General features: G+C 38.6%; 1 protein-coding gene across 1 annotated transcript; it reads right to left on the reverse strand.

Annotated features, from left to right (window-relative positions):
- Positions 1-855: 855 nt before the first annotated feature.
- Positions 856-60,366, reverse strand: OTOL1 (otolin 1; the record flags this gene model as incomplete). The annotated part of the gene is made up of 5 exons (XM_082839902.1): positions 60,320-60,366; positions 17,366-17,734; positions 14,167-14,256; positions 2,420-2,491; positions 856-1,754 (listed from the first exon to the last, which is right to left on the reverse strand). The coding sequence occupies exons 2-5, from the start codon at positions 17,724-17,726 to the stop codon at positions 856-858; spliced, it is 1,422 nt and encodes a 473-aa protein (XP_082696028.1). The 5' UTR covers positions 17,727-17,734; positions 60,320-60,366.
- Between the last annotated feature and the right edge of the window lie 11,723 nt (positions 60,367-72,089).

The following is a 72,089-nucleotide window of genomic DNA, read 5'->3' on the forward strand; positions in this document are numbered from 1 at the left end:
ACCTGTTACAGCAATGTTATCACTGAATAACTAGAATTAATTATTTTAGAGATGATGATAATGAAGCCAAAGAATTTATCCAAATTAAGTGTTCTTCCATGAAGAAAGGGCTGAAACTTTAGATCAATAATGATTTAATTTTACTCTGAAATCTTTGGGGGACATTCAGTTCTTCTAAGCACAATAATTAGATGAATCGCTGGATCTTTGCTATGATGAAACAATATCGATATCAACTTTCTTTTTACCTTTTACCCAACACACAAGTCCATATAATACAGGTTTTTTATGAGCAAACCCTTACACACTGATTGATCTTAAAAATACTTTAGCTAGTCTTTACTATTCTTTCTGTGTATTCTCCCTGAATTAAACTAACATGGGAATAGTTCTATTTTGTAGGAAGGCAATCCTCCCAACAGAATTAGAAACTTTTGAGAAATACCTACCCATCATATGTCAGCTGTTAGCCTCACATTCACACTGAAAAGAGTTACACACATTTTTATGAGACAGAAAATATTTAGTAAGAATATATTTATTTATTACAAATTTCATTCATATTTTTGTATACAAATATTATTTAAAGGGCTTGAGAAATGCCATTATAATGCTAAATGAAAAAAGCTAGCTACAAAATTAATAGACACATGCTCTCAAATACATATAAATATTTTTTAAAGGTGATGTTCTAAAATAGGAATTATTGACTCTAGGTGATATAATTTTTTCTTAATTTTTCTGTATTATTTTTATAATCATGAAAAAAAATGAAGCTTACTTTTTTCAATAGCACTACCCAATGTTACCTGACTTACTCCACTAAATCCAAACTACAGTGTTGAAGATACAAGTTTATGGTGAAATGCCAGGGTTTTCCTCTGGGTACAAAAGGAACCCAGTAAAAATGCTATCATCCTCAGCACTGACATACACCCCATTCCAATCTTTTGAAACTTCCAGCCAGACTTGGTCCCCTGCTTTTAATTTCAAGATGATGAGGAGAGAAGCCTGGTCTATTTCATGACCATAGAGCGTTTCTCTGGACTTGAACTGCTTCCTATTCCAGGCCACCAGGCTGATCTGAGCAGGTCGGCCCCTCACGGTGACGTAGTAGGAAAAAACATATGCCCCAGGAATACTACAGTTAAATTTCCCAGTGACAGGGCTGTAGTTCCCTTGGTCGTTATAGAGAACCTTGTCAAACTTGATAGGGGCATTTGGAGGGGGGAAAGGCTTGGATAAAGCAGCACTGAAAGCTGACTGTGGGACTCTGGCCACCTCCCCCTTGGAGCCCTTGAGGCCACGAGAGCCCTTCTTCCCAATAGACCCTCGGACCCCTTTGCTCCCAAGTTCACCCTTTGGCCCTGCAGGTCCCACAAGACCAGGAGGACCCAACTCTCCCTTTTCTCCTTTAACTCCTGGATCACCTTGGGGCCCAGGCAGCCCGTCTGAACCACTTTTCCCTTCCATTCCAATATCTCCTTTGCTACCTTTTTCTCCTTTCATGCCCTCCTCGCCTTTTTCTCCTTTTCCCCCCCTCTCCCCAGAATCTCCACAGTAGCCCTTATCCCCCATCTCCCCCTTGTCTCCCTTGGCCCCAGGCTCTCCATTCAAGCCTGGTGCACCCACAGCCCCTCGGTCTCCTTTATCTCCTTTGGTACCATTGGCACACGTGTCCCCCTTCGAGCCTTTTTGTCCTTTCACTCCTGCCAGGCCAATATTTCCTCTATCCCCCTTAGGACCAAGTCCACCTGAAATGGAAAAATTAAAATAATGGTTAAGGCTCCCATATGGTATGACCATTATGCTATTATCAGAGAGCTCACAAAATGAAACAAAACCTCTTAACTGGAGCTGGAAACCTGCTTCTTGCCTGAGCAATGGCCATGCAGAGGAGATTCTTACACTGAGCCATTCAAATCAAGCGACTCCCTCATAAAGGAAAGAGTTCATGCTACTGAGAAGCAACAGCTTATATTCAGATCTTATATATCTAGTTTGTCTGTGTTTGTCTGTTTGACTTTTAAGATGATGAAGAATATTAGAACTATAGTTGCCCGTTGTGTTCCATTATACTTTGCATTTTGGCCCAACCCAGCTATTCTCCTAAATCTCCATATTGTCCATCCAAACCCAAAATCTTACAGGCAAAACACCTGCCACCCAGAAAGATTTAGAGGTCTTTTTCCCAAGGACAGCGAGAAAGAGGTGCAGAGTTCAGATACTTTTACCACTTCCAGACTCCTACACTAGTGCTGATAACACTCCATCCAATCAGTACGCTAAATTATTAGAAGATTATTACTAATTGATATTTCCATCTTACCTCCCTGATAACTTTAAATACAAACAGGAAGAAAATTAAGGGCCATACTGCACACGTGACTACACACAGTAGATATACTTTATACACTACCTGGTACTCCAGGTTTTCCTGGGTATCCTGGAACTCCGTTTGTTCCTTGTTCCCCACGTTCTCCCTTACGTCCTAAAATGATACCAAGATTAACTTTTTTCTAACTATATTAGCTATGATATAACAAACACCCATTTCACAACTGTGTCACATTCTAATGCTTCCTTTACCAAAATGTGTAAAGGTAAAACAATATGGAAAAAGAATTTATTGAGCAACATTAGGAATATTTTATTCCAATTGATGGTGAACCATTTAAAGTATATTTGGAGGTAATGCCAAATCTCTTCAAACAGATTTCAGCTTTTCCCTCAGCATTCTTGTAGCTCTTCAAATCTCTTACAAAACCTATGACATTCTGCCTTACATTATGTATGTCTGTGTTTGTGCTCTTCTTATTACGAATTCTGAACGACAGTTAAAAGGTCCTCTTTTTTTATATCCCTCACAATGTGTGAGAGATCGTACCATGGACCATATAAGCTAAAACACAGAGCACAACACTCTGCAGTCAGCTAAAACTATTCATGATAAAAACCCACACAGGGGGCTTCCCTGGTGGCGCAGTGGTTGAGAGTCTGCCTGCCGATGCAGGGGACACAGGTTCGTGCCCCGGTCCGGGAGGATCCCACATGCCGCGGAGCAGCTGGGCCCGTGAGCCATGGCTGCTGAGCCTGCGCTCCACAACAGGAGAGGCCGCAGCAGTGGGAGGCCCATGTACCGCAAAAAAAAAAAAAACAAACCTCACACAGGATAAAAAATATTGTCCTTGATATACATAAAGCACCAAGGAGAAGCTAATTTGCATTTTGTTTGGAAATTTTTTCATATACTCTTTGGGCAATTATAAAGCTGTGAAAATTCATGTTTGAAAAAATAAAAATATCTGGGCTTTTAGATATTTGCCATATTACCACAAAATGGACTTTTATACTGGGCCTGGCCAAAGGCCCATCCTGTTACAGTACAGCCACTCTAGATTTATTTTAATTGTAACTAATAATAGCAAAAATAACAGTAACAATAATGCCTAACTCTCATTGAGCACTTACTTTGCACCAGGTAATGTTCCAAGCTCTTAACATGAATTTTTAAATTTCAAACTTTAGTTTAATATTAATTTTTATTTGATAATAAAACAGCCTCTCATATAACAGGGAGTCTCACATAACAGAGCACATTTCATCAACTGGAATATTTTTCATTTACAAAAGTTTGTAGCATCTCCCATCAAGAAAGGTAGAGCACATATTTTTGTCACCACTTTCATCACAAAAGAAACTGAGGTATGAAAAAGTTTAGCAATCTGTACAGAGTCAGACATATATTGGTTGGCATCAACTTACCAGCCATATTATTTATGATATAACCAACATATTTTGTTTCATTTTTTCCAGGGAAAAAGAAACCCTAAGTCAAATTAAAAGTCATGAGAAGAGGGGGCTTTTCAAGATGGCGGAGGAGTAGGAGGACATGGAGTTCATCTCTCTCCACAAATGCATCAAGAATACATCTACAGGGCTTCCCTGGTGGCGCAGTGGTTGAGAGTCCGTCTGCCAATGCAGGGGACGCGGGTTCGTGCCCCGGTCCGGGATGATCCCACATGCCGCGGAGCGGCTGGGCCCATCAGCCATGGCTGCTGAGCCTGCGCGTCCGGAGCCTGTGCTCCACAGCGGGAGAGGCCACAACAGTGAGAGGCCCACGTACCATGAAAAAAAAAAAGAATACATCTACAGATGCAACAATTCTCACAGAACATGGGCTGAACGCTAGTAGAAGACCTTGGACACCAGAAAGGACAATAAAGATGCCTGCATAACCAGGCAGGATGAAAGAAAGGGAGAAAGAAGAGGAGAGGAAATGGGATGGAACCTGCTCCCCAGTTGGGGAGCTGAAGCAGAAGAGAGGTTCCCACATCTGGGGAAGCCCCCTCACCGACAGAGAAATTGGTTGGGACAGAAGGGAAGCACCTGAGGCTGTCAGAGGAGGGTGGAACGGCCAGTCTGTGGCAGAGAGCACAGAGTGAGACCTACACAGACAGTCCATGCAACAGCACTGCATGCCCCACACTGGGACGTGTGTCCACTGGTGCGCACGGCAGTGGGAGCTGGAGCATGGGGATTGGAGTACAAACCCAGGAGGAGTACTATTTTTGGCTGCAAGGAGACAGCCGATGGGGATGGGAGGGAGGAAATATGCAACTGGGAATGCCTATAGAGGAAACCTGGACTGCCATGGAAGCAAGGCACCACTGTTGAGTGACATGCAGGGGATGGAGCCACCGCTGCAGCCTCTCTCCCCATGCACCAGCCCCTGCCCATCCCCGCAGGTGCTAGGAGAGGGCTGGCAGGGCTGGCCCTCGCACACCTGCCACTGGGCACTAGAAAATGCTCACACTAGGCCAGATCTCTTGTGCCTGTGGCTGCCACTTCCCTGCACATCTGTCACCACTGGAGCTCCTGTGACCCAGGCAGCCATGCCACCTCCACGCCCTGTCCTCACTGGGGCAGGCCCAAGTGCTCCAGGGCAGCCTAGGGAGCAGAATCCTGTGGGTGGCCCACATGCAGAAGTGGGGCTAAAATCACAGCTGAGCCCCAGGGGCAGGGTGACTAAGGAAGAGGAATAAAAATCTTTCCATCAGTTGCACAAGCTACATATTAAGGCCCTGTGATCAGCTTCGCAGACCCTGCATCTATGGATCTGAATGGACAATGAGTGTTCCCACAAATGAAACTGGTCTAGCTCTGGTAGCTGTGGACTTTGGGGGCAAGCACACGCATGAGCTGGGCCAGATCAGAGTCTGACCTGTCCTCACAGTGCCCACAGCAGGTCGAGAGACCAACCTAGAGGCACTGGAGGGCCTACTGGGGAGGTGGAGGTGGGCTGTGGCTCAGAGCAGGGGCTAGTACAATGACAGCTGAGACCCCAGGAAAATATTATTATTACTATTATTATTATTATGTTTTGATTTGTTCTGTTGCTGGCTTTGTTTTTTGTAATTATTATTTTTATTTAGTATTTTGGGGGGTTTTAGGTTTGTTTGGTTTTTCTCTGTTTTTTTTTCTTCCTTTTTATAATTTTGTTAATTTTTTTGTTTTTATTTTTAATTGTTCTGTTTTTTCCTTTTCTTTGTTCTATTTTGTTTTTATCTTTTTTTCCCTCTTTCTGTTTTTTCTTTTAATCCTTTTTTAATTGTTTTTGTGTGTCTGTATTTGTTTGCTTTATTCTTCAGTTTGCATTCTGTTTTAGTTTTGTTTTTTGTTTTCTGTTTGTGTTAGTTTTGTTTTTAATTGTTTGATTTCATTTTGGGGTTCTGTTTGGTTGTTCTCTTGGGTTTTGTTTTCTTTGGTTTTGTTTTTGTTTCTTTTTGTGTGTGCATGAGTTTGTTTTCATTTTTGTTTGGTTGGTTTTGCTTTTACCATTTGGAGTTTTGTTTGTTTTTTGGTTTTATTGCTGTTGTTGCTATTTGTTTCTGTATTTGCTATTTCTCTTGGGTTTTGTTTCTCTTTTTGTTTTCCTTTGTTTTCTCCCCCCACCCCTTTTTTTCCCTTTATTGCTGTGATGTGTGGCTTGTGGGGTCTTGGTTCCCCAGCCAGGGGTCAGGCCGGAGCCTCGGGGAAGGGAGCACTGAGTCCAGGATGCTGGACTGCCAGAGAATTCCTGACCCCAAGGAATGTTAATTGATGAGACCTCTCCCAGAGGTCTGCATCTTGAATACAAGACATGGCTCTACCCAACTGCCTGCCCGCTCTAGTGCTGGATGCCTCACAGCAAACAACAAGCAAGACAGGAACACAAAACCACCTATCAGCAGACAGGCTGCCTAAAGTTGTGCTAAGCTCACAGACACCCCAAAACACACCACCTGACATGGCCCTGCTCATCAGAAGGACAAGATCCAGCTCCACCCAGTAGAACACAGGCACCAGTCCCTCCCACCAGGAAGCCTACACAAGCCACTGGACCAACCTCACTCACCAAGGGCAGACACAAGAAGCAAGAGGAGCTATGACACTTCAGCCTGTGGAAAGAAGACCTCAAACACAGTAAGTTAGACAAAATGAGAAGACTGAGAAATATGTTGCAGAAGAAGGAGCAAGGTAAAAACCCACAAGACCAAATAAATGAAGAGGAAATAGGCAGTCTACCTGGAAAAGAATTCAGAGTAATAACTGTAAAGTTGATCCAATTCTGTTAAACAGAAATGTTTAACAAGGACCTAGAAGAACTAAAGAACAAACAAACTGTGATGAACAACACAATAACTGAAATTAAAAATAAACTCAAAGGAATCAATAGCAGAATTACTGAGGAAGAAGAACAGATAAGTGACCTGGAAGATATGATGGTGGAAATAACTGCCATGGAGCAAAATAAAGAAAAAAGAATGAAAAGAAATGAGGACAGTCTCAGAGACCTCTGGGACAACATTAAAGGCACCAGTGTTCAAATTATAGGGATCCCAGAAGAAGTAGAGAAAGTGTCTGAGAAACTATTTGAAGAGATTATAGTAAAAAACTTCTCTAACATGGGAAAGGAAATAGTCAATCAAGTCCAGGAAGCACAGACAGTCCCATACAGGATAAATCCAAGGAGAAACAGGCTGAGACACATATCAATCAAACTAACAAAAATTAAACACAAAGAAAAAAAACTAAAAGCAGCAAGGGAAAAGCAACAAATAACATACAAGGGAATTCCCATAAGGTTATCAGCTGATTTTTCAGCAGAAACTCTGCAGGCCAGAAGGGAGTGACAGGATATATTTAAAGTGATAAAAGGGTAAAATCTACAACCAAGATTACTCAACCTGGCAAGGATCTCATTCAGATTTGATGGAGAAATCAAAAGCTCTACAGAAAAGCAAAGCTAAGAGAATTCAGCACCAAAAAACCAGCTTTACAACAAATGCTAAATGAACTTTTCTAGGCAGGAAGCACAAGAGAAGAAAAAGACCTACGAAAACAAACCCCAAAAAATTAAGAAAATGGTAATAGGAACATACATACTGATAATTACCTTAAATGTAAATGGATTAAATGCTCCAACCAAAAGACACAGATTGGCTGAATGCATACAAAAATAAGACCCATGTATATGCTGTCTACAAGAGACCAACTTCAGACCTAGGGACACATACAGATTGAAAGTGAGAGGATGGAGAAAGATATTCCATGCAAATGGAAATCAAAAGAAAGCTGCAGTAGAAATATTCATATCAGAAAAAATGGACTTTAAAATAAAGACTATTACAAGAGATAAAGAAGGACACTACATAATGATCAAGGGGTCAATCCAAGAAGAAGATATAACAAGAGTAAATATTTATGCACCCAACATAGGAGCACCTCTATACATAAGGCAAATGCTAACAGCCATAAAAGAGGAAATTGACAGTAACACAATAATAGTGGGGACTTTAACACTCCACTTATATCAATGGATAGATATCCAGACAGAAAATTAATAAGGTAACACAAGCTTTAAATGACACATTAGACCAGGTAGACTTAGTTGATATTTATAGGACATTCCTTCCAAAAGCAGCAGAATACACTTTATTCTCAAGTGTACGTGGAACATTCTCCAGGATAGATCACATCTTGGATCACAAATCAAGCCTTGGTAAATTTAAGAAAATTGAAATCATATCAAGCATCTTTTCTGACCACAAGGCTATGAGATTAGAAATCAATTACAGAGAAAAAAACAGTAAAAAAACACAAACACTTGGAGGGAAAACAATATGCTACTAAACAACCAAGAGATCACCGAAGAAATCAAAGAGGAAATCAAAAAACACCAAGAGGGGGCTCCTGGTGGCACAGTGGTTAAATATCCACCTGCCAATGCAGGGGACACAGATTCAAGCCCTGGTCTGGGAAGATCTCAAATGCCACAGAGCAACTAAGCCCGTGCACCACAACTACTGAGCCTGCACTCTACAGTCCACGAGCCACAACTACTGAGCCTGTGTGCCACAACAACTGAAGCCCACGCGCCTAGAGCCACAACAAGAGGAGCCACCACAATGAGAAGCCCGTGCACTGCAATGAAGAGTAGCCCCTGCTCTCCACAACTAGAGAAAGCCTGCATGCAGCAGTGAAGACCCAACACAGCCAAAAATAAATAAACAGAAATTTAAAATACCTAGAAACAAATGACAATAAAAACACAATGAACCAAAACCTATGAGAGGCAGCAAAAGCAGTTCTAAGAGGGAAGTTTAAAGTAATACAATCCTACCTCAAGAAACAAGAAAAATCTCAAATAAACAACCTAACCTTACACTTAAAGCAACTAGAGAAAGAAGAACAAAAAAAAAAAGTTAGTAGAAGGAAACAAATGAAATAGAAACAAAGAAAACAACAGCAAAGATCAATGAAACTAAAAGATGGTTCTTTGAGAAGATAAACCAAATTGCTAAAACTTTAGGCAGACTCATCAAGAAAAAAAGGGAGAGGACTCAAATCAATAAAATTAGAAATTGAAAAGGACGAGTTACAACTGACATTGCAGAAATACAAAGGATCATAAGAGATCCTTTGTAAGCAACTCTATGCCAATAAAATGGACAACTTGGAAGAAACGGACAAATTCTTAGAAAGGCATAACCTTCCAAGAATGAACCAGGAAGAAATAGAAAATATAAACAGACCAATCACAAGTAATGAAATTGAAACTGTGATTAAAAATATTCCAACAAACAAAAGTCCAAGACCAGATGACTTCACAGGCGAATTCTATCAAATTTTAGAGAAGAGCTAACACCTATCCTTCTCAAACTCTTCCCAAAAATTGCAGAGGGAGGAACACTCCCAAACTCATTCTATGAGGCCACCACCACCATGATATCAAAACCAGACAAAGATATCACACAAAAAAAGAAAATTACAGGCCCATATCACTGATGAACATAAACGCAAAAATCCTCAACAAAATACTAGCAAACCAAATCCAACAACACATTAAAAGGACCACATGCCATGATCAAGTAGGATTTATCCCAGGGATGCAAGGACTCTTAAATACATGCAAATCAATCAATGTGATACACCATATTAACAAATTGAAGGACAAAAACCACATGATCATCTCAAGAGATGTAGAAAGAGCTTTGACAAAATTCAACACCCATTTAAGATAAAAAAAACTCTCCAGAATGTGGGCATAGAGGGAACTTACCTCAACACAATAAAGGCCATATATGAAAAACCCACATCAAGCATTATCCTCAATGGTGAAAAACTGAAAGCATTTCCTCCAAGATCAGGAACAAGACAAGGGTGCCCACTCTCATCACTATTAGACAACATAGTTTTGGAAGTCCTAGCCACAGCAATCAGAGAAGAAAAAGAAATAAAAGGAACACAAACTGGAAAAGAATATGTAAAACTGTAACTCTTTGCAGATTACATGATAATATACATAGAGAATCCTAAAGATGCCACTAGAAAACTACTAGAGCTAATCAATGAATTTAGTAAAGTTGCACGATACAAAATTAATACACAGAAATCTCTTGCATTCCTATACACTAACAATGAAAGATCAGAAAGAGAAATTAAGGAAACAATTTCATTCACCATTGCAAAAAAAAGAATAAAATATCTAGGAATAAACCTACCTAAGGAGGCAAAAGACCTGTACTCAGAAAACTATAAGATACTGATGAAAGAAATAAAAAAAGACACAAACAGATGGAGAGATATACCATGTTCTTGAATTGGAAGAATGAATATTGTGAAAATGACTATAATACCCAAAGCAATCTACAGATTCAATGCAATCCCTATCAAATTACCAATGGCATTTTTCACAGAACTAGAACAAAAATTTTTTACAATTTGTATGGAAACACAAAAGACCCCAAAGCCAAAGCTATCTTGAGAAAGAAAAAAGGAGTTGGAGGAATCAGGCTCCCTGACTTCAGACTATACTACAAAGGTACAGTAATCAAGACAGTATGGTACTGGCACAAAAACAGAAATATAGATCAATGGAACAGGATAGAAAGCCCAAAGATAAACCCATGCACCTACAGTCACCTTATTTTTGATAAAGGAGGCAAGAATATACAGTGGAGAAAAGAGAGTCTCTTCAATAAGTGGTGCTGGGAAAACTGGACAACTACATGTAAAAGAATGAAATTAGAACACTCCCTAACACCATACACAAAAATAAACTCAAAATGGATCAAATATCTAAATGTAAGGCCAGACACTATAAAACTCTTAGATGAAAACATAGGCAAAACATTCAATGACATAAATCACAGAAAGATCCTTTTTGACCCACCTCTTAGAGAAATGGAGATAAAAACAAAAATAAACAAATGGGAAGGACCTAATGAAACTTCAAAGCTTTTGCACAGCAAAGGAAACCATTAACAAGACCAAAAGACAACCCTCAGAATGGGAGAAAATATTTGCAAATGAAGCAACTGACAGAGGATTAACCTCCAAAATATACAAGCAACCCATGCAGCTCAATATGAAAAAAACAAACAACCCAATCCAAAAATGGGCAGAAGACCTAAACAGACATTTCTCCAAAGAAGACATACAGATTGCCAACAAACATATGAAAGGATGCTCAACATCAGTAATTATTAGAGAAATGCAAATCAAAACTACAATAAGGTATCACCCCACACCAGTCAGAATGGCCATCATCAAAAAATCTACAAACAATAAATGCTGGAGAGGATGTGGAGAAAACGGAACCCTCTTGCACTGTTGATGGGAATGTAAATTGATAAAACCACTATGGAGAACAGTATGGAGGTTCCTTAAAAAAACTAAAAATAGAACTGCCATATGACCCAGCAATCCCACTACTGGGCATATACTGAGAGAAACCATAATGCAAAAAGACACATGACATGCACCCCAATGTTCATTGCAGCACTATTTACAATAGGCAGGACATAGAAGCAACCTAAATGTCCATCAACAGAGGAATGGATAAAGAAGATGTGGTACATATATATAATGGAATATTACTCAGCCATAAAAAGGAATGAAACTGGGTCATTTGTAGAGACGTGGATGGACCTAGAGACTGTCATACAGAGTGAAGTAAGGCAGAAAGAGAAAAACAAATATCATATATTATCCCATATATGTGGATTCTTAAAAAATGGTATAGATTATCTTATTTGCAAAGCAGAAATAGAGACACAGATTTAGAGAACAAACGTATGGATACCAAAGGGGAAAAGGGTGTGGTTAGGATGAATTGTGAGATAGGGATTGACATATATACACTATTGATACAATATATAAAATAGATAACTAATGAGAACGTACTGTAAAGCACAGGGAACTCTATACTCAATGCTCTGCAGTGACCTAAATGGGAAGGAAATCCAAAAATGAGGGCATATATGTATATGTATAGCTGATTCACTTTACAGCAACTATACCCCAATAAAAATTTTTCAAAGAAGAAACCAAAATAATTTTTTTTAGTTTCTTAATCTCTTTTATTTTATTTTTTAATTGAAGTATAGTTGATTTACAATGTTGTGTAAGAAACCAGAATATTATCAGTGTCCCAGAAGACTCTATTGTGTCCCCTTTTTGTCACAGCCTGACCTTTGAGAGTAACTACAGTTGACTTTTAGCATCATAGACTTTGGGGGGTTTGTACTAACCACTATATAATTGAAATTGTATAGTATGTAATCTTTTGTGTCTGAATTCTTTTGCTCAACATTATATTTGTAAAATTGATTTATACTGTTGCATATAGTTGTTTGTTGGTTCTCATTACCATTGTATAAATATGCCAGTATTTAATAATCTACTATAAAGAATTTATTAATTTTACAATAAAAGCACAATGGCTGTAAATAAATAAATAAATACATAAATAAAAGTCATGAAAAGCAATTCAGCCAAATTTCATAAGACTAGCTAGAGAAATCCCACCATAAGCTGCTCAACAGAGTTTTCTAAGTAGCTTGCTCCTCTTTATCATTCCATTTAAAATTTGGAAATTAGGGCTTCCCTGGTGGCACGGCACAGTGGTTAAGAGTCCACCTGCCGATGCAGGAGACACGGGTTCGTGCCCTGGTCCGGGAAGATCCCACATGCCGCGGAGTGGCTAGGCCCGTGAGCCATGGCCGCTGGGCCTGCACGTCCGGAGCCTGTGCTCCGCAACGGGAGAGGCCACAACAGTTAGAGGCCCGCGTACCGCAAAAAAAAAAAAAAATTGGAAATTTACCCATAGGCCATCAGGAGAACATCTGTATACCTTTGAAGATAAAGAACATAACTATGAATGGAAGTGAAGGAATAATTCTATTCCCAGTCCTTGTCAATATTCATATCCTGACCTTCACTGCAGTTATTCTGGTTCTCGAGTTCATTTAAAGAGTTTAACTGCTTATAATGAATTTACTCAATCAGATAATGATTAAGTAAAAAATACAGTCATTCTACTCATTTATTTTTTTAACTTTAAGTTTTAAATAAGAGTCCAAGTTAAGTGGAAGTAAAAGGAAAATACAGTTGTCACTTTATAGAGACTGGCTAAATGATTTTATACTTTTGATCCTTCATCAAAGCATATTCTTAAGAACCTCATTTTATAATACTTCCCTGTTGTTTTCTTCTACTTCCAGAAGTCTAACTTTCAAAATGTATGAATCGCTGAGGAGGTTCATCACTCATCTTTATTTCACAGGGCTTTCTGCTAACATAATTCAGCCACAAAAGGATTAAATGCTTCCAAGAATGAAAACCGCATAACTGACAAGTGCGAAGTGGCTCTCTCTTACCTTAGCATCTTTTTTGAGTAATTACTTCACTGAATGTTCTACCAGAAATGAGTTAGGCGGTTCCTGAGCCATGCAGAGGGTGATGTATAGATGATATTATGTCTTTTGACACGTGACACTAAGGCTAAAACATTTAACTTGATGGATATATAGTATTTCTACAGGCTGGTGGTATTCCCTGAGGAATTTCTAAATGTCCCAGTGAATCTATAACCTTCCCTCAATACCTTGAAGCACTTATAGAAACAGGGATTTCCCAGAGCAGAGCACCCTCTTTGCTGATACATCTATGGAATTACAGAATTTCTGAGCTGGAAAAGATCTAGGAAAGCCCCCATAATGACAAATCTTCTTTAAACAGGGTACAAATAAATATCTAGTCTAGTCCTCTCAATTTCCAGATGAGGTAAAGTGACAGGTCCAAGCTCACTGCAAATAGCTTGACTTCTTCCATTTTAATTCATTCTCTTCCCACCGTTGACACTGCCCCTGATTTGAGAGCAAGCCAAAGGATATGTCATACTCTCCTTAGTAGGTAGGCTATCCATCTATATGGAATATTCTAGAGGATTGCCTGCTCTGATTAGTTTTATGTAGTATGAAATTAATTTGCATCATAAAGAAGAACTCAAACAGGAGTATATAGGAAAGGACCCTTCCCCAGAGTCTATGCCCTGTGGCTCCCAGTCACTGAGTCAGCCAGGTGGACTACAAGGAACAGAAAAGGTATGTGTGGGGGAGGGGAGTATATTACCAGGCAAGTTTAAAATTTCTCAATTGGCTATTTATAAAGTTCACATTTTTATATCAAATATAACTCACAATATGCTTTACCAAGTTTTTACATTTTAAAAAATAGATCTACCTGCAAGAATCTGGTATTTACTTAACAAGCTGCTCTTCTTAAAAATGATGCAGAACATCTCTTGAGTTTTGACATGAAATGGATATAATTACCTACCCTTCTCTCCTTTCTGGCCTTTTGGACCTTGGGGTCCAGTGACTCCTGGTGGCCCTAGGATCCCCATACCACCAGCTTCTCCCTTAAAACCTGGAAATGAGATTTAAAAACCATCAGGGTAGAAAAATTCTCTTTTGAAATTCATTACTTCCCAAAAAATCAGTCATTTTATTGAGGCCAATGACTGTCAGTATCCTAATGATAAAATCTGGGTGAGAATAAACTATTACAGAGTTCTAAGGCCAATATTTTTGTCTGATTTGCAATTTTGCACTACCTGAATAGATAAATTCAGCCCATTAGTACTTGTCACTGAATTCATGGCAGTGATCAAATGATTCAGAGAAGCAGTACTATATCAAACAACAAGAAAAGATGATTATCTGACTCTTAACCTCATGTGGACCACACTTTCAAATTGGAAGTAAAACCACAATACCTAGCACTTTTGGTTTTCCCATTCCTTCACTTATATACTCATTCAGGAAAAATTGCTGAGCCCCCCTACACACCAAGCATCCTGATAGGTGTCAGGAATCAGCCATCAACATTCCAGCAGTCCCTTCCCTCATGGAGCTGAGAGTCCATGGAAGATAAACATGAACAAATAACCACACAAATAAATAGAAATGGCCACACTGTTGTTAGTTATGTAAAGACAAGAGAAAGTTCCTATTGTAGATGGTGGTTTAAAAAAAAAACTGATTTATGGGATCAGAGGATACCTCCTGGAAAAAAATGTCATTAAGCTAAGACCCAATGAACAAATTAGAAATTTCTGAGACAAAGAAAAAAAAAAAAACATGGATGAGTATTTCAGGAAAAACAAGAGTAGAAAAGACCATGGTGTTTTTAAGAAACTGAAAGAAGAGCACCATGGGCGGAGCTAGCGATCAGGGTAAAAGAGGCTGAGGGGCAGGGGAGGGGCAGATGGTGCAGGACTCAGACCTCACTGGTGTCCTCGCTCATCCCAGCAGCCCAGGTCCACTTCCACTTACCTGGGCCACACAGACACCCAAGCCTAGGACAGTTATTGTTCCTGCAACCCCAGCCCTGTTCAAGCTTGATTGGAATAATTTATGGCCAGGTTCTTTGAAAGTTAACCATATAAATAAGTACACTCAATTAAATTGTAATCTTTCATCTTAATTATTATAATTAAGTTGATGGGATGGAGAAAATTATTTTCAATCTGTTGAATTTCCTCTTTGAAAGAACGCTGTATTTGTTTAGATGAAAAGCTTTAATAAATTGCATGCAATGGAGGTTAAGGCTGAAGGCAAGCTTAAGAAGCCAAAGTGGTGGTTAAGTTCTTCTGTCTAAAAAAGAAGGAAGAGCAGAGAGGAAAGGAATGGAGAACAAAGAGCAGGGGAGGCAGAAGCAAGCAGAATGATCAATTACAGTTCACTGTGCAGTGACCCCCCTTCCTCACGACCCCCAAATGCCCAATGTGGTTATGAGGGAAACACACACGGAGCACACAGCAACTGCCTGCAAGGGCACAAGGGGAAGGCAGGCTGCCCCTTCCATCTAGGCAGGGTGTACATCTTGGTTAGTTTAGTGTAAATATCGGAAGGCTGGACCTAATGGAAGAGCTGGGGCTGGAGGGTACACAAACCGAGTTTGACACCAGGTTCTATACCCTCAGGTACTATAACCTCTAGAATTACCTGAAACTCTCTGAAACGCAATTAAATTATGCACTGAAATGTAATAATATTTTAATCATTTTCTACAAAGATGAGAAACAACATAAAGTGCTTAACAGTTATTGGCACATAGTAGGTAGCTATTATATAACTGAATTAATGAGAGAAGCTGGAGATAAAATTTCAAATGGAATTTTACCTTTACGAGCTATTAGATAGAGCTGAGCTGTATACTTCAAAACACTTTCATTCAGAAACTCTGTAAAATTAGGCTCATAACTTTTAAAGTCTACATTTATTATTCACATTACAGTAGATAACACACATGTGATGTATGTACTATGTGTGTTAATTAATGTATGTAATAAGCTGAGCTCTAAGAACAGTGCAGCTAAATCCACCACTGGGTAAGACAAAAGCCCTGATGCTATGACTTATAAGACAGTTTAGCAACCAGCTGTGTTTACATGACCCCCTCCCGCTCCCTGCTAGCAGCTTGCCAGACATGATACTAAGAGAAATCCTGGTAAATATAATTTTCTCAGTCTAATTAGATCTCCAGTAATGTTTTGGCAAGCCTGAAATCTTGGTTCCCCAGACCCCTGCCCAGCTTCTTTCCCATTCAATACCACCTCCACATAAACACTGATCACATTTCCCAAAAGCTTCCTGAAATGGGATGAAATAAATGAAAAGCTTAATGAGGATGCAGAATTCCTGATTTTATAACTTTAAATTCTTCAGGCAAGACACAACAAATATTTATATGTAATTCTTTCAGGGAAGAGTGGATTTGAAATTGACATTCTGATCTCACTTTTTCCTTGAATTCTCTGCTGTAGGACATGTGAAAGCTGAACTGTATTACAATAAAAGTGAGAGTATATTCATACTGTATACATGAAAGACATCTGAAATTTTGAAATATTTAACCGTGACGTTCAATGGAGAAAACTGCTGGGCAAGGAGACTGTGTTGCCTCAGAATTTCAATAGAAGTGAACTGAATCCTGCCTCTATTCTCCACCTCACAGGCATTCCATTTCTAATCCTAACTACAAGTAGAACTCCAAAACCCCATCAGTCAGTATACATTCTTACCAGACCACAGAATTTTCACTTACCCTATTTACATCAGCCATTAATGAAAAGATTGTGTAACTGGAAGGACTACACACCAGTGCTAGGGTTGGTAGGCCAGTCTCTGCTCTAACCAGCAACATCCAGTAGAACTTTCTGCAATTATGGAAATGCTCTATATCTGTGCTGCCCACTGGCCACACGTGGCTACTGAGCACTTCAAATGGGACCCGTGTGACTGAGGAATTGAATTTTTAATCTCATTTAATTTTAATATTAATAGCCATACATGGGACTCTGGCTACCCCACTGGGCAACAGAACCCATTGCATTTGTCACAGTGTTACACCTAGGCTTGTCCCATTCGCATGACAATGTAGAAACCCTTGGGGCAATTCCACCACCAAACCACCACCTCTCAATTCAGGATGTACAAATGAGAAATATAGGGCCTTGTATATTTTCAAATACCTGGTTTTCCAGTCTCTCCAGGTTCTCCTTTTTGCCCTGGTCCAGATGAACAACAATCACAGCAATTCAAGAAGAAATCAGCCGTGTCAAGAGTGAGGTTTTCAGAGGGGAAGAGGGTGGCAGCACCAAAGACAGAATTGAAAGCTGAGGGGTCAGGGGTTGGTTCTGCCATTTCAGCTGCTTCTGTGAAGGGAGTTTCTTCTTCTGGAGGTTGGCCACTGGATGGCTTTGGACCCTTTGGCATCTCTTTTCCCTCAGACTTCTTCGTGAATTTGGTATATGGTGTGGTCTTTACTATTGTGTCCACACCAGCAACAGCCAAGATAATCAAAATGGCACAAAACCAAGAAAATATCCACATATTTGAGGCTAGAAGAAAGATATAATGGGAATATATACATATATTACAAACAAAAAGACAAAGTGATATAGATATATTCTTATATGAGAGGAATATATATACATATATGAACCATAAGAATGAACAGTATGCATAATACTAAATGATTTTTATACATTTCATATGTAAATGTATGCTTGATTCACAATGGAATATTTTATTTACTTAAAGTATTTATTGTAAGGAACATTTTGCTTCAATTCTCCTTTCTGGTTGTTTTCCCAGTGTTACACGTACTAAAATACTGTTCTCAATCGTTAAAATTATCTTGCCAAAAAGCAAACATGATCTATAATAAATGCAACATGACTTAATAGCTCATATACCCTGTGGAAAACAAATATGAATAAAATCATGACTGACTTCACCCAGATTTATAGGAATCAAATACATCTGTATTAGAGGGAGATGAAAAATATTGAGCTGAATTGTTTATTTCAGCAAACTCAATTATTTCAAGAAAAAATACAGGTAAAAGAGTCCTTAAATCTACTCAGGATAATGGTCTTGTTATGAGAACAATCTTTTAGAATCTGTTGTAATAAATAGAGAGAATAAAAAATCATAAATTTAAATATGTGTTATGTCTTCAGATTCTTCACATGCCATTTAACTCTCCAATTCTTTGCTTTATAATTTAAGGGTTTTTCTGCAAACTCACATTTATCTTTGTATTATTTTAATGGGCCAAATAGTGGTTATTCTTATTAAGGCTTTTATCACTGTGCAAAGGGATATAAGGTTCCTGATGAAATGAAATTTTGAGAGTTCATAATATTCCATTCCCCAGACACTCCCAGTAGTCCAGTGGCTGCTAACAGGTAGCCAGGGTTAGAAATGCATGATTTCTGATTGGAAAAGGAAGGAGTGTTTAAGATAAACAGTAAGAGAGAAAAGAGAATGGAAATAAGGATAGTAACAACACCTACTATTTATAGAATCCCTACAAAGAGTAGGTGCCTTATATTCATCAATCCAATCTGTTCTCAAAACAGCTCTGCCAGGTAGACAACACTCTCACTCACCTTCACAGATGAGGAAAGAGGCACCAGGTGGTTACATACCTTGTTCAAGATCACACAACCCACAAGTTATTAAGTCAGAACTTAAATCCACGTCTGAATAATATCAAAGCCTCAACCATAGGACCTTCAAGATGGCAGGGAAGTAAGATGTGGAGATCAACTTCCTCCCCACAAATACATCAAAAATACATCTACATGTGGAAAAACTCCTACAGAACACCTACTGAATGCTGGCAGAAGCCCTCAGACTTCCCAAAAGGCAAGAAAATGCCCACAGATCTGGCCGTGGGGCTGACAGGGTCTTGGTGCTCTGGCCGGGTGCCAAGCCTGTGCCTCTGAGGTGGGAGAGCCGAGTTCAGGACACTTTTCCACCAGAGACCTCCTGGCCCCACGTAATATCAATTGGTAAGAGCTCTCCCAGAGATCTCCATCTCAACACTAACACCCAGTTCCACTCAATGATCAGCAAGCTCAAGTGCTGGAAACCCCACGCCAAACAACTAGCAACACAGGAACACAACCCCACCTATTAGCACAGAGGCTGCCTAAAATCATACTAAGTTCACAGACACCCCAAAACACACAACTGGATGCAGTCCTGCCCACCAGAAAATTCCAGCCTCATCCACAAGAACACAGGCATTAGTCCCCTCCACCAGGAAGCCTACACAAATCACTGAACCAACCTTACCCACTGGGGCAGACACGAAAAACAATGGGAACTATGAACCTGCAGCCTACGAAAAGGAGGCCCCAAATGCAGTAACTTAAGCAAAATGAGAAGACAGAGAAATACACAACAGATAAAGGAGCAAGGCAAAAACCCACTAGACCAAAAAAATGATGAGGAAATATGCAGTCTACCTGAAAAAGAATTCAGAGTAATGATAGTAAAGATGATCCAAAATCTTAGAAATAGAATGGAGAAAATACAGGAAACGTTTAACAAGGACCTAGAAGAACTAAAGAGCAAACAAACAATTATGAGCAACAAAATAAATGAAATTAAAAATTCTCCAGAAGAAATCAATAGCAGAATAACTGAGGCAGAAGAACAGATAAGTGACCTGGAAAATAACATAGTGGAAATAACTACCACAGAGCAGAAAAAAGAATGAAACGAATTGAGGACAGTCTCAGAGACCTCTGGGGCAACATTAAACTCACCAACATTCGAATTATAGGGGTCCCAGAGGAAGAAAAGGAAAAGAAAGGGACTGAGAAAATATTTGAAGAAATTATAGTTGAAAACTTCCCTAATACGGGACAGGAAATAGTAAATCAAGTCCAGGAAGTGCAGAGAGTCCCACACAGGATAAATCCAAGGAGAAACACACCAAGGCACATATTAATCAAACTATCAAAAATTAAATACAAATAAAAAATATTAAAAGCAGCAAGGGAAAAGCAACAAATAACATACAAAGGAATTCCCAAAAAGTTAACAGCTGATCTTTCAGCAGAAACTCTGTAAGCCAGAAGTGAGTGGCAGGATATACTTACAGTGATGAAAGGGAAAAACCTACAACGAAGATTACGCTACACAACAAGGATCTCATTCCGATTCGACAAAGAAATTAAAACCTTTACAAACAAACAAAAGTTAAGAAAATTCATCACCATGAAACCAGCTTAACAACAAATGCTAAAGGAACTTCTGTAGGCAGAAAACACAAGAGAAGGAAAAGACCTACAATAACAAACACAAAAAAATTAAGAAAATGGTAATAGGAACATACATATCGATAATTACCTTAAATGTAAATGGATTAAATGCTCCAACCAAAAAACAGAGACTGGCTGAATGGATACAAAAACAACATCCATATAAATGGTGTCTACAAGAGACCCATTTCAGACCCACTTCAGACACATACAGACTGAAAGTGAGGGGATGGAAAAAGATATTCTAGGAAAATGGAAATCAAAAGAAATCTGGAGTAGCAATACTCATATCAGACAAAATAGACTTTAAAATAAAGACTATTAGAAGAGACAAAGAAGGACACTACACAATGATCAAGGGATCAATCCAAGAAGATATAAAAATTGTACATATTTACGCACCCAACATAGGAGCACCTCAATACATAAGGCAAATGCTAACAGCCATAAAAGGGGAAATCGACAGTAACACAGTAATAGTAGGGGACTTTAACACCTACTTTCACCAATGGACAGAAAAGCCAAAATGCAAATAAATAAGGAAACAAAAGCTTTAAATGATACATTAAACAAGATGGACTTAATTGATATTTATAAGACATTCCATCCAAAAACAACAGAATACACTTTCTTCTCAAGTGTTCATGGAACATTCTCCAGGATAGACCACATCTTGGGTCACAAACCAAGCCTTGGTAAATTTAAGAAAGTTGAAATCATATCAAGTATCTTTTCTGACCACAACACTATGAGACTAGTTATCAATTACAGGAAAAAAACTGTAAAACATACAAACACATGGAGGCTAAAAAATACACTACTAAAAAACCAAGAGATCACTGAAGAAATCAAAGAGGAAATCAAAAAATACCAAGAAACAAATGACAGTGAAAACACAACGACCCAAAACCTATGCAATGCAGCAAAAGCAGTTCTAAGAGGGAAGTTTACAGCAATACAATCCTACCTGAAGAAACAAGAAACATCTCAAATAAACAACCTAACCTTACACCTAACAATTACAGAAAGAAGAACAAAAAAACCCCAAAGTTAGCAGAAGGAAAGAAATCATAAAGATCAGATCAGAAATAAATGAAAAAGAAATGAAGGAAATGATAGCCAAGATCAATAAAACTAAAATCTGGTTCTTTGAGAAGATAAACAAATTTGATAAACCATTAGCCAGACTCATCAAGAAAAACAGGGAGAAGACTCATATCAACAGGACTAGAAATGAAAAAGGAGAAGTAACAACTGACACTGAAGAAATACAAAGGATCATGAGAGATTACTACAAGCAACTATATGCCAATAAAATGGACAACCTGGAAGAAATGGACAAATTCTTAAAAAACACAACCTTCTGAGACTGAACCAGGAAGAAATAGAAAATATAAACAGACCAATCACAAGCACTAAAATTTCAACTGTTATTAAAAATCTTCGAACAGACAAAAGCCCAGGACCACATGGCTTCACAGATGAATTCTGCAAACATTTAGACAAGAGCTAAAACCTATCCTTCTCAAACTCTTCCAAAATATAGCAGAGGGTGGAACACTCCCAAACTCATTCTATGAGGCCACCATCACCCTGATACCAAAACCAGACAAAGATGTTTCAAAAAAAGAAAACTACAGGCCAATATCACAGTTGAACATAGATGCAAAAATCCTTGCCAAAATACTAGAAAACAGAATCCTGAAGCACATGAGAAGGATCATATACCATGATCAACTGGGGTTTACCCCAGGAATTCAAGGATTCTTCAGTATAGGCAAATCAATCAATGTGATAAACTATACTAACAAACTGAAGGAGAAAAACCATATGATCATCTCAAAAGATGTAGAAAAAGCTTTTGACAAAATTCAACACCCATTTATGATAAAAACTCTCCTGAATGTAGGCATAGATGGAACTTGCTTCAACATAATAAAGGCCATATATGACAAACCCAAAGTCAACATCATTCTCAATGGTGAAAAACTGAAACCATTTCCACTAAGGTCAGGAACTAGACAAGGCCACTCTCACCACTATTATTCAACATAGTTTTGGAAGTTTTAGCCACAGAAATCAGAGAAGAAAAGGAAATAAAAGGAATCCAAATCAGAAAAGAAGAAGTAAAGCTGTCACTGTTTGCAGATGACATGATACTATACATAGAGAATCCTAAAGATGCTACCAGAAAACTACTAGAGCTAATCAATGAATTTGGTAAAGTAGCAGGATACAAAATTAATGCACAGAAATCTCTCGCATTCCTATACACTAATGACGAAAAAACTGAAAGTGAAATCAAGAAAACACTCCCATTTACCATTGCAACAAGAAGAATAAAATATCTAGGAATAAACCTACCTAAGGAGACAAAAGACCTGTATGCAGAAAACTATAAGACACTTCTGAAAGAAATTAAAGATGATACAAACAGATGGAGAGACATACCATGTTCTTGGATTGGAAGGATCAACATTGTGAAAATGGCTATTCTACCCAAAGCAATCTACAGATTCAATGCAATCCCTATCAAACTACCAATGGCATTTTTCACAGAACAGGAACAAAAAATTTCACAATTTGTATGGAAACACAAAAGACTCCAAATACCAAAGCAATGTTGAGAAAGAAAAACGGAGCTGGAGGAATCAGGCTCCCTGACTTCAGACTATACTACAAAGCTACAGCAATCAAGACAGTATGGTATTGGTGCAAAAACAGAAATATAGATCAATGGAACAGGATAGGAAGCCCAGAGATAAACCCATGCTCATATGGTCACCTTATCTTTGATAAAGGAGGCTAGAGTATACGATGGAGAAAAGACAGCCTCTTCAATAAGTGGTGTTGGGAAAACTGGATAGCTACATGTAAAAGAATGAAATAAGAACACTCCCTAACACCATACACAAAAATAAACTCAAAATGGATTAAAGACCTAAATGTAAGGCCAGACACTCTAAAACTCTTAGAGGAAAACATAGGCAGAACACTCTATGACATATATCACAGTAAGATCCTTTCTGACCCACCTCCTAGATAAACGGAAATAAAAGCAAAAATAAACAAATGGGACCTAATGAAACTTAAAAGCTTTTGTACAGCAAAGGAAACCATAAACAAGACAAAAAGACAACCCTCAAAATGGGAGAAAATATGCGCAAACAAAGCAACTAACAAAGGATTAATCTCCAAAATATACAAGCAGCTCATGCAGCTCAATATCAAAAAAACAAACAACCCAATCCAAAAATGGGCAGAAGACCTAAATAGACATTTCTCCAAAGAAGATATACAGAATGCCAACAAACACATGAGAGGATGCTCAACATCATTAATCATTAGAGAAATGCAGATCAAAACTACAATGAGATATCACCTCACACCAGTCAGAATAGTCATCATCAAAAAATCTATAAGCAATAAATGCTGTAGAGGGTGCAGAGAAAAGGGAATCCCTTTACACTGTTGGTGGGAATGTAAATTGATACAGCCACTATGGAGAATAGTATGGAGGTTCCTTAAAAAACCAAAAATAGAACTACCATATGACCCAGCAATCCCACTATTTGGCATATACCCTGAGAAAATCATAATTCAAAAAGAGTCATGTACCACAATGTTCATTGCAGCTCTATTTACAATAGCCACGACATGGAAGCAATCTGAGTGTCCATCAACAGAAGAATGGATAAAGAAGATGTGGCACATATATACAATGGAATATTACTCAGTCATAAAAAGAAATGAAATTGAGCAATTTGTAGTTAGGTGGATGGACCTAGAGTCTGTCATACAGAGTGAAGTAAGTGAGAAAGAGAAAAACAAATACTGTATGATAACACATATATATGGAATCTAAAAAAAAAGTGGTTCTGAAGAACCTAGGGGCAGGACAGGAATAAAGACACAGATGTAGAGAATGGACTTGAGGACAAGGGAAATGGGAAGGATAAGCTGGGACGAAGTGAGAGAGTGGCATGGACATATATACACTACCAAATATAAAATAGATAGCTAGTGGGAAGCTGCTGCATAGCACAGGGAGATCAGCTCAGTGTTTTGTGACCACATAGACGGGTGGGATAGGGAGGGTGGGAGGGAGATGCAAGAAGGGGGGGGATATGGGGATATATGTATATATATAGCTGATTCATTTTGTTACACAGCAGCAACTAACACAACAATGTAAAGCAATTATACTCCAATAAAGATGTCAAAAAAATAAATAATTAAGAAGGAAAAAAATTATAAAATAAATAGCCTCAACCCTTTCCCACAAATCATGTGACATTTATAAGGGTGAGATTAAAGAATAATAAATCTAAGTGTAGGATCAATGAAACAGCTACGGAGGAGACAGATATAAATCAAAGCAGATGAGAAGGGATGAAGGATGCTGCATTTCCAAAACACGATAAAGATCCAAAAGTGCTAATCTTCTTTCAAGCTGTCTTTGCTACCATATTCATCCATTCAACCAATATTAACTGAGTACTGACAGTATTACAAGCACTGAGAAATTTTATGTGGTAACATACAGTAATACAGAATAAGCCATGGCCTGTGCCCTCTGGGAGTTGACAATCTAGCAGGAAAGATGAGAAACAACAAAAGCAAAGAGCAAAGTGTGAAGGGCAGATGATAATAATGCATCTCTCCAAATACAGATCCTACAGCCCCACTCCCCCCATCTCTGCAACACTGGGCACATAAACAAGGTTACTGTGCATCGATAAGCTAAATCCAGCCCCAGCCAAAACCAGACAACACAAATATTCAGTTTAGATATAAAATAATTCAACTTTCATTAGTTCATACAATTGCATTCAATGAAACATTCATTTGTTCAACAAACATTTACTTAAGCATCGAAGAAGTGTCAGGTCCTGTGCTGGGTCATACAATATAAAGACAAATAAATCGAGCCCCATCCCTAAAGATCTTGTCTGCAGTAAACATTCAAATATGGCAAATATCCAAAGTGCAAAATATGCAAAGTGAAATATTGGTAACTTTTAATTTTCTTACCACTTTGCTATAAAAATAATTTGAGCTTACAAAATGCTGAGTGTTAATGCTCTAAGGCATTGTTTATGTTCTCTTAAACAAAATGAGGTTATATGGGGAAAAAATAGGGTTTTTATTCCTTACTAAAACATATCTGTATTATTCTTCTAGGCACACAAAGTATTTTTGATCCCGAAAACATGGTGTGATAGCCCCTTGGTAAACCAGTCATGAGGTGGCAAATAAGAGATAGCTATTGGGATGGGGAAGGAAAAGGAACTAACACTGAGATCATGACAGACATTTTCTAAGCACTTTGTAATTATTATTACAATTACCTCACACGTGAACCATGCAAGGTAAGATTTACTATGCCCACATAATGGATTATAAAACTGAGGCACGGAGAGGTTAAGTAGCCTGCCCCAGATCACAGTATTAGTAAGCAGTGGAGCTGGAATTAAAACCTAAATCCATTTGACTCCAAAGTCAGCCCACGTGCTCCCCACTGTGCTGTGCTGCCTGGGGATTAATGAGTGATCAGAGATGCTGCAGAACAAACTGAGTTAGGCGCTTCAAGGAGCTCAGCCTGAGGCCCTTCAGTGGAAGAAAGTGGGACAAGAAACGGGAACCTAATGGGAGACATGAGGAAGAGGAAAGACAAGAAGTCTGGCTCTGACCGTGGAACATATTAGTGTGGGGCAAAGTTACAGAGGGGAACACAGCCCATCTGACAAGAGGCTAAAGGACCACAGAAAGGAATGAGCAGAACCAACCAATATTATGAAGGTGCTCAGTGTCCCTATTGGAGGGTGTGACTTGTCCTCATAAATGTCTTCCTTGCATTGTAGCTTCCTGCTTCGCAATTTAAATACAGATAGTAAAGGATAATGTAGTCAGTACCTTAAGACTATGATGAAGCTCCCCAAGAACTTGGAGATGAAGCCCTTTTTAAAACAGTAGAGCAAGAGTTGATAGCAACCCTATTGATGGTGCATATATATTATTTCTTTGCATTTGGATTTTTTCATGTTTCTGTAAAAACACAAAAACTTAGCCAAACAAAACCTCCACAATGAGTCAAGCAAGTAAGGGCTTTTGACCAAATTTTAAGTCACTAAAACAATAAGACATGACTCAAATGCTAACTCTGAAGTTTAACACAGGTATAAATCTTAACAGAGGGGTTAGAAGTAAAGATCTAAAAGGAGATTGAGGTCCCCAATAAACCTAAATACGGTAAAAGCCCTTTTACTCCTCCTGAAGTTCGCCTGGACTGTAGGCATTTCAAGAGCAGAAAGTTAGGTCTCTTTGGTTTCTGTGTTCCCAGTGTCTAGCATAATATGTATCTCATAAATGTTTGCTAAAATGAAATGAAGTAAATGTAGTAGATTGCATTATTGTCTCCAATTTTCCACCCTTCCCTGTACTCACACTCTTTGATGTATGAGTTTTGCACTGTCTCCCACAAAAGAAATGATGTCTATATTCCAGCCCCTTGACTTTGAGTTCAGCCATGTGACTTTGGCCAGTAGAATGAGGTGGAAGTGACAGGATACCATTTCCAAGCCTAAGTCTCAAGAGGCCTTATGTGCTTCCACTTGCTCTTGCACTTTGGCCACTGCCATGAGATGGATATGCATGGCCAACCTTGCTTTTCACGGAAAGAGGATGAGAGCCACATGGAGCAGAGCTTCCCCAGGTAAGCTGCCCCAGCCCAACTCAATCTAGATGAAAGTCCACAACTGATCCACAGACGTGAGTGAGCCCAGGTGAGACCAGTTGAGGCCAATCTAGATCAGATGACCCTCACTGATCCCACAGACATGTTCCAGTCATCTATTGCTGTGTAACAAAGTACCTCAAACTCACTGACTTAAAATAACCATTTTACCATAGCTCATAATGTCATGGGTCAGGAATTTGGGTCTAGATTATTTAGGTTGATTCTTCTGTTCCAGGAGGCATCAACTAAGGTCACTCAGCAGTATTCAGCTGGTGCATGGGCTAGTCTGGAGAGACTTCACTACAAATCCAATGCCTTGATAAAAATGGGGGGAAAAAAGCTGAGCTCGTCAATCACAATCATCTCCCTAGCACGTTAGTCTCAGGATTGTCAAATTTCTTCAATGAGACCTCAGAGTTCCCAAAGAGAGTGTTCTAAGAACATGGAAGCTACCAGTCTACTTAGGCTGTACCTGAGAAGTGGCACAGCAACACTTTTATTGAATTCTATTAGTTACAGAAGTCACAGAGGCCAGCCAGACTCTAAGGGAAGGGCCATAGACCCCATCTCTTCATGGAAGAAGAGACAAGTAATCTTTGGCCATCTTGAATCCACCGCCGACACTCAAACTATAATTTGTAAGCCATGGAGTGAGTTTGGGAAAGTTTAGGCAGCAAAAGATATTACCAATAGTTCCAGCCTCTAGCCTAACACTATATTTGCTACCATTGAGACAAAAGTGACTAAGCAGCCTCCAGGCAGCACCATCTTTCCCTTTCCCAGCAGCAGGTATCCTATGTACTCCTCCCCCTTGTCAATCAGCCCCCATAGTCTTGGACATTGCCCCCATTGAAAGTTCTTAAGCAGAAGCTGGGCCATGTTTTGTTGAGATGCTACTATAAAGAATCTTGAAGACTCTTCAACCTTGAATGCCCTGTCTAACCTTAAATTCTATGATGTGGTTTTATAACAGTAGACATGTTATCAATATATGAAAATGAATTCATACCATAAAATTGCATTCTAAATACAGGAGACATTACATTCCTTCTAATGGTGTACTCTTTCTTCTCTCTCATTAAGTTAGTGCCCATGCTTGGGACGATGTTCTTTAAAGATTCATTAGTTTTTTTCCCCAAAATAAGTGAGGTATTTACACCAACTTAATAATGTATATTTGTAAGATGACTGGAAAATTTTATGTTGAGGCTAAGGCCATGGATTATAAATAAATTTAATAACTGACTAGCAAGTAATATAGTAAAAGGACTAAAAGCCATTGGCTTTGTAAACAGTGAGTCCTGAGTACAAGATTCAGATCTTCTATTTACGGGTTGTTTGACTGGGAGCAAGATATTGTACCTCTCAAAGTCTTAGTTCCTTTTTTTTTTTTTTTTTTTTTTTGTGGTACGCGGGCCTCTCACTAGTGTGGCCCCTCCCGTTGCGGAGCACAGGCTCCGGACGCGCAGGCTCAGCAGCCATGGCTCATGGACCCAGCTGCTCCGTGGCATGTGGGATCTTCCCGGACCGGGGCACGAACCCGTGTCCCCTGCATCGGCAGGCGGACTCTCAACCACTGTGCCACCAGGGAAGCCCTAGTTCCTTATTTTTTTAATAGAGATAATAATAGTAGAGACATATTTTACGGTTGTGAAACTTAATGATGTAATGCATGTAAAGCTCTTAACACAGTGCACCTGGTTGTTACTGTTGGCTATTATTTTTAGTGAGGATTAGAGCTAATGAAATTAGCCAGAAATAGTATTTTAAAGCAGTGACAAGTATTTCCTATTCTCATATTGTACCAGATTGGCATTTGGCCCCATTTCCATCCCTTTATATGCTCTCTCCTTTATCTCAGGAACTCAAAGCCTGAGAACTACTTGTCCCAGAATCTCTTGCCATCAGGGCTCCAGTTTAGTTTCTGCCAGTGAGAAAAAGTTGCATGGGATGTGGAAGACAGAAAGGAAGCAGAAGCCATTATACTTCTGCCGGCAGCAGCTAGTGACAGTATGGACTTTGGCAGAATCGAAGTTTTGCAGTGTTCTCTGGTACAACAACATGATTTCTTGCCCTGGTTGTGTAGCTGGCTGTGACCATCACTAGCAAAGTCTTAATTCTCTGAAGGCGGGTGACAAACCTGACAGCTAGTGGCAGCCCTTCCTGCCCTGTGCTCCTTCCCCTTCAATGACTGCATGAACACCTAATTACCTGTATCAAATCCCTTTCTGCCTTACACAGCTACAGGTGTCCCAGACTAAATCCTACTATAGTCTTCTTCTTCTCCCTTTACTTTTACTTCCACTTCTCTTATTATAAACTCCCAGCCTGCCTGCCTTAGCCTGTCTTATATCCAATCCTACATTCTCTTTTTTCTTAACCCAGTCACTCCTCATCCATCCACAACATCTTAATCTCTTAGAAATTAGCTGGATCCAATTATATCCCAAAAAATTTTGTCAAAAGATCCTCCCACAATGTTCTGAGCCTGCAAATACATCATCCACACCAGTGATGCATCCCAGTTGCATTCTTGAATGCTGACTCCAGTATAATTATAAAGACTTTTGAAATAATTTTAGGCACACAGATAGGTATGGATATGTTGTTGGGCTGTAACAGTGATGGCCTTTTTCGACCTTTTGTAGAGAATTCTTCCCTTCTGACACTTGTATCATTATATAAGATTATAAGATGGACTTTTATGTATATAGCATTCCTTTCCTATGTGAACAGTTACTTTTAATATCTCACAACACTTCATTATGAACAATATTCCATGCTGTGTTCCTTCTCATACCCATGTTTCACATTCATTCATTCTTTCAGTCAACAAATGTTTATTAAACACCTATTTTGTGTAGACACATTATATGCAGGAGTCATAGAACAAAATATCTGCTCTCATAGAACTTACATTCCAATGAGAGTAATAAATATCTGATGGTAAAAAAAAATCCAGTATTTCAGACTGTAATAGTGCTATGGAAGAAATAAATAGGGGTATTTGATAAGGAGTGACAAGGAAAGATCGTTTCAGACAAGTGGCTAGAGAAAGCATATCTAAGGAAGTGATACTTAAGTTAGGAAGGCCTGAGGAAGGAGCATTGATGAATCAGAGCAGCCAGTCTCAGAAAGAGCAAGGAGAAGAACTTTCCAAGCAGCAGGAACCAGGCGTGCCCTTGGTACTGGAGGCCTGACCATATGGAGTGAGGAAGAGAGATTACTGTCATGGTCACCCGGGATGCACTTTGTAGGGTGCTGTAGACCATCATTAGGATTTGGGGTTTCTTCTACAAGCTCTAAGAAGTCACTGAAAATTAAAGCATGAGCGAGACCCTGGCTTCTGTGTAGAGGATGGTTGCAGGTGGATCAAAACAATAAGCAGTAAAAGCACATGGGAGCTGCTGCAGTCCAGGCAATAGGAGATGAGGATGGCTTACAACAGTTTGTTGATGTTAATTCACAACTAATAGGTCAACCCATTCTGGAAAACAAGTGTTACTTTAATTTTTATCTGAAAAGTGCCTCTTTCCCCAATGTTCATCACAGTGCTGTTTACAATAGCCAAGACATGGAAGCAACCTAAATGTCCATCAACAGATGAATGGATAAAGAAGATGTGGTACATATATACAGTGGAATATTACTCAGCCATAATAAAGAATGAAATAATGCCATTTTCAGCAACATGGATGGACCTAGAGATGATCATACTAAGTGAAGTAAGTCAGATAGAGAAAAACAAATATCATATGACATCAGTTATATGTAGAATCCCCAAAAATGATACAAATGAACTTATTTACAAAACAGAAACAGACTCACAGACATAGAAAACAAATTTATGGTTACCAAAGGGGAAATGTGGGAGAAAGGGATAAATTAAGAGGTTGGGATTAAGGTATACACACTACTATAAATAAAAAAGGTAATCAACAAGAACCTACCATAGTACAAGGAACTATACTCAATACTCTGTAACAACCTATATGGGAAAAGAACGTTATGAGGAAAAGAGGACGTTTTATTAGAGGGCTGAGCCCCAGTCAAGAAATGGGATGACTTCAGGGCTTGTTCCTAGGATGTCGGCAGCCCCCTGTGACCTTTCCGCCTAAACAAGTAACCAAAAGTGGAGTTGAGAGTCAAGAGCCGCAGACAAGTGAGATCATTAACATCACACTCATTTCAGGCATGTTTACCCCAAGGAAGAAGGTCCCACAACAGAGCATATTATATAAGGATGTCAGGAAGAGGAAAACAGGGAGGGCCAGTTGCTGCCACTACTTCCTTCTCCTTCCCTGAGAGCTACATCCATCGAATAATCTCCTCTTTTCCTTTTTAAGGTGCCTGCTGTTGAGCTCTCAATGCTATGCAGCCATAAGGGTGAATTAGGGAGAATTTCTGAGAAGCTGTTTTCTCTTGCCTGGATGCTTCCAGCAAACTGAGGCAGGCCTCCTTGAGCTCAGAGTTTGAGTTCACAAATAAAACACCATCAAAAGGAAGGAAGAGAAACTTTGCAACTAGAGATTCCTATTTCCCACTTTATTTTTTAAGGGCAACTCCAGAGTGACTGTGATCAGCTCTAATAAGGCTTGCTCATCCCTTTGTGTCAAGAGATGCAGCAAAAGCATCATAATTTCCGTTATCCAGTGGGAGACTATTTCTCCCAGGGTGTCAAAATAAGTGAATCCATTACAATTTTATTAAGCACATTGAATATAACATTACCTTCTACTCAGTTAAATGCTTCTTATATTTAACAAGTATGCAGTAAAATAAAAACATATTCTCATCATTTTTCAGTTAGATAAAAGGGATTAGCTTTGGTTCAGAGTCTAACACCATTTAAAAAAAAAAAAAAAAGTCCGGCAGCAAATGTGGATGCTTTTTTCCTTCTGTGCATGCCACCACTTTTTCAGTTACACCTCTTCTCCGCCCACTTTGTGTTAAATCCAGGTAGTATGACAGGAAGCAAAATGTTCTAAGTGGCAGGCGAGGCCCATGGCACAGAATTGGGTGCAGAGAAGGAATCGCATTCAGGAGAGCTGGGAGCAGTCAAGCTAAGGCAGGAGGAAATAATCATTCAGGTGACCGGCTGGTGGAAAAGCCAACTCGACCCACACGGATGAGCAGATAGGTTATAAATGTACTTTAATTTAGGCATGAAAATAAGCCCTGGCCCCAGATCTCCAAAAACCAAAAGAAACCTTCAAGAATGGAATTAGGCAAAGGCAAGAATGAAATTCTTACTACTCTGGTTCATCTTTGTTTATTTCCCTCACAGGGATTCTGAGTGTGTCTGCTGTAGTGGTTTTCCTATTTTATGGAGAGAGAGAAAGGAGGTGAGAAAAGGGACAGTGTGACTGGGTGGGTAGACAGTGAGCCACTGATTGTAAAAGGCAGTGGATAACTGCGTGTGAGGGGTGGGGGGATGGGCACATGGGACTCTCTGTACTTTCTGCTCAATTTTCTGTAAACTTGAAACTGCTCTAAAAGATAAAGTCCATTGATTAATAAAAAGAAAAAAGCAATGGGGCCCAAACATGATTGATTTGTTCCCTTACTTGTTTATTAGTTGGTCCTGGTGGCAGTTAATAATCTATCGAAGTTTCTGCTAAAAAACCGAATTTAAAATTTACCTATGCCCATGATATATTTTTGTTAAGTTTTGGCATGTTAACAAAAATCTATGGTGGAGCCAAACTGGCTTCCATGTTAGAAACTTTCTTCACGAAGCAGAGATTTCACTGAAATTTTTCAACTTCCTTGACATAAATTATTTAGACACCCATTTAAATAAGTATAACCAAACCTAAGCAAACCACTTCATGTTTCTGTCGACCAAGCAGAAGGTCCGTCGTGGGTGTTCCTCAGTAGGGAATTATTATGGAAAGGAGTGGAAGCCAGCTCATTCGTGCTCCATCAGGTCCACCCGAAAATTAGCCAGAGGTACCCTGATGGGGAGGTTCTGGACAACCTTGAGGATACAGAATCTAGCAGATTGGAGGGTTTAAAGAAAAGAAGTTTGTAATAACCTGTACTGGAAAAGGATCTAAAAAAGTATATAGATGTATATATGTATATGTAACTAAATCACTTTGCTGTATACCTGAAACATCATAAATCAACTATACTTCAATTAAAAAATAAAAATAAAAAAGCAAGGACAAGGAGTTTGTCTTTGAAGCAAAAGGTATTTTTCAGATAACATGATGGATGAAAATTTTCATCACTAGTAGCTTACCTTCTGCTGGTAGCCTTGCTTCTCAGTGTTGAAAGATTAGTGTTGATCCTTTTATCAGCTTACTCACATGCTCATATGTAGGGAACTCAAATATGAAATAAATCTACTAAAGATATGGCATGAAATAGATGCTTTATTATACAAAGATATTTCTAATTACCAAACTTCTATTTGTCTTCCATTTCTGCAGTGTTTAAGATCTCCCTTTTTCTAAAATCCAGTGTTCCAAACTTATTCCAGTGCTCTGAATGTCTTATAAACAAACATTAGGAAAGTAAAACGTTTGAGGATGCCAACAGACATTACATATATCCCAAAAGATATCAGTTCCTATCCTGCCCACTGGAATCCGAACTAGTAACAGCTGTTTAGCATCTTAGATCAAGGCAAGAGCAGGCCCCATAGAAACATTTTAATCATAAGTTACTAAGAGAAATCAATCTAGGCCTATAGGTAATGGAGTTGGTCCTTACCCTGCCTCTAAAACATTTCCAAAAGTTTTTGAAAAACCGTTAATTACTTCCCACCACTCATAAGGTCATTGTCACTGACCCATACCATTGACCCAAAAAAGGCAGGAAACAAGGATATTGGCCACACTGCATTTTTCTGGGTCGTACTGACATGCTGATTCTAGCACTTTCCTGCTTTGCTCTAACTCCATAATTTGGCATTAATTTCCAAGACTTCATCATGGATATGGATTCTGTTAACTCCATAAAATGAAGTCAAGAACCTGGGTCACTAACAGCTGTGAGAGACCTGGGGCAAGTCAGTTTACCATTAAAAACAATGAGTTTGGACTAGATGAGCCAGAGTGATAAACCCTTTTCTAATTCTAAAGTATTAAGACTCTTTTCCCAACAAACCCTGGCTAATCATATTGCTTGAGAATTAAATATTGTTACATCCTCATTTTGTCACCTGGTCCAGGGCCTATTCCGGGACTTGAGAGGCACGTCATGGAAAGCTCTGCCTGTGGCAGTGGCTCTGGAAGACCCTTTAGAGGTCAAGGGCTCTCCTGGAGAAAGCTGAGAATCCCAGAATAACAGGGATCTCTGATGAGCATCAGGTTTGGTATCAGCCCAGAGAAGAACAGAAGGGAGTCTGTCCCTGAAAAAGCTACCAAGAGGTTAATGCTTCACATGCAAACCAGCAGTCCATTTCCTCTTCCAGAACAGCCATGCTATTTAATACCCCAAAAGATCAAGGACAAAGAATAAGCACTGTAACTCAAGCAATTAGCCAGGTAATGGTCTATGGGGTTCATTATAGCAGAATGTCAATTAAAACACTTGGAAGGAGATTATACAAAGCCCTTAGATTTCAAATCTTATAAGCTACGCAGTAAGACTAAATTATAGTAAATGTCATATCACTACAGTAGGTATCACATAAATGAAATTAAGTTTCTTTTCTAGTATGGACTCTTGCTTAATATCTTATCAATTCCAGAAATTGAAAAAAGCAGCCAAGTGTCTAGTTTTCATTCAACAATAAAAGATAAGGGATAAAGGATGTGATGTTTCAATTGAATATCTTCTTTCCTACCTTTGGCCTTATTAAGCAGTATTTTGTATATCTCTAGTTAATTGTTTTTTAAAGATTAAAAAGTAAAGCAATTAGTTTCATTTTAGATTTCTGCCAAAGAACTTAAGGAGGAAGAAAGGAAGAGGAAGGAATAAAATGCAAATTTCAGAAGGAAAATTATTTCTTAGAAAGATCTTTAGATAAGATTTCTTCTGTTTAATGATCTGCCTGACTTCATTCTCACAGAAGCATAGCATTTCCTTTTTTTTTTTAGTACAGATATGTTATTAGAAAAATTGGCTTCTTAAAAATAGAAAAATAAATGACAGAGTTCTTTATGAAATTTCAAAAATGCAAATAGCATTTAGGATCAAAAAGAGATGGCCACAATGATTTGCCTTAAACACTGGTAGAAAGAACATAATACATAAAAATTAATTTCTGTCCTGAAAACCCTCAAGTCAAGTTTAAGTCAGTAGTTAATTTTTTTTTATCACTTTTATTGGAGTATAATTGCTTTACAATGGTGTGGTAGCTTCTGCTTTATAACAAAGTGAATCAGCTATACATATACATATATCCCCATATCCAGCAGTTAATTTTTATTCATGAATTATAAATCCTTTACAGAGGGGGTGAAAACAAAATGACCATTAGATCTAGAAATGTAATGCTCCACTAATTCTATCATAAGAAGCTAAATGCATATTAAATTTTTATTATTGTTCATAATTGTTCCCTAAAATACCACAGGCATAACATATTTTTGAAAGCAAACTATCTTTTCTCCTCACCAGATAATTATTATGATAGAAACCACATTTTTGATACAACTACCTACATCATCTTAACTGAAGATATACCACAGTATTGTAATCTAAACAAAACCTGATTTTTAAGATCTTCATCTCTGAAAGGGAGTTAAATATTGCATGGAACCAAAAATATGTAGCTTGACCTCAGTAATATCAATATATTATAATCTCCCTTTAGAATTTATTTATTCTACATGTCTCATGGATATTCACAAACTTAGAGACTTTAAAATTAAGAATGATTTTATACTCCATACCACAACCTTCCACATTTCAAAAATCAATACAAAAAATAGATTTAATACAACAGAGGAAAGACTGCCTTCTACCAATTGCAAGCTTTTATCATGTCTATTCATATTCTTACTTCCTTGAGGCAAATTACATCAACACAACTTTTTTAAGCCTGGGATCTTATTGCAAAAGACCTGATAGAAGATAAAATAAATCCACGTTTGTAATCATCACCTACCTTATGGATGTTTCCTTATCAGTAATCCCTCTCCTGGACAGCACATTGGAAAATTCAATCTCATTCACCATCAGACAGGGGTCTGTTTTACTCCTTTCAAGATTTGCCCCTACCCAATGAGAGGTGAGTACCCTATGATGAGGGGAGGGGTGACTTTTTTTGACTCTGAAGAAAGGCTCTGAAATCTGATGAAATGCAAATATCTTGGGAATACTAAAGCCTTAGCTCTTCACTGGCCTGAACTTCTCTGACATTCCTCTTGGTTTACAGGATTATCTTTCATCCTAATACTTTAAGACCATGGCACCAATGTGTCAAACAATTCTCCTGTTTAGTAAATGTCACAGTTTTCTGGAGAATCTCCACTGGAATCTATTATTCAGGCAGCATTTGGGTATTTAAAGGCATCTGCTTCCGCTACTGAGTGAGCCCTCACTGCAGGAGAACAATCACTTGGGTGACATTTCTGAACAAACACATTCCCCCCAACCTTCCCCTTTACTTCATAAGCCTGACACCCATTGAGGATTGACCAAGACTTGTAGATTCTTGGCCAGGTTCATTTCTAAGAAGATAACTTTGTCATATTGTTTGGGATTACAATAAGATGTTCCCAAGAACTTATACATTACAAAAGCACCATTGGTCTCTTGAAAGATCATTCATTCAGCAAACAAGTAAGCAAGCATTCATGAGAACCTATCAAGTGCCAGACTCTGTTCTAGGTGCTGGGAATAGAGAAGAAGAAAGGCTGACAAGATTCTTACCTTCATGGATCTTATATCCTAATGGGAGAGACAACCAAAAATTAAAACACAAAGATGTAAATAGTAAATATCATTTACTAATAAGCCAATGAGCATTATACACAAACTAAAATAAAGTGAAGTGACGGAGAACGAGTGGCTTCTTTAGACTGACGGCTCAGGGAATGTCCTTCTAACAAACTGACTTTAAGCTGCTTCAGTTTGAATGTGGAGAAGGAGAAATCAGAGGATAATGCAAGAGCATCCCAAGTGCAGAGACTCTGAGATGGCAACAAGCATTAGACTGTGAAAGCAACACAGAGTAGATCAGAGGAGAGATACAAAGAAAACCAAATTAAATCCCAGATCAGCAAAATGGTGATATGATTAAACATATTAACATACCTAGGACTGGTGCTACAGAAGGGACTAATCAACCATCAGAACATAGAAAAAGGAATTTGTGAGGCACAAACAGGATTGGGACCCAGCCAGACAGGCCCAAGGAACCTAAGGCAATGGGACTTCAATATTCTGGTCCCATTGGTAACCTGATCCCCATTATGAGCTGGATGCGGCTGGTTAGCTTAACCAGAAGCCATGAAGTATTTGATTCATGTAAATCCTCTCGTTTTGATTCCACACTCACCAAGTCCTTCCTCATTCTGCCCTCAGAGAGAATGTGTTGATCATAATGCTTAAAATAATTTGACATAGTGATTACTCATGGTAAGTTACAAAGTGGGTTTCTAATTATCATTTGGCTTCCGCTGTAGCTTGCTGGCTTGGAGAGTATGCTGTGGTCAGGCTAATACAAACACAGCAGCCCATATGGTTATATTTCTCACTATAAATTAATAGGCTATAAATTAATTAATTTAATTAATTAATTAATTAATTCTCACTATAAATTAATTCTGAAAGCTATCTGTCTCCTCCTCATTTTAGTGTTTCTGGGGTCTTGATCACTGCTGGACATTGACAAATGCAAGTTTAATCAAGCCACTACCTAGAGAATCCCAGCCCGGTCCCAGCTGGCCTTTCCTTCATAACCACTGACTCCTGATGATGAGGATATATATGTCTATGTCTACCACATCTTCATCTAAAATGCCTGATGTGGGCTTCCCTGGTGGCGCCGTGGTTGAGGGTCCGCCTGCCGATGCGGGGGGGTGCGGGTTCGTGACCCGGTCCGGGAGGATCCCGCGTGCCATGGCCGCTGGGCCTGCGCGTCCAGAGCCTGTGCTCTGCAACGGGAGAGGCCACAACAGTGAGAGGCCCGCGTACTGCCAAAAAAACATAAAATAAAATAAAAAATAAAATGCCTGATGAGTTCAACTGGGAATGATGAAGGAAGTTACTGCCCTGAAGTAAACAATCAAGCACACTGAATTCTCCCTTTGGGTTTACCATGCTCTCTGAGAGCCCTGGCAAGCAAATATCTGTTTCCTCTATAAAATGCAAGCGTTGGTCTCCTCCAGGTCTTTTTTCATAGATTTTTAATTACACAAGTAATATATCAATACATTTGTCCTGTAAATGCATAAAACATTACAAGCAACAACACCCCAATTGCTGTCTGCTATTCCCACTGTCCAAAGAGGAGCGCTGTTATCACATCTGAATCCTTCCAAACCTTTTTAAGCATTTACATCCTATGTCTACATACATATATTTACTCATGAAAAAATAGTATTGTTTGCTTTATGTTTAATAAATAGTTCCACATGGTACATCTTGCTCTGTAACTTGCTTTCACTAAGCAATATATCTTAGAATTGGACTCATCTTCATAGGCAGTGAATAACAGTGGAAGATGGTTTAAAGTTGAAGTAATGGCCCCATGACCTGCACAAAGTTCGTTTCTCAGGTTACTTACATTTCTTTTTCTCTGTAAATACCTAAAACCGTTATACTGCTTGGAGTTAAAAACATCTTTACCTAACAAAATTGTAATAGCTTTGTTCAGATCTCCTGTATAGCAGTAGAAGTAGATATTTTCCTCACAAAGTATATGAAAGTAAATGTAGATCTTTCCACATCAGAACACAGCTCTCCCCTAGTCTCTTTCATTGTTGCCTAACATTCCATCATACGAATACACTACACTTTTGTGTACTATTTATCAATTGGAAGCTATTTAGGCTTATTTCAATGTTTAACCTCTACCAAACGTCACAATAGATATCCTTGTACATTCTTTACTGTGCACATAAAAGAGAGTTTCTCTGGAATAGCTCCAGGAAGGGGAACTACCAAATGACAGCATCTGAGTCTACGCTCAAGCTATAGTCTGTAGACCACCTGGATCATAGAAGTGTTTACTAAAGATAAAGAAATGTATAATACGAGATAAAAAGGGAGCTTTCTTGGTCCCATCTCACACCTTCTGTGCCAGAATCCATAGGTATGGGGGCCAGGACCTATGTTTTATACAAACACTTTCACAGTGAAGTTAGAGAACTATTAGAGTAGGTGGCTCTCAGGTGCTGTCTGTCTCTAAAAATGTACTAAAATGTCCAGCTAGCAAACACTTGTATGCGCAAGGCTCTGCATTAGGAGTTTTGCACACGCTTCCTGTCGAATCATAACTCCCGTAGTCCAGAGCTGGGTTGCAGTTAAATCTGGATTCCAATACAGACTTTGTCTACTAAAATATATGTGGGCCCATGGACACAGTGTTTCCCTCCCAGTGCACCCTTCGCTCCCACATCCCACCACTGTGACTGTCCTCATCCACCTCTGCCTCAACACTGCTGTTTCCCAGAGTGTGCTCTGATGAGCCTGAGTCCCTGATGCGCGCTGTCCCTGTCAGAGTGTGATTGGCCTGCTGCTCTGACTGTCTGGTTTTCTATCATTTTTCCTCTGTTATTACCAAATCTGCCTGGATAGCCTTTCTCCTTAGACAGCAGGAGAAGAGACGCTAAATGAGCAAAGACCCACCCATCTTCACTGTGGTTAGAAGGTTACAGAGAAAGCTGTAAATATTAACATATTAATAATTGTATTTAATTATTAATTTACTAGTAAATGAAACCGTGTGCAGGAAGTACTGTTATCCCCATTTTATAGATGAGAAAACTGAACACAGAGAAGTTAAGAAATTTGCTCAAGAGAACCAGCCAGGGGCTTCCCTGGTGGCGCAGTGGTTGAGAGTCTGCCTGCCGATGCAGGGGACATGGGTTCGTGCCCCGGCGCGGGAAGATCCCACATGCCGCAGAGCGGCTGGGCCCGTGAGCCACGGCCGCTGATCCTGCGTGTCCGGAGCCTGTGCTCTGCAACGGGAGAGGCCACAACAGTGAGAGGCGCACGTACCGAAGAATAAATAAATAAAGAACTTGCCAAAAAAAAAAAAAAAAAAAAGAGAACCAGCCAGGGAGAGGTAGATCCAGCATTCAAACCCAGCTCTGTCTGGTGTCAAAGCCCAGCGCATAAGCCTGTTTTGTACCATTTCTAGTCCATATGTACCTGTGAATTTTTTTTTTTTTTTTTTTTTGCGGTACGTGGGCCTCTTACTGTTGTGGCCTCTCCCATTGCAGAGCACAGGCTCCAGACGCGCAGGCTCAGCGGCCATGGCTCACGGGCCCAGCCGCTCCACGGCATGTGGGATCTTCCCGGACCGGGGCACGAACCCGTGTCCCCTGCATCGGCAGGCGGACTCTCAACCACTGCGCCACCAGGGAAGCCCGTACCTGTGAATTTTATCCTTCCTCTTTTCTGGGCATTTGTGTAGGACTTTATCGTTGAAGTACAAGAAACAACCTTGAGCGTGAAGTTTAAAGGAGCGTGGACCACAGAAATCTGCATCAGTTCATCTGAGAGTGTTCAACAGGCATCACACACTAGGATGAGTCACATTAGGAATCCATGCCAGCCTGTAATTCTTCACCCTCTCTGATGTGCTGGCACTGGATGGATTTATGTACCACTAAACTTAGATAGCTTAAAACACCTCATTGCCTAAGCCCTCAGTAGTGCTGATAAAATACATGTAGCTGCATTTATAAATCATTACATTAACTTACACTTAAAAAATTGAAAATAATCTTCTCCAAGAAGTTGTTGGACAGTTTCAACTCACTATGGACTGGCTGTGATTGCTTTTTATGCACCATATCTTTATACTCTTATCACCTCTTATGTAGTTACTATGAACTGAATTATGCTCCTCCCCCCAAAATTCATATATTGAAGCCCTACCCCTCAATGTGATGATATTTGGAGATGGGACCTTTAGGAAATAATTAGGTTTAAATGAGATCGTGAGGGTGGGGCCCTCGTGATGGGACTAGTGCTCATATAAGAAGAGATACCAGAGAGCTTACTCTCTCTCTGCCACGTGAAGACACAGCAAGAGAGCAGCTGTCTGCAAACCAGGAGAAGAGCTCTCACCAGAACCCCGCCATACTCTGGCATAGAATTAGCATTTTTAACTCATACAGTCTCTAAATATTAACTTTTCTTTAACAGCCATCACAATCACTTAAAGGAGTCTTTCCGTGTATTAAATTTTGAAAAAGAAAATGTGTTAGGGTGAAATTTAAATTATGAGCAGTAGAAAAACAAATACGTAAATATATTTGTGTATTATAATACATACATATCTTATATATGATATATATCATAATACATATTTATAACATGTATTTTATAATATATGCATTATATATAGTTATAAATAAAACCAAATGACTTCATAAAATGTTTTATGTTCCTCTTCAGGGTACATTTGTACTCAAACTAATTTATTAGGAGGAAAACAATGAAGGCCCAGAATAAAGCTCTTTTTATAAAACAGCTACATCACCAAGCAGATTATATTCCTGACCCTGAGCTGAAGGAGCTTGTCAGCTTTCTTTCTTTCCAAGTAAATCTTCCCTGTTGGGCTTCAGTCCAGAAAACCTCTCTGCTTTAGCTCACTGCCTCTCCCTCTGACCTTTACTTTTCAGATGTGTATCTCATGTAACAGGTCTGTACACTTGACCCTGACTCCTTTGAGCAAACATGAAAGAAGAAGGAGTTCAAGGAGAAAGCTTCCCTGAGTAAGAGGACTGCAGAAAGTCTTCATATATCAGAGCATTTTGATTTTAATAATATAATTTTCCCTTAAATGTACCTATTTAAAAATTAAAGTTTCATTAGTACCATGGAGTTTGGAAAGTCCCAAACAGTTTGAAATTAATTTTATACTTTATAAGATTTTAATTGTATGAAGTTTTGTTTCATCCTCTCTCTAATTGAAAATCTCATTGCAAAAATACTCATTTGTTTTCAACTCTGGTAAAATTATAAACCTTATAGTGGAAAATTTAAATAGCAGAGAGCTTCCTTCTATTTTGTAATTTAATGTGTAAATAAAGTCAAATTTTTAACAGCTAGACATTTCACTATACTTGTTAATCATTCAGATTGACTACCAGAAAAAAAGAAAGATTATCTCTTTGGTTGCTTCAAACCTTTTTCTAAAACCATTTAGCTTCTTTCCCATTAATTCAAGCAATAAGAGACCTAATGTTCCTTGAACAACTTATATTTGAAAATGCTTTTTGCTTCCTGAAAATATTCAAGTTTTATAACATTGGAATTTTTTTCAATAAAGTAGAGTTCAAGAATATAGGCAAATCTCTCACCAGGGACCTTTGAAATATTGCAATATACCAGCAATTCAATTTAAACACTAAAAATATTTTCTTTTATATCATATATTTTCTTAAGGTCTGACAGATTTATACTTTCCCTCCATAAAATCAATTAATTTTTGCTTATCTGCATCCCTCACTAATATACATTAATGTCTAAGTGTTTGTTTTAAATACATGGTAAGGTGCCAATTAAAATGAAAACCTTCTTCAGTTATTTGAATTCCATCAGAGCAGTTAGTCTGTGCATATGGAAACAATCCCAGTTGCCCACAAAACAACCCCAACAATATATTGATGGATCAAAAATGAAATATGTGTATAACCTGATTTTTCTCCAGCTTCCAGGTTGCCTAAAAAGTAATTACTCATATTTTACTTACTTTCATATCTATGTCCTAAGACCCCACCCCCAAGTATCTCTAAGACATCTCATGGGTGTCTTGCCAGGTGGCACCACAGGCCCCGCATGGTCCACTGTGCCCCACCTTCTCCAAGTCTCTACTGGACCCGCTCCTCTGCTCCCCCTCCAACAGTGGAGGTGACAGTGCACTGTGAATCCAGGGAAATACCACTCCCCGCTGTGTACAGCCACTTGGATGTCTGTTTATTCTCTGGATGCCTTAAAGAGATTTAAGTGTAAAATATTTTCTGTTTCTCTCTCCCGCTCCACATAGAACTCAAACATGAGACGAAAGAGGGATAGCCTGGGAGATATATCTAATACATAGACAGGTTGCATTAGAATTCTCCTTCCTCAGTGGCAACTTTTCTTTAATTGATATCTAGTTAATTTACAATGTTGTGTTAGTTTCAAGTGTATAGCAAAGTGACTCGGCTAAACACACACACACACACACACACACACACACACACACACACACACACACACACACACTATTGTTTTTCAGATTTTTTCCATTATGGGTTAGTACAAGATATTGAATATAGTTCCCTGTGCTATGTAGTAGGTCCTTGCTGTTTACCTATTTTATATATAGTAGTGTATATATGTTAATCCCCAAATCCTAATTTACTCTCCTCCCCATCCCACTATCTCCTTTAGTAACCATAAGTTTGTTTTCTGTCTGTGAGTCTATTTCTGTTTTGTAAATGAGTTCATTTGTATCATTTTGTTAGATTGTATATATAAGTGACATATGATATTTGTCTTTCTCTGTCTGACTTACTTCACTTAGTATGCTAATCTCCAGATCTGTCCATGTTGCTGCAAATGGCATTATTTCATTCTTTTTTATGGCTGAGTAGTATTCCATTGTATATATGTACCACATCTTCTTTATCCATTCATCTGTCAGTGGACATTGAGGTTGCTTCCATGTCTTGGCTATTGTAAACAGCACTGCAATGAACATTGGGGTGCATGTATCCTTTCGAACCATGTTTTTCTCCAGATATATGCCCAGGAGTGGGATTGCTGGATCATATGGTAGCTCTATTTTTAGTTTCTTAAGGAACTTCCATACTGTTCTCTATAGTGGTTGCACCAATTTACACTCTCACCAAAAGTGCAGGGGGGTTCCCTATTCTCCACACTCTCTCCTGCATTTATTATTTGTAGACTTTTTGATGCTGGCCATTCTGACCAGTGTGAGGTGATACCTCACTGTAGTTTTGATTTACTTTTATATGATAATTAGCGATGTTGAGCATCTTTTCATGTGCCTATTGGCCATCTGTATGTCTTCTTTGGAGAAATGTCTCTTTTCAAATTAGAGTTTTTGTCTTTTCTGGATATATGCCTAGCGGTGGGATTGCTGGATCATATGGTAGCCCTATTTTTAGTTTTTAAAGGAAGTTCCATACTGTTTTCCAGAACAATCATTTTAAATTTAATATCAGACATGCTCTGAGTAATATTCCATTGCATATATATATACCATATCTTCTTTATCCATTCATCTATTGATGGACGTTTAGATTGTTTCCATGTCTTGGCTACTGTAAATAGTGCTGCTGTGAACATTGGGGTGCATGTATCTTTTTGAATTAGTTTTCCCTGGATATATGGTCAGTGGCAACTTTTATCTCAAAAATGAATTCCTCCCCCAGGAGAGTTCTTAGTCCTTATGCTTACCAGCTTTTCATTCCTTAACACTAACTCAATATTTTCCATACAACCCCAGAAGTATCTGGATCCCACTTTAAATTTACGACCTCTGGTCCAGGTGATTATCCACATCTAAAGCAATGTGTAGATATCACAAAAACATTTTCAAAACTATTTCTATTTGCATATTAAAATAAGAATATCTAATTCTCATAACAACTGTGGAGGTACATGCTGTAGTGGACACTTGTAAGTTTTCTGACAGGCATCTCTTTGTTTTTTAGTAATTTTTTTAAAAAATATTTTTAAGCATAAGAGTCCTGCATCTTCAAGGTGGAACCCAAAACACTCACTCACATGACCTAGTCTCTACCAATAAGTACTCAATGAGGCTTCAGTTTGGAAGTAAGCAACTTGAGGACGGAGGCTCTGCACACAATCCAACTTATTGGTGAGGCTTACAGCAGAGCTGCCCGGCTTCCTCAGAGACTTCATGCAAGGCTCTAAGGCAAAGTAGGACAGAAACAGTCTCTCCTTGCTCTTTGCCTTGTTAGCAGCATTCCAAATCACTCCTGGGATTGACCTCAATATTTTATGAAACTTTCACTGAAACTGTTCTTCCTAGGTTTCTCACAGCCTTTCTGAATTACATGGGACTCAAACATGAATCCAATGGCAACTACATTCAATGCAGAGTATGTCCTCCTAAGTTTGGTTCACTGAGTTTTTTCAGCAAAACTGACTCATTCTTCCCCAAATAAGATTCCTCAAGCCTCCGGCAAACAAGTATCTGGCAGGCCCAACCCTCAGTTTCACTCTAGGTAAATCCCACTTAGACCCAAGCTGGAGTTCCTACTGTATCAATATCGCCAATGATTAAATTACTAAAGATTGAGCAGATAGCCAACAAGCACCTACTGTATAGCACAGGGAACTCTGATCAGTATTCTCTAATAACATAAATGGGAAAAGAATTTGAAAAAGAGTATATATATGTATATGTATAACTGAATCACCTTGCTGTATGCCTGAAATTAACACAACATTGTAAATCAACTATAGTCCAATATAAAGTTAAGAAAATAGTCTATTTTGTCTGAAAAAAAATTTAAAAAAAATATTGAGCATATTTAAACAAATTTAAACATGTTTAAGTCAGTAATCAAATCAAAAAACTCCATTTCAACATTTCGGAGTAACAAAGAAGGTCTTTTCACTACTAGTATAATTCCAAATGCTATTCTACAATTGCAGGAGGCCCCATCTTTACCCCAGGGGTCTGTTCCTGAGATATTCCTAAGGACCTCAGCATTATTTACTTAATCTAAAGAGTTCATTCTCAGTTATAACTATCTGAGCCTCCTCAAACAGCCCAGCAGCCCCTGCAGTTAATACTAATGGCAGTGGAGCCACCCAGACAAATGCCCCATTTGCTGTTCCTATTACAGTTCTCCTGCTGGTACTGGGCCAGAGAAGTTCAAGCACGAGCCACACTTTGTGATCAACAATAGCCTCTCTCACAATTGCTGCAAGCTTGGCTGGAATACACCCTCTTGACTTCCCAGAAGCACAACTAAAAAGCAAGCTCTATGCTCCTGAAGAGACCGTCTCGAATTCATAGTTATTCAATCCTTAATAAACCGAAATAGAGGTCACTAATAGTCCTGATTGAATATCTTTTAGGAAAACTACTTCTGTTCCCTCTTTTAGAAGTAAAATACGTACATCTAATTGACATTACCAAATAGAACACAATGCACGTATTCTCAGATTCAAGGTAACCTCATACCTCTACTCAATAGCAATAGGTGGCTATTTTTTTTCTTACAAACCTGGAATGAAAGAGCCTATTCTGAAGAATTTCCTTAACAAAAGTAGTGTTCCAAAGGTAAAGATTTTTTTTATCTCCATGAAACCAAAAAAACTGTTTCCTCAGTAAATCTTTTAAAAGATAAAGTACCTGCTGTGTTTTTTGGTTTTTTAGTCTCAAAACAATTCGTGCTTTCTTACCTAAAAAATCATTTAAAAGCTTTTCAAATTAAATTTTATACATGTATTTTTTGAATAAGTACTACCTGAAGATGGTACAAAATTCAAAATATACAAAGTAGATCTCTCTCCCACCATATTCACCCTTTCAGAAACAACCACTCAGTGATATTTTTTTTCTTTCCAGAGATTGCAGAAGAATTGATGCCTGCATAATGACATAACACTTCTTTGGGAGCTTCCTGAGTCAACTTCTCCTTAATTTTCAACTTTCCATGTGTTACGATTCTATTGTTTTCCAATTTCTGTATTTTCTTCTGGTCCCTATAATTGTTTTGACATTACCATCAATTAGCTCTTTCACTTATTCTTCCCCAATGCAAGATGATGGCTATTTTGCCTCTTAATAGTAGCTCTGTTCTGCGAAGTGGGGAAGTTGTATTTTTGGTTAGATTTTACTTACTTCTTTGTTTTCCTTATCCAATATAAGGCTACTTATCCTGTTGTTGTTTTTTTTAAGCTTTCCTGAGATTATGCACTTTAGTGCAAAAAGCATGTATAGCGTCAAGAACTGTGAAGGGCCTGAGATTTTAACCTACTTGCAAACTAAATCTTAGCCTCCCACAGTCTGATGGATGTTGGTAGAAGATGTGAGACTTCTGGGCCAAAGACAAAGGGCAGTTTATTGTTCAGAGCGATAGCAACAACCTGAGTACCATCATTTGTGCCAGTTCCCAAGCCTCAATTCCCACAACGTGACATCCAGAAGATGAAATGATACCTACATGTGAAATACAGTGCATTACAGGAGAGGAACCCTCAGCATAAGGATCCCAAATCTTTTATAATGGGAAGTAAACTTGTGTGACTTTTGCTCCAAAAAGGGACATCTTTATTATACTGAACAGTAAGCAAACCTGCCCATTGCTCTGGAGGGAGATACTATCTCTATCTTCCAAGGCTGATTACTACATAAATATCCTCAAAAAGATAGTTCATAACATAGGTAGTCAGTTCCTCTGCCCACAAGATGTACAGATGTGAGAGATTATGCAGAATTATCTCCAAATATACAGCGCCTACAATCTGCTAGACACTGCTAGGAATTTCAATCTATTCAATTGTCAAGATTTTATTGAGCACTTGCTTTGTTCCAGGGACCACGACTAGTGTCCATTAAAGGAAATAATGCATGTAAAGGAATTTTTTAAACTGTAGTGAGACAAGCATTACCTATTTTTCCTACTACCTTAGTTGATTTATCTTTTTAGTATTTGCCAATAGTAGGTATTTTGTCCATTGCTGTTGCTGGTTATCTTCCAATGTCTGTATTGGTATTTTACCTCCACAACTGGGATTTAGGGGAAGAGTCAGAGTACTAAAGTCCCAGAGCCTGTTTTCCTCTGCACAAAACAGACTGGCTTCTCTCTGCTCATAGCCAGCTTTCCTGGGGCTTTCAATTTCCTCCTTTCATAAAGGGATGAAGGGAGAAACTGATTAGGCTGGAACTCAAAAATGTAAAAATTCTCAGTTGTGAAATCAGACAATATTAAGCACATTTAAAAATGTTAAGCCAAAGATTGTTCCATTTGATTAATTTCTAATTTGAGTTAATCCATTTTACTTACCCAGAATTTGGCATGGTATATATTTAATTATGGTGTGTTATATAATGAATAAGAAAGTACTGGTAACTCTGAATATTTTTAATACATATTCATGTAAAAAAAATTTCAAGATGAAGAAATCAACTGTTCTATAAATTTATACATAATATATAAATTGTTTATGTAATTACAAACAAAAAAAACTTTAGGTAAGTGAATGTAAATTTCTGGGGTTGATGAGGTTCTCTTACTTTTGTTTACTATTTTCTTTTTTTTTAAACAACTCATTGAAATATAATTAACATGCAGCAGACTGCACAAATTTAAAGTACATAATTTGAGGAGTTTTAACATATGGATATACCCATGAAATCATCACAACACTCAAGATAATAAACGTTCACTCCAAAAAGTTTCCTTGTGCCCCTTTGTAATTCCTCCCTCCAACAGGGTAAAAAGGCAACTTACGGAATGGGAGAAGATATTTGCAAACTATATATCTGATAATGAGTTAAAATCTAAAATATATAAGTCCTAAAACTCAGTAGCAAAACTAAATAAATAGCCCAATTAAGAAATGGGCAAAGGACTTGAATAGACATTTCTCCAAAGAAGACAAACAAATGGTCAACAAATATATTAAGATGCTCAATTTCATTACTCATCAGGGAAATGCAAATCAAAACCACAATGGGATATCACCTCATATCTGTTAGGATGGCCATTATCAAAAAAATAAATAAAATCAGAAAATAGCAAGTGATGCAGAGGATGTGGAGAAACTGGAACCATTGTGCACTGTTGGTGGGAATGTAAAATGGAGCAACCGCTATGGAAAACAGTATGCAGATTCCAAAAAGAAAATTAAAAAATAGAATTGCCATATGATCCAGCAATTTCTCTTTTGAGTATTTATTTAAAAGAATTGAAATCAGGATCTTGAAGAGATATTTGCACACCTATGTTCATCACAGCATTATTCACAATAGCCAAGAGGTAGAAGCAACCTATGTATGCATCAATGAATTAATAAAGTAAATGTGGTACATGCTTCCAGTGGAATATTGTTCAACCATAAAAAAGGAAGAAATCCTGTCATATGCTACTATGACGAACCTTGAGGGACTCACACTAAATGAAACAAGCCAGTCACAAAAGGACAAATGCTGTATGATTCCACTTATAGGAGGTATCTAAAGTAGTCGAACTCACAGAACAGAAAGTAGAATGATGGTTGCCAGAGGCTGGGGGGCAGGGGAAATGGGGAATTGCTGTTCAATGGGTATAGAGTGCAGGTCATGCAAGATGGAAAAGTTCTAGAGATCTACTATACAACATTGTGCTTAGAGTTAACAATACTGTGCTGTACACTTAAAATTTTGTGAAGAAGAGAGATTTCATGTTGTATGATTTTTACCACAATAAAAAAAAATCCAGTTGAGAGAGACAGATAATTATCAAATAAACAACTGAATTGCCGGGCAAGGATGAATGCTATGAAGAAGAATAAAAAGTGGGGTAAAAGGATAAAGAAAAAAATCCAATTGTATCAATACATGTATGGGTGGATTTATTTCTGGACTCTCCATTTTGTTCCATTGATCTGGGTATCTATTATTATGCCAATTATGACATTTTTTTAGCCATTTTATTGAGGTATGATTGACATAAAAAAATCTATACATATTTCACTTTAAATATCTTAACAATTTTATTTATCAATTTTACCTCAGTAAAGTTGGGGGAAAAATCAGTAATTGGAGACAGTGAAAAATAAAAAAGGAAAAAATCTGTACATATTTAATGTATACAGCTTGATGAATTTAGAGAGAAGTATTCATCCATGAAACCATCACCACAATCTGTGCAATAAACATAACTGTCTATATATATTTTTAAAAAACATATCCATCACCTATAAAAGTTTCCTCCCACACTCTTTATTTATTTTGTGTGTGTGTAATAAGAACTCTTAATATAAGATCTATTCTCTCAGCACATTTTTAAGTATATAAAAATGTGCTGTTTACTATGAAGAATATGAAATAGTCAAACTCATAGAAGTAGAGCATAGATTGGTGGTTGCCAGGGCCTGGAAGGAGGGGAAAACAAGAGGTATTTGTGAAAAAACACAGTTTCCGTTATGCAAGCTGAATAAATCCTTGAGATCTTCTGTACAATATAGTGGCTATAGTTAGCAAGGCAGTATTGGACACTATCTGATTATTGTAGCCATATAGAAAGTCTTGAAATCCAGTAGTGTAAAAAAGCTTCATTCAGAATTGTTTTGGATATCTAGGTCCATTGCATTTCCACATAAATTTTAGAATCAACCTATCAATTTCTACTAAAAATTTCTTCAGGGATTTTGATTGGGACTGAGTTAAAAATAAATCAATTTGGGGACTTCCCTGGTGGGGCAATGGTTAAGACTCCACACTTCCAATGTAGGGGGCGTGAGTTCGATGCCTGGTCAGGCAATTAATATTTTACATGCCTCATGGCAGTGCAAAAACTATATATATATATATATATATGAATTTGGGTAGAATTGACATCTTAATAATATTGACTCTTCCCATACATGAGCCTGGTATATCCCTCCATTTATTCATGTCTCCTTTAAATTTTCTTAACAATGTTTCCTAGTATTTAGTATACAGTTTTTAAACATCTTTTGTCAAATATATTCCTAAATATCTCATATACTGATGCTAATGTAAAGATACTGTTTATTTAATTTTGTATATTGACTTAGTATCCTGCAACCTTGCTAAACTCACTTATTACTTCTAATTGCTTTTTATAGATTCCTTGGGATTTTCTACATAAAATGTCATGTTTTCTGTGAATACAGTTTTACCTTTTCTTTCCAGTCTGTATGACTTTTATTTATTTTACTTGCCTTTTTGTGCTGGCTAGGACATTTATTATACTGCCAAATGGAATTAGGGAGAGTAAACACTCTTGCCTTGTTGCCAGTGTTAAAGGGAAATCATTCAGTCTTTCATCACTAAATATTGGATTGGCCAAAAAGTGCCTTCGGTTTTTAAGTAAAACAAAAGATACATTTTTCATTTTCAGCAGGAACTTTATTAAACAATGTATTCACCGTTTTGTTCCACTACCTTCTGCCATTTTTCAGGCAACTTCATAATTCCATCTTCCCAAAACTTTTTATTTTTTTGAGCAAAGAACTGTTCCAGGTGCCTTTTACAGTCTTCCAGGGAATTGAAATTTTTTCCATTAAGAGAATTTTGTAAAGACCGAAATAAATAGAAATCCGAAGGTGCAATGTCTGGTGAATATGGTGGATGAATCAGAACTTCCCAGCCAAGCTATAACAGTTTTTGCTTAGTCATCAAAGAAACATGCGTTCTTGCATTATCCTGATAGAATATTATGCATTTTCTACTGACTAATTCCAGACGCTTTTCATCGAGTGCTGCTTTTGGTTGGTCTAACTGGGACCAGGACTTGTTGGAATTAATTGTTTCATTTTCCGGAAGGAGCTCATAATAGAGGACTCCCTTCCAATCCTACCATATACACAACATCACCTTCTTTGGATGAAGACCAGCCTTTGGTGTGCTTGGTGGTTGTTTATTTCTCTTGCCCCACGATCTCTTCTGTTCCACATTATTGTATAGTATCCACTTTTCATCGCCCATCACAATTTGTTTTAAAAATGGAACGTTTTCATTACGTTTAAGTAGAGAATTTCAGGCGGAAATACTGTCAAGAAGGTTTTTTTTTCACTTAACTGGAACCAAATCATCAAAGCGATGAACATAACCAAGCTGGTACTAATGATTTTCAACGCTTGATTTGGATATTTTGAGTGTGTCAGCTCTCTCCCGCGTGGTATAACGTTTAATGTCTCAATTTGATCGCTGTCAACTTCAACTGGTCTACCCGCCCATAGAGCGTCATCCAGCGAGAAACCTCCAGCATGAAACTTCGCAAACCACTTTTGACATGTTCAATCAGTCACAGCACCTTCTCCATACACTGCACAAATCTTTTCTTGCGTTTCAGTTGCTTTCTTACCTTTCTTGAAATAATAAAGCATAATATGCTGAAAATGTTGCTTTTTTCTTCCATCTTCCATATTAAAACAGCTACACAAAAATTCACCAATTTTGATATGTTTTTTTAATTTTCTAAAGAATTTATTTATTTATTTGTTTATTTATTGGCTGCGTTGGGTCTTCGTTAGTGCGTGCGGGCTTTCTCTAGTTGCGGCGAGTGGGGGCTACTCTTGTTGCGGTGCGCTGGCTTCTCATTGCGGTGGCTTCTGTTGTTGCGGAGCACGGGATCTAGGCGCGCCGGCTTCAGTAGCTGTGGCTCGCGGGCTCTAGAGCGCAGGCTCAGTAGTTGTGGTGCACGGGCTTAGTTGCTCCACGGTACGTGGGATATTCTCGGGCCAGGGCTCGAACCCGTGTCCCCTGCATTGGAAGGAGGATTCTTAACCACTGTGCCACCAAGGAAGCCCCAGATAAGTCTTTTTTTTAATGCATGCTGATATGACAGCTGTCACATACAATCTAACAAAATTGTTTTGAATGAAGTTAATGACAACTCAGTGCTACTAGAGCCATCTTACAGAAAAAACCAAACGAAACTTTTGGCCAACCCAATATAGTGCTGGTTGTAAGTTTTTCATAGATGCTCTTTATCAGGTTGGGGAAATTCCCTTGTATTTCTACTTTTATCAGGAAGCAGTGTTGAATTTTTTCAAATGCTTTGTCGGTATCTTACAAGAAAATCATATGTTTTTCTTTTTTCATTCTGTTAATATTAAAATTACATGATTACTTTTTTCAATGTTAAACCAGCTTTGCATTTCTGGGATAAACACCATTTGGTTGTGATATATTATTCTTTTACCATATTGCTAGATTCAATTTGTTAATTCTCAAATGATTTTTTGCATTCATGTTTGTGAGAGATATTGGTCTCTAGTTTCTTGCCATGTCTTTGTCTAATTTTGGTATCAGGATTATTCTGTAGTCATAAATGAGTTGGAAATTTCCCTATCCTATTCTGTTTTTTGGGGAAAAAAATGTGTAAAATTGGTATTTCTTCCTCAAATATGTGGTAGAATTCACCATGAAATCTTCTGGGCCTAGGGTTTTCTTTGTGAGAAGATTTTTTAACTACAAATTCAATTTATTTAATAGATATAGGGCTACTCAGTCCATCTATTTCTTTTTATTTGAGCTTCAGCAGTTTGTATCTTTTCAAGAAATTTTTGTTTATCAAAGTTATTGAATTAATTAGCATAAAGTTGTTCATAATATATTCATAATAAACATCTTTTTAATATATGTAGGATTTGCTCTAGGATTACAGTATACATATTTAAGTTATTACAGTCTATGTTCAACTAATATTACACCACTTTACAGACAGCAGTAGACCCCTATCTACTTACATTTCCCCCATCCTGGACCTTATGCCACTACTGTCATACAGTTTACCCATACTGTCATACAATTATGTTATAAACTGTACAATACATTGTTACTATGTTTGCTTTAAAGAGTCAATTATCTTTTAATGAATTTTTTTAAATAAGGAAAAAACTTTTATATTTACATAAATAGTTTTTACTTCTGATTCTCTTCATTTCTTTAAGTAGGTATAAATTTCTATCTGACATCCTTTTCCTTGAAGGACTTTCTATGGCATTTCTTGTTGTACTACTCTGCCGGTAATAAATTCTATCAGCTTTTGTACATCTTTTAAAAAATCTTTATTTTACCTTCATTTTATGAATATATTCTAGTTGAGTAAAGATTTCTAGAATGATGGGGTATTATGTCTTCTGGTACTTAAAATGTGTTGCTCTACCATCTTCTAGTTTGCATTCTTTATTTGTCATGCTTATCTTTGTGCCTCTGTATGGAATATGTTATTTTCCTTTGACTAATTTAATTATTTTTTCTTTATTCCTGCTTTTAAGCAATTTGATTATCTGCCTCGTGTTGCTTTCTTCATGTGTCTTCTGATTCAGGTTTGCTGAGCTTTTGCTGTCTATGGGATTTGGTAATATTCTGTCATTATTTCTCCAGACATTTTTTCTACCCTCCTTCCATCTCTCTCCACCCCTTCTGAGACTCCTATGGCATATATATGAGGATACATGAAGGTTTCCCACAGTGCACTGATGCTCCATTCACTTTTCCATCTTCTTTTCTCTGTTTCATTTAAGATAGTCTCCATTACTATGTCTTCAAGTTCACTAATCTTTCCTCCTAATAGTGTCTAATAACCTATTAATTTCATTCAGTATATTTTTATCTAAAACATCATATATTTCATCTCTACAAATTTAGTTTAGGTGTTATTTATACTTTCCATTTCTCTCTTCATCATGCTTATGTTTTTCTCTACCTTTTTCAACATATACTGTGTATTTATAATAGCTGATTTATTGTCCTTTCCTAAAAATTCTATTATCAATGCCATTTTTGTTTCTATTAATTGACATCTGTATTCATTATGGGTCATCTTTTACTGCCCCTTTGAATACATGGTTATTTTTCATTAGATGCCAGACATTGCGATTTTTACATTGTCAGATACTAGATGCTTTGTATTCCTTTAAATATTTATGGACATTGTTCAGGGATGCAGAAATTTTCTTGGAAATGGATACTAGTTTTTTCCCTTTAAGTATTTTTAGGTTATGTTTTAGGATGTGGTTAATTTACTTGGAAATGATACTTTTGAGATTTGCTTTTAACCCTTATTAGGCAGGTTTAGAACAGCCTTTAGTCTAGGATAGGTTTCAGCAAACTTTTTTTGTAAAGGACCACATGGTTACTAGTTAGGTTTTATGGGCCACATATAATCTGTGGCATACTCTTCATTTGCTTTCAATAACCCTTTAAAAATGTAAAAACCATTCCTAGCTTGTGAACTGTACATAAAAGGCCAGATTTGACCCACATGTCGTAGTTGTCTACCCCTCATCCAGGGTTATTTGACTCTCTTATCAATCCCTGGGAATAAAGAAGCTTTTCACTCTGGCTGGTACAAACACAAACTATTCCTGGAACCGTGTGAGCTCCATGGACTATTCTGACTAGTCTGAACCTTTCTGTATAAACATTTGAAAGCCAGGTCTCTAGAACTCTCTAGCTGTGCAGCTCTTTCCTCTCGAGTACTCTGCTCTTTCCATTATAAGTGGCTTGGCCACCATGAACTCTGCACTCTGTCTCCTCAACTAAGGGAGTCTGCCAGGTTCTGTATGGACTCCCGCACCCTGCAGTGAAGCGCAGAAACTCTCTTTAGCCTGTAGCTTGAGCAATCATAGGGCTCACCTTGTTTGTTCCCTTCTCTCAGAGATCGCTCTCATGTACTGCCTGTTGTCCAATATCTGAAAGCCATTGTTTCATATATTTTGTCTGCTTATTTAGTTGTTTAAGATAAATCCTGTGCTTGCTAATCCATCCTGGACAGAAATGGCAGTAAAGAATACAATTTTTTTTTTCTGACCACGTGGCGCATTTTACAGGATCTTAGTTCCCCAACCAGGGATTGAACCCCAGCCCTCAGCAGTGGAAGTGCAGACTCCTAACCGCTGGACTGCCAGGGAATTCCCAAGATTACAATTTTTAAGTATTTGTTTACTTAAAATTAAATATTGATTCAAGCTCAAGTGAAAGCATCTCAGTTTATTTTTTTCCTGTAACTTACGTAAATCAAATTATGTTCCTATATTACATAAACCACAGGAAGAAAACATTTTCTTAGGACAACTTTTTTGGAAAAGAAATTTCATATGTAAGTATAAATAAGAAAATGTCTATTATTATTGAAATGACAATTTTTCATTTAATTCTAATATTTCCTAAGAATGAGAAAGTTGTTAAAAATTATCATTAGCTAAAGAGAGGAAGCTACAGGACATGCCTCACCTAGATATTATAACTAGGACATATTCATATTTGTTTAAAATTTTTGAAATGTGGGACTGACATCATACTTGGTTAGTAAGTAAGCTTTATATTCAGAACAGCAATAGATATTTTTAGGGTTCTAACAATTTGGTTTTTAGAAAAAATAAAAAAGTTTCACTTATTTAAAAACTAGGACAGCAATTTTGGTATTATATATGTAAAGCCTTTAAATGTATAAAGTAAACAAATTCAAATTACATGGGTCTTTTAAAAACCATCAACTAATTGCTCTGAATAACTCTAATGACTTCTTTCAGACTTTGTTTAGAATGCAAATTACTTCAAATGACATGTTCACTATAATTTTATATCTTTTTCTATTTTTAAACTATTTCAACTTGTGGTGGTATTGCTTTCCAGCAATTAAGCTAAAAATGTGCCTTAAATATTCAACATTAGAACCTAAATTACATGAGCAATAACATCTCATCCATGAATTTCCAAGAAAAAAAATTTTATAATTTAACTCATGCTTCTTCCACTAACTGAAAAAACAATAATACACCTGAGAAGAGACTTCCATTTAAAAAAATTAAAAAATAAAAATAAATGCTACTTCTAACTTGAGATAAATTCACAGAAAACAAGTCTACCTTCACTGGAAGATATTAAGGTCATTCTAGTTCTATAATCAAATAATACATTTTCATGTTCTTATTTATCAATGAAGAATATCTTTTTTACAGAAATTAACTAAGATCATGCTAGACCCTCTGGAAAGCAAGGAAGTATAATATGCATGTTTCCTGCCCTCATGGAACTGACAATGTGTTTGTAAGACAGGGCATATAAACATAGGAAATAAAATAATAATGTATAAAACATAAGCAATTTGTGATTTAGTTTTAAAAAACAACATTTGTTCAAAGTCTGCTATGTCAGCAATTTTATACGTATTATGTCTAATCCTTTCAAAAATCTTTTAAGATGACCATATTAAATGGAATTCTTTGGTTGCAAATAAATCTCTCCAATCCCCTCCATTCTCTCTCTCCCTCTCTGTCTCTCTCTCCCTGTCTCTCTGTCTCTCTGTCTCTCTGTCTCTCTCTCTCTCTCACACACACACACACACACACACACACACACACATATACACTTTTCCTTCTCCTTTCAGATTGGTTTCATTCTAAAGATCAAAGGCTACCGAAACCTGAAACTGACTAGAGCTGTCTTGGGGCTTGCATTCTTATACTCTCACAACCAGAGAGAAAATATAGCTTTTCTATCCCAGCTTCACCTTAAAAAAATAAAGGTTGAAGGGAAAATTCTGATTGGTCTGCCTTAGATAAATGTTCACATCTTGGTGAGATTATTGTCACCATAGGGATGAAGAATTATAATTGGTCCAAACAGAGGGGTCTTTTACCATTAGGAGAAGTAGCAGCACAATAAGGTCACTGAAAGATACGTCATAAGCCACTATGTTCCTTCAGATACACCCAAGCTTCTTTTTATTACTCACTCAAGAAACACACAGCATGAGATTTAAAAAAAAGAGAGCATTTATGGAAAAAACAGAATGTAAGCCATTTTCATGCCAGTAATGTTTTTTTGAAAAAACCATGTCACTTGTCTCACTTTCCAAGTTTGGCTGATTTAATGTGTTTCTGTCTCCGCCAGGTTTTCTATAAAATCTCAAACAAGGATTATGACTTGTGGGCCAAATGTGACCTGCTGCCTGCTCTGAAATAAAGTTTTATTGGGGCAAAGCAATGTCTTCTATTTACACATTGTCTGTACCTCCTTTCATGCTTCTCAGTAGAGTTTAGAAGTTGTGACAGAGACTGTATGGTCCACAAAGCCTAAAATATTTACTGTCTTGCCCTTTACAGAAAAGTTTACATATTCCTGATCTACATGCTTGATTATATTCAGATTCAGTTGCTTAGACCAGAATACTTTGTATGTATGCTGTATATTTTTTTACATCATATTATGAAGCGCATAATACTTTACCATCCTACTTTTAGTGATAAGATGGAATCACCTCAAAAAGATAAACATAAGTGACCATATGACCTACCAATTTCAATCCTAGGTATATAACAAAAGAAACTAAAAACATATGTCTACACAAAGATTTGTACACAGATGCTCTTAGCAGTGTTACAATAGCCAAAAATAGAAAGAACCTAATTTCCATCAACTAATGAATGGATAAACAAAATGTAGTATATCCATACAATGGAATATTATTCAACCATTAAAAGGAACAAAATACTGATACATGCTACTACACAGATGACCATAAAAACATTATGGTAAGTGAAAGAAGCCATATCATTTGATTCTGTTTAAATGAAATGTCCAGAATAAGCAAATCCACAGAGAGAGGAGATAGATTAGTTGTTGCCAAAAACTGGTGGGAAGGAGGAATGGGGATTTACTGCTAATAGGGATCAAGTTTCTTTTTGAAGTGTTAACAAAATGTCCTGGAATTAGATAGTGGTGATGGTTGCATCAAAACCACTGAATTAGGGCTTCCCTGGTGGCGCAGTGGTAGAGAGTCCGCCTGCCGATGCAGGGGACACGGGTTCGTGCCCCGGTCCGGGAAGATCCCACATTCCGCGGAGCAGCTGGGCCCGTGACCCATGGCCGCTGAACCTGCGCGTCCGGAGCCTGTGCTTCGCAACGCGAGAGGCCACAGCAGTGAGAGGCCCGCGTACCGCAAAAAAAAAAAAAAAAAAAAAAAAAAAAAACCACTGAATTGTATACTTTAAAGGGTGAATTTTATTGTATGTGAATTATTTCTCGATAAAGCTGTTAGTTTTTAAAAGGATGAAATCAGAGGGTTCAAATTATATGACCCTGATCCCTCCATTATAAGATTTTCCCATCAAATTTTACCTCATACTTTTATTATTTATACATGATTGTTGCCCAGAAGCATTATTTCCTTAGAAGTTGCAAAACAGTGATTTTCTCATTCTACCATTCTCTCTGTACCTTTAGGCTGAACTTCTTCTATAAAGAATTTTCTTTCATCAGCTCTTCAGTTATATAAATATACAATTCATACAGGTAAGGCAGGATAAGCTTGGTTCTTTTCCTCTTTCAATTTTTCACAGAAATGATTGGTGGTCTGGCAACCTCCAGTGGTGAATGGTGAGATATTTGTTTTGTTTTGTTGTCTTTACAAACTAAAACTCACTATATATATATATATATAGATATATATATATATAGATATATATATATAGATATACTGTGTTTCAATTCAATGCAGTCAGTCTTTTTGATGCTCAAATTGCCCTGTGCACTGGGAGCTCCTTTCCAGTTGGCTGCTATGCACTGTTGGCATGATTTCATTAGACTTTTTTTTAACAGCATTATTAAGATATAATTCACATACTATTCACCCATTTAAGGTATACAATTCACTTGTTTTTAGTTTGTTCACAGAATTGCACAATTATCACCATAATGGATTTTTAGAACATTTCATTCCCCTACAAAGAAACCCAATGTCCATCAGTAGTAACTCCTCATTTCTCCTACCCCCAATCTATCCCCTGCCCTAGGCAACTACTAATCTACTTTCTGAATCTATAGATTTGCCTATAAAGGACATTTCATATAAATGGAATCATACAGTATGAAGTCTTTTCTGTCTACCTTCTTTCGCTTAGCATGTTTTCAAGATTCACCCCTATTGTAGCATTTATCAGTACTTTATTCCTTTTAATGGCTGAATAATATTCCATTGTACAGATATAGCACATTTTGTTTGTCCATTCACTAGCTGATGGACATCTGAGTTGATTCCAAGTTTCAGATATTATGATATAATGCTGCTATGAACATTTGTGTACAAGTCTTTGTGTGGACATATGTTTTCAATTTTCTTGGGTATAGCTCTATTCCCTTTTTCTCCTTTTTGAGCTGTAATTGTTATGCATAGTACATGTATATATGTTACAAACCCAACAATAGGTTATTCTACTTATTATCTTATATATTTTTTTATTTTAAAGAAGTTGAGAGAATAAAGGGAGGAAGTATATAAACTAGAGTTGGTTAAATTAATCTCCTTACTTACTATTTTTGGCTCTCTTCCTTTGTCGCCATACATTCACGTCGCCATCTGGCATCGTTTCCTTACTCCAACATAGCCTTGCTCCCATCCACTTCCTTTGTGCTGTTCAAATACGTTGCATTCCTATGTGTTATAGGACCAATAATTCATTTATATATGTAATTTCACAGAATTGCTTTTAAATTGTAGTTCAAAGAAATAAGCATCTTTTATGATTATATCATTACCTTTACCATTACTTTTTGGGTTTTGGTGTGCAGTTGAATTACAGTCCAGGTGTCACTTGCTTTTAGCCTGAAGAAGTCTTTAGTATTTCAGATAAAGGGATCTCCTAGCAACTAATTGTCTCCACTTTTGTTTATCTGGGAATGTCTTTATTTCACCTTTTTTGCAGAATTTAAGATTCTTAGTTGACAATTTTTTTCTTTCAGTTCTTTGAAAATGTCATCACACTACCTTCTGTCCTTCATTGTTTCTGAGAAGAAGTCATCTGTTAATCTTATGGAAGTTCCCTTGTATGTAAAGAGTCCATTTTCCCCCCACTCCTTTTGAGATTTCCTTTTTGTCGTTGGCTTTTACTCTTTTCACTACAACATGTCTGGCTATGGACCCCTTGCATTTACCCTGCTTGGACTAGATGAGTAGTTTCCCAGGGCACATATATAAATCTATGCTTACATTCCTTACATATATACACTCCACCAGGAAGCAACAGTCAAAACACTCTGCTTTAGAGTTACTTTAAATAATTCATTTATGTGTGTGATTAATGCTACCAAATTGATATACAGCTAGATTTGTTTTATTTCCATTAGTTTTTAATATTTAATAGTTCCTTTTTATTCTTTAATTTTGTTTTTAATTATGTAAGCCAAAGTACCAAAGTCAAAAGACAATAAGGTGTATCACAAAAGCTCACATGAGTCCCATCTCCTCCTTGGTCCCTGACTGCCCCTCTAAGTAACCGTATTTGTTTATTTTGGTTAATCATTCCACTGTTTCTTTTTGAAAATGTAAGCATTGGTGTGTATGTACTCTTATTCCCCTTTTCTTATACAAAAGATTGCATGTAAAAACACCATTCCCCACCTAGATCTTTTTATCCTTTTTACAACTACAAAGTACTCAGTTGTGTGGATATACCATAGTCTATTCAATCTGTCCCCTATTGATGGACATTTGGTAGTATTTTGTTTGTCAGTGTATTCATTTTCTACTGTTGCATAACAAATTACCACAAATTTAGTAACTTAAAACAACACAAATTTATTACCTCACAGTTCTCTGGGTCAGAAGTCTGCACACAGGTTGTCTGGGTCCTCTGCTTAGCATCCCACCAGGCTGAAATCAAAATGTTGGCCAAGGCTGTGATCTCATGTGAAGTTTGCAGTTCTCTTCCTCCTTCACTAGTATTTGCAGAATTCAGTTCCTTATGGTTGTAAAGTGAAATCCCTATTTTTTTTTTCACTAGCTGTCATCTGGGATGACTTTCAGAAACTAGAAGCCTCTCTCAGGTCCTAACCACAGAACCCCCTCCAGAGGTCCTCTCACATGTGGAGCTTACTTCTCCAAAGCCATCGAGAGAATCTCTGCTTCGAGAAAGAAATATCGTATGATATCACTTATATGCAGAATCTAAAAAGAAATGATACAAATGAACGTATTTACAAAACAGAAATGGACTCAAAGACTTAAAGAATGATCTTATGGTTACCGTGGGGGAAAGGTGGAGGGAAGGGATAATTAGGGAATTTGAGATTGACATGTACACACTGCTATATTTAAAAAGGATAACGAACAAAGACCTACTGTATAGCACAGAGAACTCTGCTCAATGTTATGTGCAGCCTGGATGGGAGGGGAATCTGGGGGAGAATGGATACATGTATACGTACAGCTGAGTCGCTTTGCTATGCACCTGAAACTATCACAACATTGTTAATCGGCTATACTTCAATATAAAATAAAAAGTTAAAAAAAAAAGGGTACAAGGAAACTTTGAGAAAAAAAAGAGAGAGAGAATCTGTTTCAAGGACCCACCTGATTAGGTCAGGTCCACTCAGTATAATCCTCCTTTTGATTAACTCAAAGTCAACAGTTTAGGGACCTTAACTACATCTGAAAGATTCCTTTACATTTGCCATATAATATAGCCTAATCCTGAGAGGGATATCCTATGATATTCACAGATTCTGCTTGCACTGAAGAGGAGGGAGCTATGCAAGACATATGTTGGGGGGAGAGAATGGGTGGGTCTATCTTAGTATTCTGCCTACTACATTTAGAATTACAAATAATGCCTCAATGAAAAGCTCTGTGCGTTTGTTATTTTGTATTTTTTGCCAGTGTATCTTTGAGATGGATTCCTAAAAAAAAGATTATGCATATGTAATTGCTCTATATTGCCAAAGTTTCCTCCACAGAGGTCAGACAATTTTACATTTCCATCAGCAATGTAAGAAAGAGTCGGTTTCCCAACAGCTTCACTAACAGAATATGATGTCAGACTTTTTGGTTTTGCCAATATAATTGATAATAAATGGTATCACTGTAATTTAAATTTGTATTTTTCTTATTATGAGAGGATTTAAGCATATTTTTCATATGTTTAAGAGACATTCTGAGCTTTGAGTGTAATGTGTTCAAACTCCCTAGGTGATGGAGATGAGAAAGAAAATCTGGCATTGGGGAAAGTATAAAAGGACAATGACTTTTTGAAAAGCTCATGAAACCTATGGATCTGCTCCCCAAAATAATTTTATCTAAAAATACCCATGGGCATCTTTATACACAATTTATATTATTGCCTTGAATGTTTCTTGCTTTCACATAGGCAACATAGAAAAACAACACTTTATTAAAAAATTTTTCTCCATATTGTATATGATTGTAATTTCTATCTTTCTTTTGATTTCCTCACACATTATACCCATATTAACCTCATTCACTGCTCAAGCTTACTTCCCACCATGGGAGCCACAAAACACAGATGCTTATTCCCCAGCACCCCTGACATTTAGGGCATGGACTACTGGCACAGATTTGGCCAGTTAAATGCAGCAGCCTGTCATTCTCAATTTGAACAAAGAAGCAGGAACAGCACAACATCCATTATGGTGGCTGGGCCAGCAGCTGCTGGGTGTGATATTCAGCGCCGTTAGCAACAGTGGTGAAAACTGAGGCATCCAGAGCCCTCTAGAAGCAGCAATGTGCTTCCCTGGCTTTGATTCTGTTGTGCAATCTTGGCCGTGGCTGTGGCTGCCTAGTTAGTCTGCCACTGTTCCTGTCGGCTTCACAAGGCTCATCTGCCGGCCCTCCCAGAAACTCTGGGAGCAGTCCCATATTCTTTCAGTAAAACCCTTTTCTGCTTTATCAACCCTGACTGGTATATTTCTTTTTTTTTTTTTTTCTTGCAGAAATTAGTGGCAACTTCCTGAAAATGTGAAATAAATCAAGTCGTTCCAGTGAAATGAAAATTAGCTTGATGACTGCTCAGAAATGAGAATCCTGAAGTTATTTTGCAAGAATAAGAAGTTACAGTACAGTGATCTTTGACATTACATACTTGTCAGCTTTAATATCCAACTTATTTCCACTTCTGGTTTCTAATAAGTGCTTAATCACAAAGATGTGAATTATTGTAACCTTCAAGACAGCTGGAGGCCTCGCTGCCCCCATGATCTTTAGGTAAAATTTTCTTGTACTCAATAATTTCATGGCTCATGAAATCCAAAGCTCAATCTCAAGGTTTCTACTAGTTCTGCGCCAACTGGCATTTGCCTGGCCTCACCTCTAAGCTCTGATGTCCTTACATCCTACATTATCCATCCAACAATAACTCCATCTCGGCCCCCTTTTCACACACAAGCTTTTGTGTTATTTATAGATTTGACCGAACCTTTCTTTTGGTTGGGGGAAAGCACAGAAAGGTCACATCAAGTAATGTTGTACCATTTTACTGACTCTAAATTTTCCTTTCTATTAGACAAAGCAGTGGTGGTCATTCTTTGAAGCTTTGGGACTCATCAATATCCAGACACCAAGAGGGCTCCCCTTTTACCCAGTGATAATCTTGTACCTTGTCTTTGTTTTTTCTGTACCACTTCTTTGTACTGACCCTCCCCAATCTGCAAGAGGCAGCCACGATGCCTTGAAAAGGATTAGAATTATAAAAGCAAACATACAAAAAGCAAAACACACAGTGTAGGGTTTTGGGGGTTTTGTTGGATCTCTGGATTTTGTTCAACTTTTGATTTCTTTTAACGGTCTGTTACGTGGAAAACAGGAAAGTCCTGAGGGAATTTAATCAGAATACTTTATTAGAAAGAAAGTTGAAGGAGAGGCAGACAGTTCCCTCAAGGGAACTAAATGAGGATTACTGGGTAAGGAGGTGACAGGGAAAAGAGCATGTACTAGAGCACATGAGAGGAAGTAGGAGGAAGAGCTGAATCACAAAGATGGGGTGGGGGAGGGATGGCAAGTGAACGAGCAGAGTCATCATCAAGGGCAGCCAGATTCCTAAAGCATCTTCTGCGAGGAGGCTGATGGAAGCTGAGCCAATGCCCAGTCACCACCCGTGGCCATTGCAGTGAGAGCCAGACAGCTCAGTTACTACTGATACACTGAGGGGCTATGGCGACTTTCTTTTCATTGCTGATGGGGGAGGGCTTGTCACCCATGGGTCATCCACCAGAAGGACATTTATCTGGACTCTACCACATCCAAAATGTGTCCTATAGACACTTCATTTTTCAAAAGCCCAGGATTTGCAAAAGTCCCCCAGAGAGGGAGTTGGAAGACAGAGGGGCAAGTCACCAGTTCCAGCATTGGGCACAATTGAGCAGTGACAAAATCTATCCTAGTTACACATTTATCAACAAATGATTTCCAACAGACAGTTCTCTCAAAGAGAAATTTGGGGGTCAGCCCTTAAATGTTACAACAATTTCTCTGCAGTAAATGAAATAAAAAACTACCATTGGGCTTCCCTGGTGGCGCGGTGGTTGGGAGTCCGCCTGCCGATGAGGGGGACAAGGGTTCGTGCCCCGGTCCGGGAAGATCCCACATGCCACGGAGCGGCTGGGCCCATGAGCCATGACCGATGACCCTGCGCTTCCAGAGCCTGTGCTCCGCAACGGGAGAGGCCACAACCGTGAGAGGCCCACGTACTGCAAAGAAAAGAAAAAAAAATACCATCACTTGATTTGCAAAATTAAAATAATCTTGTGTCAAGGAACACTAGGATTCTCCAGGTCTCTGAACTGACCACAAGTCAAGTTACCTCTTTTGGTTTCACATCAGTGGTGGTATCTGTAATTGTCAGGGTTCTCCAGAGAATTGTACCAAGAGGATATAGATAAAGATATAGATATAGATATATAGATATAGATGATATAGAGATAATAAGAAATTGGCTCACATGATTATGGAGGCCGGCAAGTCCCAGGAGGTCCAACAGCACAGTTTCAGTCCAAAGGCTGGCAGGTTGGAGACTCAGGAAGCAACAATGTTTCAATTTGAGTTCAAAGGCAGGAAAAAAAAATCAATATCCCAGTTCAAAGGCAGTTAGGCAGGAAGAATTCTGTCTTACTCAGAAGAGGGTCAGACTTTTTGTTCTATTCAGACTTTCAACTGATTAGATGAGGCTTACCCACATTAGGGAAGACAACCTCCTTTACTCAACCTATCAATTTCAATGTGAAGCTCATCCAAAAACACCTCCGCAGAAACACCCAGAATATTTAACCAAATATCTGGGCACACCATGGTCTAATCAAGTGGACACATAAAATTAACCATCACAGTATCTTTAGCAAAGTCTGAATCTTTGGTGCTGTCTTTGTCAGCAAGGAAGGAATTTCAAATCCAAACTCCTATTTTAAGCTTATCTCAGCAAAATAACTTCTAAACAAACTCTACCATATTGCCAGGAGTCTACATACAATGCTATCTTCTCAGTATCCCCATTTCCGGACTACAAAAGTACTTCTTCCAGCACCAGAAAATTCACACATTTGGCCACCTCCAGTAGCAGCTTGGTCAAAGAGCTTGTCATTTTTCAGTGGCACCCACAATTATCACTGCAGAAACTTGAATCAAAAGACTTACTCAAGTGTGTGACCAAAACTATTTGCCAGGAAAGTCAGGCCATGAATGAGCTGCTCCCATGCCAAAACTGAGAGTAAATTTACTTTCTTTTTCTCTCAAAAAAAAAGAAATTACCGTCTGATATCCAACCACTAGTTTCAAGGTTTGATCTTGGGAAACCGTAAATTGTGTAATACAGAAGAACTTTGTATCTGTCTCCCATTTCTTGACAAAACCGCTTGAAAGATGCTAGTTGTGAATTTAATGCTTCTCCTAGCAGTAATCATGGCTTCTTTCAGGACTTTTGACAGGGTTTTGATGCCAACACATGCCTGTGTCAAAGACAGTGAATCACTGCAACATGTCACAAGGCAGGAAAGCCTAGTGCAGCGCCAAGCATCCAGGGACCCCATCTGTACACAGGGTATCACGATTTTTCTTTCAGACAAAGTTTTGCTTGGCTAAGATACACTGCACCATTTTGAAACTGTTGACAACCCTTCCGGTTTCCAGAAGAGAAGTTGGACTTCTTCTCTGATGGCATCAGCATGCACGTAACAGACGGAAAAGAGGAGCTGCCTGCGCTGAAAAACGTCATTCATTTGGTTGAAGAAACTAGTGGTGGAAGCTCCATGATCAGCTGTGAAATATCAGGAGAAATGTCAACAGTTACATAGTGAGTCACATAATTTAGGACAGATGCTACTTCAATTACCCTCCCCTGCTCCAACCTCCTCCCAATTTAACCATTCTCAGGGCACATGGTTTCAAGTCCTCTCTGGATGTATGTAGCTTCTTTCCTTTCTGGTGAAACTAGAATTCTAGTAGGATCCAAGGTTTTTGTTTGAGGTCAAATCCAAGTGTTCATAAAATCCTAACCTTTTCAAATCAAGGCTTTTCCCAGAGATGTTCCAATGGGCTTCAGAATGAACAGACACAAAGTGTCCACTGGTTTTGCTGGATTAAGAAACTCATTGGCAAGAACTCAGCCACACTAAGAAGCACACCAGCTTTTGTGTTGGAGATAAAAAGGGAAGCAAGTGAAATAGACATCTCATCATTTTACCCAGGTGAGTATCTCAGTTACAGGCCTGTCCTTCTCATTCCTGCTTGGCTGACAGAGTGAGTTGAATTTTCTGTCATGGAGCAGGTTTCCACCACAGCTGCTAGAGCAGCAGACATGTCCAGCTCCCCATGCACTTTGGGTGCTTCAACTACTCCCCTCACTCCTTCCTCCCATAGGAAGGGAAGAGAATTAAGGATTGGTCATTAGCCCACGTTTTATCAGCAGATGAAGCAGCTTTTTCTTTAAGCCTTGCAACCATGTTCCAGTTGCTTCTCTTCCATTTTGTTTCTTTAATCTAATTAGTACATTTATGTGGTCCTGGTTTTTTGGAGCAAGTTCACAACATTCTTTGTGTTCTAGCAGCTCCTCCTGAGGCTGGAAAGATAAGTCTGGTCAAAAATCTTCTCCACGGAGCCATTCATCTTAATTTCTAAAAAAGCTTATTGAAGCCTTCTGGCCTTGATAGGGACGCTGTCCTCCAACTAACTTTGCCGAAGAGCCTTAAATGGGCGGGGGAGGGGGGGAGATCAGACAAGGGTTCAGTCAGAAAAACAGGAAGCACTCTGTCATTTAAAACAGAAAAGAAGTGAATGCTGGGGGTTAGGCTACAACATCGCTGGAGAGCCTAGAGGAGACCAGAGGGGAAGGAGGTGTCCAGAGATCAGGACCTACAAGAAGCCATGCTGGTCTTCCTCACGCAGTGGGACCACATTCTCTGTGGCTGCTGCTGCCACTGACGCCCTGCAGGCACTCACAGCTGCAAGTCACCACAGCTGCTGGAGCCAGAAGTCAAAGGGCTTCTGCTTGTTTCCATCTTCGTATCACATGGGAGTCCCTTCCATGGAAGAACCTAACGAAACCAGCCGTCAAGCTGGGAGATGTAGCTCCCAGGCTTTCTCCTCAATGGGACGAGACAAGTATGGGGCTGAGTACACCCAGATAATAAGATGTGATTAGTCTTGTGGATCAAAGATAAAGGACTTTATTACTCAGAGCACAGCAGGCAGCGTGAAGTTCATGTTCACATCTGTTCTCCTTACCGCCCAGCTCAAGTTCTGCAGGGCAAGGTCCAGTGGCCAACATTATCACACACACAGTAGGTTCGTATCCCAGTTTAGGAGCCCCAAGCTTAGGAAATCCCTAAGGGGACTTTTAAAGGGGACTGCTAGCAAACCTGCACAACCATTGCTCCAGAGAGATTATCTTTATTACCCTGAAAAGCAAACAAATCTGCCCTCTACCCTATAAATAAACACTATTGCTATCTTCCAAGACTATTTGCCATACAAACATCCTCCCAAAGATAGTTGAGAACGAATTCTGATACAAATTGTGCAGGAATACAAGAAACCCATGAAGAATTATCTCCCACAAAGGCAGCCAATAGATTTTTGAAGCAACACTAGGGAAAGTGTTAGAAAACCTCTACTTGTAACCAAAGAAAGGATTCCCTTCACCTGTGAAAGTTGCTCCCTTACTAAGTGAGCATCTACTCTCCATCTAGTCAAATCAAGAGCTCAGCATGAATAATCACTGGGGTGAGAGATGTTAAAACAGACTACCATCTTTTTTAAGTCATTAGCAAGTAGTCAAGGAGGAAGGACAATGAAAAATGTCTGGACAGGGCTTCCCTGGTGGCGCAGTGGTTAAGAGTCCTCCTGCCAATGCAGGGGACAGGAGTTTGAGCCCTGGTCCAGGGGATCCCACATGCCGCGGAGCAACTAAGCCTATGCACCACAACTACTGAACCTGCGCTCTGGAGCCCGCGAGCCACAACTACTGAAGCCCGTGCACCTAGAGCCCGTGCTCCACAATGGGAGAGGTCACCACTTTGAGAGGTCCATGCACCACAACAAAAAGTGGTCACCACTCACCGCAGCTAGAGAGAGCCTGCATGCAATGGCGAAGACCCAACACAGCCAAAAAAAAAAAAAAAAATGTCTGGACATAAATGAGGTTTCTTCTGTTGATCAATTCATTTGGAAAGGAAGTACACCAGAAGAATGACTTGAGAAGCTCTCTAACAATTTTGTATTAAGAGGTGTGTTTCTTGAAACGACTGAGGCAATGATAACTTTTCAAGAATTTCTTGCCAACATTTACAACACAACTAAATGTATAAACATACCAGATTTACATTTGCTCACCAACTGACAACTTTTTCTTTTCATAAATTCCAAGTACCAAACACTGTGCTAAGTACCAAAAACAAAGTTGAACAAGACAGACAAGATCCCTGCACTCATAAGGGTTATATTCCAATGAGATAGAAAGATAGGAAGCAAGAAAAAAAATGTAAAAATACAAAAGTCAGGTTTTGAGAGATGCTGGAAAGGAGATAAACAGGGAACTACAAGAGAAGTAAAGGTTTAATCAGATAAGGTGAAGATACACCATTTAAATTCAGGACAATGGGAAGACGATGGAGTAGAAAGACCCTGAGCTCACCTCCTCTCACAGGCACACCAAAATCACAACAATTTACAGAACAACCATCAATGAAAAAGATCAGAACCTACCAGAAAAGATCTTCTTCAACTAAAAATATAAAGATGGAACCACAAAGAGACGAGTAAGAGGGGCAGAGTCATAGTACAGTCAAGCCTACACTTTTGGGTAGGCAGCCCACAAACGGGAGATAATTACAATTGCAGAAGTTCTCCCCGAGGAGCAAAGGATCTGAACCCCACGCGGGGCTCCCCAACCCAGTCTTGTGCTAGGAACGTTTGGTTTTGAAGGCCAGTGGGGCTTTCAGGAGTCCCAGAGGCCTGAAGAAAATAGAGCCTCTATTCTAAAGGGTACACACAAAATCTCACATGCTCCAGAACCCAAGGCAGAGCAGTAATTTGAAAGGATCCTGGGTCAGACCCACCTGCTGATCTTGGAGGGACTTCCAGAGAGACAGGAGACAACGGGAGCTTACCCTGGGGACACAAACAGTGGTGGCAAGCATTTTGGGGAGCTCATTCTACCACATGGACACTGGTGCTGGCAGTCACTATTTTGGAATTCTCCCTCTAGCTTATTAACCTCAGGCTGCATTAAGAACCACTGAGCCCACAGCTGCCCCCTGGACACAGCCATGCCCACCAGAGGGTCCAGCACCCAGCCCCACACACCTGTGCACAAGCACTAGACCCAAAACCCCCAGCAGAGACCTGCAGCCACAGATCCCAGGGCCGAGCTTCATCCACCAGTGAGCAAGCACCAGCCCCAGAATCCCCTGGACCCAGACCTCACCCACCAGTGAGCCTGCTGTAGCCTCAGGACCAGCCTGACCCACCAGCAGGCAGACACCAAACCCAGGACAAATGTAGCCCCACAGCCTGCCATGGCTAGCAGCAGTTTGGGGACTGGCTGGGCCACAGCCCTGTCTACCAGCAGGCCAATATAAGCTTCAGGACAACCCAAACCCCACTGGCCCAACCTGCCAGCAGTCTGACACCAGCTCTGGGACCCCTGGACCATAGAGCCGGATCCCAGAACACGGCTCTGCCCACCAGTAGGCCAGCACTAGCCCTAAGTCCTAGCCTCACCCATCAGGGGACAGGCACCAGCCCCAGGATCTCCTGGACCCCACTCTGTCCACAGTGAGCCAGTACTAGCCCCAGGACCCTCCGGGGTTCTGCAGCCAGTTGCCCCATGACCCAGCCCCACCAACCAGAGGCTTTCAACCTCCACACAAGGCCAGGCCTGGCAACCAACCAGACCAGAGCCAGCCATGCCTACCAGACTGCCCACAATAGTCAGCTGACCAAAACAGAAGGACCCATGCAGCCCACATATTGGACACCCCTAGAGCATATAACTCTGGTGACCAGAGGGGAGAGCATTGCTGGGATGCACAGGATGTCTTCTACAAAAGGCTACTTCTCCAAGGTCGGGAAATGTAACCAACCTACCAGATACATAAAAATAAAAACACCAAGTAAGGCAAAATGAGGTGATAGAGGAATACATTCCAAACGAAGGAGCAAGATAAAGAACTAAGTGAAGTGGAGACAGGCAATCTACCTGAGGAAGAGTTCAAGGTAATAATCATAAAGATGATCAAAGAATTTAGAAGACAGAAGAATGGATGAACAGAGTGAGGAGTTAGAAGTTTTTAACAAAGAGTTAAAAAATATTAAAAAAAACAAACAGAGATGAAGAATACAATAATTGAATGAAAAATACACTAGAAGGAATCAACAGTAGACTGAATGATACAGAGGAATGGATCAATAAGCTGGAAGACAAAGTAATGGAAATTACTGAAGATGAACAGAAAGAAGAATAAAAAGAAATGAGGACAGTTTAAGAGACCTCTGTGACAACATCAAGCATACTAACATTCACATTATAGGGGTCCCAGAAGGAGAAGAGAGAGAAAGGAGCAGAGAAGATATTTGAAAATATGATAGCTGAAAACTTCCCTAACTTCTCTGGTAAAGAAAACAGATATCCAAGTCCAGGAAGCACAGAGAGTCCTCAACAGGATCAACTCAAAGAGGACCACACCAAGACATACTGTAGTTTAAATGGTAAAAATTAAAAATAAAGAGAGAATACTGAAGCCAGCAAGGGAAAAACAGCAAATTACATACAGGGAACTCCCAAATGCCATCAGCTGAATTTTCA

This window comes from Leucopleurus acutus (assembly GCF_964270905.1).
Source record: "Leucopleurus acutus genome assembly, chromosome: 5".
In the NCBI taxonomy this organism is placed as follows: domain Eukaryota; kingdom Metazoa; phylum Chordata; class Mammalia; order Artiodactyla; family Delphinidae; genus Leucopleurus; species Leucopleurus acutus.